This window comes from Apodemus sylvaticus, chromosome 2 (assembly GCF_947179515.1).
Source record: "Apodemus sylvaticus chromosome 2, mApoSyl1.1, whole genome shotgun sequence".
Classification (NCBI taxonomy): domain Eukaryota; kingdom Metazoa; phylum Chordata; class Mammalia; order Rodentia; family Muridae; genus Apodemus; species Apodemus sylvaticus.
Genome location: NC_067473.1, coordinates 159,095,184 through 159,167,272, shown reverse-complemented (window position 1 = coordinate 159,167,272; position 72,089 = coordinate 159,095,184). Strand labels below are relative to the sequence as shown.

General features: G+C 38.2%; 1 protein-coding gene across 1 annotated transcript; it reads left to right on the top strand.

Moving 5' to 3' along the window:
* Positions 1–14,365: 14,365 nt before the first annotated feature.
* LOC127677649 (vomeronasal type-2 receptor 26-like) lies at positions 14,366–59,129 on the top strand. The gene is made up of 6 exons (XM_052172684.1): positions 14,366–14,583; positions 15,716–16,013; positions 21,441–22,250; positions 42,508–42,732; positions 45,643–45,766; positions 58,237–59,129. The coding sequence occupies exons 1-6, from the start codon at positions 14,369–14,371 to the stop codon at positions 59,127–59,129; spliced, it is 2,565 nt and encodes an 854-aa protein (XP_052028644.1). The 5' UTR covers positions 14,366–14,368.
* The last annotated feature ends 12,960 nt before the right edge of the window (positions 59,130–72,089 follow it).

The following is a 72,089-nucleotide window of genomic DNA, read 5'->3' as shown; positions in this document are numbered from 1 at the left end:
AGTGCAAAGAGGAATACTCATAGCCCTGAGTGCCTCCAAAAAGAAACTGGAGAGAATATACAATAGCAGCAGGATATCATCAAACTCAAGAGTGAAATCTATCAAGTGGAAACAAAGAGAACCCTAGAAAGAATCAACAAATCCAGGAGCTGGTTCTTTGAGAAAATCAACAAGATAGATAAACCCTTAGCCAGACTAACCAAAGGGCACAAAGAAAGTATCCAAATGAACAAAATTAGAAATGAAAAGGGGGCTATAACAACAGAAACTGAGGAAATTAAAAAAAAAAAAAACCATCAGATCCTACTACAAAAGCTTATACTCAACACAACTGGAGAATCTGGAGAAAATGTTCAATTTCCTAGACAGATATCAAGTACCAAAATTAAATGAGGACCAAATAGATCATCTAAACAGTCCCATAACCCCTAAAAAATTAGAATGGGTCATAGAAAGTCTTCCAACCAAAAAAAGCACAGGACCAGATGGTTTCAGTGCAGAATTCTATCAGACCTTCAAAGAAGACCTAATATCAATACTCTTCAAACTATTCCACAAAATAGAAACAGGAGGAACACTACCCAATTCCTACTACAAAGCCACAATTACACCGATACCAAAACCACACAATGATCCAACAAAGAACGAGAATTTCAATGGTTTCTATGGTATCTTCAGCATCTGAGATTCTTTTTTCCATCTCTTGTATTCTGTTGTTTATATTTGCATCTATGGCCCTCTGATTTCTTCTCAAGGTTTTCTATCTCCCAAGTTGTCTCCCTTTGTGATTTTTTAGTTGTTTCTACTTCTGTTTTTAAATCCAGGATTCTTTTGCTCAGTTCCATCATTTGTTTGTTTGTGTTTTCCTGTAATTCTTTAAGAGATTTTTGTGTTTCCTCTTTCATGACTTCTGCCTGTTGACTCAAGTTCTCCTGCATTTCTTTAAGTTTTTTTTTTTTTTTTTTTTTTTTTTTTTGCCTTTCTTCTTTATTGGCTTCTATCTCTTGGGCCTTATTCTCCTGCATTTCTTTAAGTGATTTTTGTGTTTCCATTATACGGGTTTCTAGCTTATTCATGTTCCCCTGTATTTCTTTAATAGATTCATTCATGTCCTTTTTGTGTTCTTCTAGCAGCATCATGAACAGTGATTTTAAATCCAAAACTTGTTTCTCTGGTGTGTTGGCATAACCAGGACTTGCTGATGTTGGAGAGTTTGGTTCAGATGCTGCCATATTGCCTAGATTTCTGTTAGTAGCGTTCCTGTATTTGCCCTTTGGCATCTTGTTCTCTGGAGCTAGTTGGTCTTGTCTCTGGCTGGTGTTTCAGCCTCCTGAGAGGCTCTAGGGCTATTTCTGCAACACTGGATGGCAGGGTTTCCCCTGTTGCAGATTGCTGATGTGCTGTCCTCCTCTTGGGTGCCCTTTCAGCCCTAGTGTTCTTTGCCCCAGATTGTGTCTGTGAACCAGATGGTGCCCGTTTGCTCCTTCAGGGAGTGCTGAGGGTGTATGCTGCAGGGACCTTTTCTGTGTGGTGATCACTCTGCCGGGCAGCGGAACTCCCAACCGGGTTGGTGCATACAAGGCTAGCCTAGCTGCTTGGGCCCTGAGTCTAGGCAAAAGCCTGGCAGGCCAATGTCTGAGCAAAGTTCCCTTCAGCTGTGAGTGTTAATTGGGTCTGTCAGGTGGCCAGGATGGAGGCGTGCACGCGCTCCCTGAGAGGGCTGGGAAAGTCTGCTGGGCTAACCACTTCCTGGCCTAGACGGCACACAGATGGCCCACCGAGCAGCCCAGGGCCTGGGGGCAGTCCAGGGCCTGACCGTCTTAGACCCCCTGCTATGTCAGCCTAGGGCTATGCCTGTTTGCTGGTTAGGTTTTGCCTGCTAGGACTCTCTGGCTTCCTGTAGGCAAAATGGCGGTGGAATGCGCGCGCGCCGGCCCGGGCAAACAACATCCTGGCTGGGTTTGCACACCAGTGGCCCCCTCCGAACAGCCCAGGGCCTGGGTGCAGGCCAATGCCCGTTGGGCTTAGAACCCTGCGATGTTGTTTTCGGGTTATATTTGCATACCTCAGTCTGTCTGATGTCTCTGGCATCTAAGAACCAATATGGAGGCCTCGTAACTGACTGGCGGGAGGCAGAGTTCTGATGTGGCTTCTGTGTGGTGAAAGGCGCCTTAAATGCTCCGCTGCTTGCAGCCTGGCTGGCCAGTGATGGCCAGTGGTCGTGGGTGCAGGATCTTCCTGGACCCTGTCAGCTTGTTTCTACTGCTGATAGCCCTTCCTCTGGACCAGCCGCTGCTGCTGTTGCTGCTCAAAGAAATCAGAGACTTTGTAGAATTTAATGAAAATGAAGGCACAACATACCCAAATCTTTGGGACACAATGAAAGCAGTGCTAAGAGGAAAACTCATAGCCCTGAGTGCCTCCAAACTAGTCCACAAAATAGAAACAGAAGGAACGCTACCCAATTCCTTCTACGAAGCCATAGTTATGCTGATACCAAAACCACACAAAGATCCAACAAAGAAATCAGTCTGGCGTTTCCTCCAAAACTGGGCACCTCACTTCCAGAAGATCCTGCTATACCACTCCTGGGCATATACCCAGAGGATTCCCCACCATGTAATAAGGATACATGCTCTACTATGTTCATAGCAGACCTATTTATAATTGCCAGAAGCTGGAAAGAACCCAGGTATCCCTCAACAGAAGAGTGGATGCAAAAAATCTGGTATATCTACACAATGCAGTACTATTCAGGCATTAAAAACAATGAATTCATGAAATTCTTAGGCAAATGGATGGAAGTAGAGAACATCATACTAAGTGAGGTAACCCAGACTCAAAAGGTGAATCATGGTATGCACTCACTAATAAGTGGATACTAACCTAGAAAACTGGAATACCCAAAACATAATCCACACATCGAATGAGGTACAAGAAGAAAGGAGGAGTGGCCCCTTGTTCTGGAAAGACTTAGTGAAGCAGTATTCGGCAAAACCAGAACGGGGAAGTGGGAAGGGGTGGGTGGGAGGACAGGGGGAGAGAAGGGGGCTTATGGGACTTTTGGGGAGTGGGGGGCTAGAAAAGGGGAAATCATGTGAAATGTAAATAAAAATATATCGAATAAAAAAAGTTAAAAAAAAATAGAGAGGGGAATGGGAGGACTAGGTAAAGGAAGGAATTTAACCCTTCCCATTCTCTTGTTTTGCTTTCTCCCTTTAGAACATTATTTTATATTTTATTTCCCTTTCCTTGACTGATCTCCTGCCCCATGGCCCTTTCTTAGTTACCTAAGCTGTAACTCTTACGCTCCAATTAAAATTTAAAAGCTAAAAATAAACAAAAAAAAAAGAAAGAAAGAGAACTTCAGACAAATTTCCCTTATGAACATCAATGCAAAAATACTCAATAAAATTCTTGCCAACCTAATCCAAGAACACATAAAAACGATCATCCAACATGATCAACTGGGCTTCATCCCAGGGATGCAGGGTTGGTTCAATATATGGAAATCCATCAATGCAATCCTCTTCATAAACAAACTCAAAAAAAAAACACACATGGTCATTTCATTGGATGCTGAAAAAGCATTTTACAAAAGTCAGCACCCTTTCATGCTTAAAGTCTTGGAAAGAAAAGGAATTCAAGGCCCATACCTAACCATAGTAAAAGCAACATACAGCAAACCAGTAGCCAGCATCAAACTAAATGGAGAGAAATTTGGAGCAATCCTTCTAAATTCTGTTTTCTAAGCCATCCTGCTAGTCTCCATTTTTTTACGTTGGAAATTTGAGACCATTTAACTTTTAGTGATAATAGTCGATAGTAGTTTATGTTCCTGTCATTTTTTTTTTGATTTTGCATTTTTTTCTTGGACCTTTTCTTAGTAACTCTCCTGATAATGTTCATTTATCTTTGGAGGTCCATTGTGTATGCTAATCATTCTCTTCAGATTTAAGCTTTACTTCAGGAATCCTGTATAGAGATATTTAGGTTTCATAAATTCTTGGGTATTTTTATCATGGAATGTTTGTATTTTTCTTTCAAATATAAGGCATAGCTTTACTATGCAAAATACTCAGGTTGGCAGTTGTGATCTTTCAGAATTTGGAATTCATCTTCCAGACTCTTCTGTTTTAAGTGTTTCTACGTAATGTATACTCTGTTGTTTTTCAGATGGACATGTCTTTATAAGTGACTTTACTTTTAACTGTTACAGCTTTTTAATGCCCTTTATTTTATATTTCAAGTATTTTATCTATAGTATGTCATGTCAAGTTTCTTTTTTGGTCCTGTCTTTTTTCTGTAAGCCTCTTCTACTTTATTGAACATCTCCTTCTGTAGATTTGGGGAATTTTTTACTATTACATTATTGATAATTATTGCTATGCTTTTATTTTGGTATTGTTCTTCTTTGCATCTAAAATATGCAGATTGGGTGTTTGAATTGTGTTACAAAGCTCACCTCTTTCTATTAGTATAGAAATGGGAGTGCAGTGGTGGGGTGTGTGGGAGGGGGGACTGAGACCTGGGGAAAATGTCTAGTCCATGGCTGGGGGGAAAAATGGAGCTCTCATTCCTAGTAGAAGGGATTGTTTTTACCTTTGCAGAGGCAGGCTTGGTGGCTACTTGTTGCTAGAAGTGCAGATTGGCCTTCTACTGGAGATTAGGCTGCTGATCTGTAGACAAATGTCTTCATGTCTCCCACAGCAGATCTTGGTGAATGAGACAATTCCTGATTCTAATCAGCTTATTCTCATGTGGAAAATGCATCTGTAAAACCATACCTGACTTTTCAAGGTGGGCCTGAGATTAAATACTTGCTTCAGGGAGGAATATCTGGTAATGGAAACTTACTGGCTAAGCCCTCTGGGCCTCTAGGTACCTCATTAGCATGATGAACACTATCTTGAGCCTACCTGACCATAGGTCACTTTTTTCTATGTGAGAATCATGTCACATGTTACAAGCCAGGAATCTGGCAGGGACTGGGACTCACCTAGGTATCAGGTGTGTGCCCACTGAGTCTCCCAGTCCCCATCTCCTCTACCTTACCAAACTTCTGGCATGATTTATTGTCCCACATGCTCCCATAGTTTTAATCATTTTTTTAAATATTAGCTTATATTCTTTCAAATCATTCTCATTGGGAACAGTTTCTCTAGAATATTTTTGTTGGTGATTCTTTAAACCACCTTTTTATTTTGCAGCCAGGCATTTACAATATTCAGGAAGTTCAGAGAGTTCAATTAAGACTGAGATATCCTTTTCCTCCCTGGGAATTGTATTTAAGGATCCAAACTCTACCCCTAGTTTCTCTCTGAAGTCAGCTACTGTCTTGTGTCAGTTCTACCCTCATTCCTGGTTCATAGTTTTTGGCATTAATTATGGGTGTCCTCATGCCTGTGTATCTCCGCTGTTTCAGCTCTCATCTTCACCATTGTCCACAGCTTCTGCTCTGATTTGTGAATTACCATCAATCTGTGTGCCTATACCTGGGTCAATTTCTCTTTTCTCCTTGTGTCCACAATTTGTGCTGTATGTTAAAGAACTCTACAGGCCTATATGTACTTCTCTGAGTCAACCTTACTTTCCTCCCTGGTTCTGCACTCAACTGTGACTTGTAGACCTTCCCATACCTCTGAAGTACTCACACTTGATCTACTAATTATCCTCTGGGTCCATTGCTTTCTCTTTTAATTTCTAAATAATCATACCTAGATGCCTTACTCTGGCTTAGTTTGTTTCTCCTCCCTAGGTTTGCAACTACTGCCATTTGTTACTGATTCCTCCAACTCTGACACCTCTTCCTTTTACCTCAGGTCAGCACCCTTTCCTTACTGGAGACCATGGCTTCTGTGTCATATTGTGGAGCTGCCCTCACATGACTCATCTATCCTGTATCAGCACTGAATTCTCTTTGAGTTGTGGAACATACTCACCTGAGTCTTTGCCCTAGATGGTCTCTGGTCAATTCCCAGTCACTATAACTTTTCCAAAAATATGTTCATTGTATCTTATTGATTCTAGTACATTCCATGTTCTTTCCATCTAGTTATCTTTATTGTATTCCATTTCATGTTCTGTACTCATTTAACTATTTAATTTCAGCTTACTATTGTTGCCCTTATTAATTTCTTTGGGCACACTTATAATCATTTCTTAGAATTCCTGGTATAAAATCTTGTCTAAGTCATTCTCACCTTACTGGTGTTTTGCATTGGGATTTTTGCATTTGGATAGGGCCTTTTTAGCCATCTTTTGTCATCTAGTGGCAGTTTGCAATGCTTTTCAATGAGAGTTATAGAGCTGAAGAAAAAAGGAAAGCCCTAGCATTAGGAAGAAAAATCAAAATATCTTTATTTGCAGATGGCTTTATCTCATATCAAAAAGACCCTAAGTTTCCACAGAAACTAGCAAACAAACAAAGAAACAAAGAAATAAAGCCTTTAAGATCTGATAACCCATTAAGGTCTTAAGTCAACATCTATATCAGTACCTTGTCAGTTATAAGCATATTTGAGAGAGAAGTAAGGAAAACAAATTTACTCAGAATTGTTTAAAAATAAACATGCTAAAATTTTTCTTATAAAGGCACTAGAAGCAATAAAACACTATAGATTTTGTGTTTAATCAATTTATTAAATATTCTACATCAATTTCTCATCTCTTGTCTCCTTCGAGTTTATTCCAACCACTAACTCACTCCACTCCTTCATTTTTATTATTAAATGGCAGGCCCTCCATGGTTATTAACAAGTCATGTCATATGATGTACAGTAAGAATAGATACCTCCTTTTATACTAAGGCTACCAAGACAATTCAGTAGGGGGAAAGGGTCCTATTTGTAGAGTCTGAGATATCTCCTGCTCCCAATGTTAGGAGTCCATGGATAATGAAGCTACAGAAATGGAACATATGCAGGTTGCTTAGTTAATTGTTCAGTCTCTGTGAGCCTATGTTAGTTTATTCTGTGAGTTTTTTATTATGGTATTTTTGTTCCCTCTAACTTGCCACCTTTCCTTCCCATCATCTGCAGGATTCACCAAGCTCCTTTTAGGCATTGGATGTAGATCTCTGCATGTGTTTCCATTAGTTGCAAGGTAAAACCTCTCCCATAACAACTGAGATGTTCATCTATCTGTCTGTCTGTCTGTCTGTCTGTCTGTCTGTCTGTCTGTCTGTCTGCCTGTCTGTCTGTCTGTCTGTCTGTCTGTCTGTCTGTCTATCTGTCTATCTATCTATCTATCTATCTATCTATCTATCTATCTATCTCTATCTCTATCTATCTATCTATCTATCTATCTATCTATCTATCTATCTATCCATATACATATATAGTGAGTTATCATTAGGAATCATTTTATTGTCTTTGGTTTTCTTTTATTTATTGGATTTGTTGTTGGGGTTTTTTGTCATTTATATTTGTTTTTATCTTTCGTCTCTGGGCTCTATAGTCTCTAGATTCCGTCTCTCTAAGATGTGTCAGGAATGGGCTCCCTCTCTTGGCATAGGTCTTAACCTGGACCAGTCATTGGTTGACCCCTCCCATAGTTTCTCTGCTACCCTTATCCCAACCCATCTTATAGGCAGGATAAATTGTTGTTCAAAATGCATGTGACTGTGTTGGTGTTCCAATACCTCCTTTGGAAGGCTTGCCTGGTTACAGGAGATGTCCAGTTTAGGCTTCATATCTCTCTTGCTAGGAGATGTATCCAGGGTCACTCTCATTGATTCCTGGGATTTTCCACTGATCTTGATTTCTTGCTTGTTTCAGAGATACCCCTCCCATCATTTTTACTTTCTGTTTTACTCTCTCTCTTTGCCTCCTAACATATGATCTTCTTATACACCTTAAACAGCAAATTATTAAATCCATTTAATATATCCAGTAAAATACTAATAGGTGAAGGGAATTAATAAGACTTTTCAAAACCTGAAAATGGATATAAAAACAATAAAAAACTCATGCAGTGGAAGAATCTTTGAAATGGAAAATATTATAAGCAAACAGGAATTACAGATGCAATTCTCACCAATAGAATTCAACAGACCAAAGAGAGAATCTGAACTATAGAAGATATAATAAAAAAAGGTACACTGGTCAAAGAAAATGTTGAGCATAAAATGTTTCTCGCACAAAACTTCCAGGAATTCTGGGAAATTGGTCACCAAATGCAGACACTATTGTGGCTTCCATTAAGTTCATGCTGACAGGATCCTGATATAGCTGTTTCCTGATAGTCTCTGCCAGTGCCTGGCATGTACAGAGGTGGATACTCACAGCTATCCATTGAACTGATCATGGGGTCCCTAATGGAGGAGTTAGAGAAAGGACTGAAGGAACTGAAGGGGTTTCCAATCCCTTAGGAAGAACAACAATAAAAACCAAGCAGACTTACCAGAGCTCTCAGGGACAAAACCATCCAGCAAAGAATACATGTGGAGGGACTCATTGCTCCAGCTGCATATGTAGCAGATGATGGCATTGTCTGGCATCAATGGGGGAAAAGGCCCTTGGTCCAATGTGTCTCTTCTCCCCACAACATTAAGCTGGCTGGCAACCCCCACTCTTCCGATGGGCTACCTCCGGCCTTTGTTCCTTGGAACAATAAGGCGCCGTCATTGCCTCAAGGCGGTTTCACCTGACACCCAACAGAGACCTCGCCAGGCTAGAAGCAGGCGACCCGCTGAGATCTGGAACTGAAGACTTCACGGCCTGTCCTTTGATGTGACCGGCCTCTGAGAGGGGTTGGCTTATTCCCCTAAGACTATAAATCTTGACATAGAAATATTAAAGTTAGTCTTGAGCGGCATTGTCGCCTTGACTCATTTCTCTCTCGCCTCCTCCTTCCCGTTAACCTCAGAATTCTCTTCCAGGTAACCCAGTTCGTATGTGGCTGCTGGCGGCCTACATATTGGCGCCCAACGTGGGGCAGACCTGATACGGGAGAATTTCCTGGGGTGACCCTATCTGGCGAAGCTTCGCAGAAAAAGTGAAAAGAAGATGGTAGCCACACGGTAAGCAACATAGAAGTCAAATGCTAGTGCTAGTGTAAAATTTTATTCTATTGTTGTGAGTGCAGAGGGATACGGTTTAACAAGCAAAATTGTGCTGGCCTGTCACAGTGGCCGCTTGGGTTGAGTGATAGGGAAAAATGGGACAGGAAATTTCACGTGAAATTTGCGCCTGCAACATTTAAGAGTTGCTTCAGGCGAAAGGGATAGGGTTTGAAGAAGGAAGATTAGAGGATTTCTTGGACCAGATATATTCTTGCTGTCCTTGGTTCCAAGAAAAACGAACGTTAAACGAGAGAACTTGGGAAAGAATTGGTAATTCGCTAAAGGCAGCCAAGGCAGATAATATTACTCTCTGCCTCTAGACACTTATAAAGGATATTATAGATGAAGGAGGTTTAGAAGAATTAGATATTATTCAAGAAATTGAAGAATCTCAAGAAGAAAGCCTGCCAGAGAGGACCTCTATAAAGGAAGACCCTCCACACCCTAAGTCACATAAACGCAGAGATAATGCTGATGAGACAATTGTAAAAAAGACAGCTCATCCCAAAAAGAGAGCAACTGAATCTCATGGGTAAGAATGGGCCCCTGTAGTCCCATCTGCTCCGCCTATGATCTTGATGACAAGAGATGAGATCCAGAGAGACATACACTTTCAAAAGTTGGAGTTTGAAATTAAATTACAGATATTGACTAATGAATTACAGGAGCTAAAAAAAGGTGCCTAATACTAGAGAGAACAATAATTCTGAGACCCGCCAATTGCCATTAGAAAGAGTAATAAGCCAGGCTCATGGAGAAGGGCAGGATATGTCAGAAATCTTAGCTTTTCCAGTCCTTGAGATTGAAGACCAGGAAAATGTGATTAGACAATATCAAACTTTAAAATTTAAAGTGATAAAAGAATTAAAGCTAGCTGTAGCCTAGTACGGCCCAACAGCTCCTTTTACACAGGCGTTATTAGATACTGTGATAGAGTCGAATTTAACTCCACAAGATTAGAAAACACTGTGTAAGGCTACGTTGTCAGGGGGAGATTTCTTGCTTTGGAGTTCTGAATGGCGTGAGGCTAACAAAAGAACTGCCACCACTAATACTCAGACAGGCCATCCAGAATAAAATGCTGATATGTTACTGAGAGAAGGTATATATAAAGAAAATACTAACCAGATTGGGTTTCCCATCACAGTGTATGTGCAGATTGCGGTGGCTGCCCACCATGCTTAGAATCTTTTACCATCAAAGAGAGATCCTAATGAGAACCTAACAGGTGTCAAACAGGCTCCTGATGAACTTTTTCAAGATTTCGTAGATAGATTACTAAAAACAGCTAATAGAATTTTCAGAAAGTCTCAGACAGAAAATCCGTTGGTTACTCAACTAGCCTACAAAAATGCTAATGCGGCCTGCCGGGAGTCGATCAGACCTCATAGGGGGAAGACAGACTTAGCTGGTTATATTCGTCTCTGTTCTGAAATTGGACCCTCGTATAATCAGGGTCTAACAATGGCTACAGCGTTACAGAGAACCACTATCCAGAGAATTCTTTCACAGAGACGAAGAAATAAAAGGTGTTTTAAATGTGACAGTCTAGGTCATTTTAAAAGTGATTGCCCTGATAACAGGGGTACTATAAACAAACAATCAGGTTGTTCACCAAAAACATGCCCTAAGTGTAGAAAAAAAAATCATTGGGTTAAGAGATACAAGTCCAAAACTAATAGTCAAGACAGACCCGTGTCGGGAAACGGGAGGAGGGGCCCGCCCCAGGCCCCGATTCATCCAAGACAGACAGTCTATGGGACAACACAGCTGCTGCCGAGCCAAGAAAATCTATCTTCGAGCTTGCCAGAACAACACCAGAGAGCGCTAGACTAGACCTCTACAGTATATTCCATGCCGTATTAACCCCAGAAATGGGCCTCCAGATCCTGCCTACAGGAGTTTTTGGACCATTACCTGAAAGAACTTAGAGATTACTGCTAGGACGAAGCAGTTCTACCGTAAAGGGACTACAGATTTATCCAGGTATCATAGACAGTGACTATGAGAGAAAAATAAAAATTATGGCTGCTTCCCCTCATGGTGTCATAACTATACCTGCTAACCAAAAAATTGCTCAGCTTGTCTTCGTTCCTTTACAACCAGATGTTATTATACAGCCTTACAGTGTAAATCAAGATGATTGGTTAAAACAGCATAACACAGATTGGCTGCTTGCTCAAATAGGCTTTGAAGGGACTATAGATAACCATTATCCTCAAGACAAATTGATAAAGTTTTTAAATATACATGAGGTTGTATTTCCTAAAATAACATCTTTACAGCCGTTACATAATGCTCTCTTAATTTTCACAGACGGCTCTTGCAAAGGAAGAGCTGGATATCAGATTAATAATCAACAGGTGGTCGTAGAGACCCCTGGGCGTTCTGCTCAGTTATCAGAGCTGACAGCGGTGTTGTGTGTCTTTCAATCTGTAAATAGTACCTTTAATCTCTTTACTCACAGTGCTTATGTTACATTTTCTATACCACAATTAGAAATTTGTGGTACATTTAATTTTAATACGCCAGCTAGATCCTTGTTTTCACAATTACAAAATATCATTCTTGCTAAGAAAAATCCCTTTTATATTGGCCATATACGAGCCCACTCAGGACTTCCTAGACCTTTGGCTCAGGGTAATGAGTACATTGACAAAGCTCTCATTAGTCAAGCTTTGGTGCTTACACCTATAGAATGGGCAAAACGTGATCATGATAAATTTCATTTTCTAGCCATATGTTGAGACTCCGTCATAAGATCACAAAAGAACAAACAAGAATGATTGTAAAACAATGCCCTAATTGTCTCACTTTAGCACCAGTGCCCCACTTAGGGCTTAATGCACGTGGTCTTATGCCCAATCAAATTTGACAAATAGATGTAACTCACTATACAGAATTTGGGAAATTAAAATTTATACATGTTTACATTGATACGTGCTCGGGACTCAGTTTTGCCTCCCTGCATTCGAGAGAAGCCTCTAAAAATGTAATTGATCATTGTTTACAAGCCTTTAATACCATGGGATTATCCAAAGTCATTAAGACAGACAATAGACCAGCCTATACTGGTAAGAACTTTATCTCATTTTACAAGGAATTTAATATAAAACTTAAAACTGGAATTCCTTATAATCCAATGGGACAAGGAATCGTAGAGCGTGCTCACCGCACCCTTAAAAACTGGCTTCTTAAAACTAAGAAGGGGAACCTATATCCTCCTAGGTCCCCTAAATCACATCTTGTCTTTGTCTTATTTGTTTTAAATTTTCTCCAAACGGATGCTAAAGGTCAGTCTACAGCAGACCGACACTGGCACCCAGCTACTTCCAATTCCTACGCCATGGTTAAGTAACGGGACCCTGTAACTAATACATAGAATAGACCAGACCCCGTTTTAATCTGGGGGAGAGGGTCCGTCTGCATTTTCTCTCAGGAAGAAGATGGTGCACACTGGCTGCTAGAGAGATTGGTACGACAGGTAAACACACCCTAAAACTGCTGGTGAGTATAATTAATTCAAAAGGCTTCCCTAAGCCACTTACTTGCGAAGTAAGGTTCCTTTGTGTTCTTGCAAATTAAGTTACAAGCCAGGCTTCTTGTCTGAAGACACTAATTTTCAACAAACTAAATGTCTTGGGCCTTCCGATACTGACCAAACAGGTTTTTTCTCTTAATCTCCTTTTATATTTCAAACAGATAACACTCAAAAGATAAGCTCCTCCAACAATGGCCCCCAGGTTGAAGATGGGTGGTTATTATAGCTAGCCAGCTCTTATCAGCAGAACATTTACTTTACCAGTAGATTCCTCAAAAAGGAGGCTGCATAGTATTCGGAACTATGCATGTTTGTTAATATAACAAAAATGGGCATCAGTTGAGGTGCGAGGTGAGGCACTACAAGGGAAAAGGAAAAAATCCTGTCTCCGAATTTCCCTGAAAAGCACGTCCAGCTACATGGGGGTTGACATTGAGAGACTGTCCTTAAATTATTAAGACAGTCTATTTCCCCCCACCCCTGAAAAAGATGTCCTTAACGTTTAAGGGGGTTGGACCTCTGCTTTCACTCACTGGTTAAAAGCCCGTCATCCATTGGATGAATTTACTTATATCCACTGAGTTGTTAAAAATTAATAATTAAGGGAGTATTGTCTCTTCCCCCCACAACATTAAGCTGGCTGGCAACCCCCACTCTTGCGATGGGATACCTCCGGCCTTTGTTCCTTGGAATAATAAGGCGCTGTCATTGCCTCAAGGCGGTTTCACCTGACACCCAACAGAGACCTCGCCAGGCTGGAAGCAGGCGACCCGCTGAGATCTGGAGCCGAAGACTTCACGGCCTGTCCTTTGATGTGACCGGCCTCTGAGAGGGGTTGGCTTATTCCCCTAAGACTATAAATCTTGACATAGAAATATTAAAGTTAGTCTTGAGCGGCATTGTTGCCTTGACTCATTTCTCTCTCACCTCCTCCTTCCCGTTAACCTCAGAATTCTCTTCCAGGTAACCCAGTTCATATGTGGCCGCTGGCGGCCTATACCAATGAATGCTTGATTGCCCAGTGTAGGAAAATGACAGGTCAGTGAGGTGGGAGTAGGTGGGTGGGTGGGGTAGCACACTCATAGAAGTATGGGGTGAGGGAATAGGATAGGAGAGATCTGGAGCCGAATCTGGGAAAGGGGGTAACATTTGAAATGTAAATACATAAAATATCCAATAAAAAATAGGAGTTGATATTTGACCCAATATAGTAACCAGAAATAATATTTTCTAATGTAACACTATTTCTTTTCCTTTCAGAAATACTCTAAAATGATATTGATGTTAAATAATTCAGAGTCATGTTCTTGCCTAACAAACACTGAGTCCTTTGATGCCTCCTTCAGATGACTCTTCATGACTTAATGTTTTTTCCACTTGTTAGTCTCAGCTCAGTGAGTATACACACCCCACAGGTGTTTTAGTGGACTTCACACTTTTTCTTAATTGTGTGTTTTCCTACTGAGAATCAGGATTTCCAGGTGCCAAGTTAGAGATTTCTGAGCCCTTGGAGACTCACATGACTCTGTGAAGGGGACATAATCTAGGGCTAAAAAGGTATAAATCAGATTGGACTCCAGGGAACTGAGGGAGTGTTTGGATACTGGTGGGCCTGAACCAGGACAAAACAATGCTTCATAACCTTGATCCACATGGATCAACCAGACATCTTTTACCAGTTTGTTGATGTGCTCACAGGGATGAATAGTCCAAGATTCTCAACTGAACAGATATCTGGGTTTTATCAATTATTTATCAATGTTATGAAATTATTCATTGCTTTCTCTCTCCTGATTATCCTCATTGAATACCAGGAACAAATTTCTTGTTTTTCCTTAAGTATACCTGCTTCTCCTGGCTACTATCAAGATGGGCATTTTGTTATTGGAGGACTCTTTTCCCTCAGAGTGACTGCTAGAGACAATAGAATTAAATTTGGCTTTAATGATACAATGGCTATACCAGAAGCTGTTATTGTGTAAGTGTTTGACTTCTCTCAAAAAAAATAGGGTTTCAGGATTTCATAAATTTAAACAAGATATATTGATCTGACTGTACTCTGCTGTTGCCCTTGCAATGTTTCCTGCCTTCAACTTTATGGGTATGCTCTGTCTGTCTGTCTTTCTTTCTCTCAGTCTCTCTCCAATTTTAATGTATTGAGTTCATTTAGGCATGAGAGTACTGCAGGAGTATAGGGCATTATCTAGAGTCTAGGCAAGCCTACACAAACCTCCTAATGAAACTGACTGTCCCTTCCTCAGTAGCCACCAAATGCCAATAGCTTCTCAGCCATGACTCTGTGTGTCTCTCCCCTACACATGCTGAATTCTCTTAAATATGTAAGAAGGTTTTGAAAGCACTTTGCTCTCCAAACCAATCTGTCTTTTTAGTTATGTAGTGTAGAGTCTTGAGAAGATTTTAGTTTTCCTGTTTAAATTCACACTTGACGCTATTTTTTTCAGTTGGTATTGGTGATTAAGTACTGTGTATTTTCCTGAGGTTTATCTTAATCTTTGAAGTCTGCATGAAAACTAAGTTTTAATATTTGCTATTTCCCACATGCTTTAGTCTTCCATTATATTTCTCAGACACAAATTGTACAATAAATATTGAAAATTGTACATTTAATAATATGTGGTGGTGCAAAATTTAATCCCAAAACTTGAAAAGCAGAGGCAGGTGGATCTTTGTGAGCTTGAGTTTAACTTAGACTACATAAGGTGTTTAAATAAAACTTTGGTTGAATAAGCGAGATGCTGTCTCAAAAAAATTCAAAAGCAAAATAATTGATTTAATAACAAGTTGTACTACTCTAATATTGAGTAGACTGCCTGTTTCTTGGAATATCATGTACAATTTTTATATGAATTAAGTTCTTATAAATAAAAATGCAGAATTTGAGTGGTAGAATGGGAGGAGCTACATATAGAAAAGAGAGGGAGGTAAAGAATGTAATTATATTTTATTTATTATATTAAATATCTAAGTTCATATAAATAATTGTATTTTATAAATTAATATAAAACACAAATATTTAAAATAACTAATATATATTATTAATTAATATAAAAATAACACAAAAAAATGATCTTTCCAATTTTTCCTCCCAGGAATCTCACCAAAAATTATCAGCACATGTTGGCAATGGTTTTTGCTATAGAAAAAATCAACAAGGACCCAAATATTCTATTCAATATGTCCCTGGGATTCTATCTCTTCAATGTTGACTTTTCTGAAACAAAGGCCATGGAAGGTTCTATGGCTTTGCTCTCAGGAGAGAGCCCCCCAATTCCTAACTACAGCTGCAGACCTGAGAAGACTGATAAGCTGGTTTCAGTGATAGGAGGCATTTCAACAGGAATATCAACTCAGATCTCCAGAGTTCTAAGTCTCTACAATGTCCCACAGGTACACCAAGCATCTTGCTTCCTACGTTAAAGATAGTAAGATAGTAATAAATGCTAATTAATCCAGTTATTGATTATTGATGAGGTATGGGACTGCTTAATAATTTACTATTTTGTTATCAATTTTACCTCTTAAGTGTAATATTTTCTTAACATAAAATGTTAGTAAAATAAATTTAATTTGGAAATCTTTAACATTGAAAAAAAATATAAGTAAAAGTAATGACAACCTGAATTCTTTCCACTCCAAGAAAATTTGTTTTGCTATTTACCATTTTTAATACTGTCTTTCTTTTGTATCCAGGTTTAGAGCATCACAAATCATGAGGGCTATAATCATTCTATGCACATACATACACAGTAACTACTATGAACATATTTCTGATTATTTTACTGTGGTATCAGCTCAGATTGCCATATAACATTCAATTATACTTACTGGGTCAGACTTACTCTGGGTGGACATTTGGGCTGTTTGTAATTTTCTCCTGTTGAAAAGAAAGTGTTTACTTTTGTCTTTGTTTAAAAATCTTTCCATTGATCAGTAATTATTTCTTATAAACAATGCTAGAGAGGTAGCATTTATAAGACAATTGCATCTTAATTAGTCATAAACTTGGAAAGGTTTACTTAGAAAGTTTGCAAATAACAGGGATCCAGTATTTAATGTTTCCTTCTAACCTCAGTCAAGTAACTGAAATTTTAGTAAAATGAATGAAGTTGCCATGCTGTTTCATATTTATTATCAGTTTTTACCTATTTGTTTTTTTGAACATATTTTTTTATTCAATATATTTTTTTATTTAAATTTCAAATGATTTCCCCTTTTCTGGCCCCCTACTCCCCGAAAATCCCATACACCCCCTTCCCTCCCCCTGTTCTCCCACCCACCCCTTCCCACTTTCCTCTTCTGGTTTTGCCTTATACTGCTACACTGAGTCTTTCCTGAACCAGTGGTTTATTTTAACACACATTCTCACTATGCAAATTTGCGCAGTCTTGAACTTCCTCTGCAGCCCAAGATAGTATTACGGAGATCCTCATGCCTTTGCTTGCCCAGGGCTGGGATTTTAATCATACTCTATCATGATTGACTAAATTTTTATTTTTATAAGATTTTATGACTTATTTTTAAAAATATTTGTCATTTTATTTATTTACATTTTAAATGTTGCCTCCTTTCTCAGTCTAACCTCCTCAAATCCTGCATCCCTCCCCCCTTCCCCTTTGACTCTAAGAGGGTAATTCTGCAAATACCCACCCATTCTGGCCTCACTCCTCTAGCTTCCTCCTTTACTGGGACAATAAGCCTCCACAGGACCAAGTGCCTCCCCTGCCATTGGTGCCAGATAAGGCATTCCTCTGATACATATACAGTAGGAGCCATGGAAACACCCATGTATATAGCTGTGTCCAGAGGATCTCTGTCGTGTACAGTTAGTTGATACTGTTCTTCATAAGGTGTTGCCATCCCTTTCAGCTCCTTCAGTCCTTCCCCTAACTCTTCCACTGGGGTCCCCAGGTTCAATCCAATGGTTGGCAGTGAGATTCTGCCTCTGTCTTCTCTAGGTGCTGGCAGAACCTCTCAGAGGACATCTGTACAAGCTTGAGGAGAGTTCAGTGATGCCATCCCTCTACTTGGGACCCTGTCTCTTTGGCTAATTCTAATTCAAAGGAATTCTGTACTTTTTGGCTAGTATCTACTTATCACTGAGTATATACCTTTTGAGTATGTCCTCTTGGGTTTGGGTTACCTCAACCAGGGTGTTATTTTGTAGTTCTATCCATCTTCCTGTGAAATTCATGTTATCCTCCTTTTTAATAGTTGAAATTCAAATTTTTCTCTTTCACCTATGCCTAGCTGGCTGCCTGTGGCTACTGAAACTTACACACATAGCCTAACACAAGTTCAATACACTAACAATGTCCTGAAGTATTTTTATCATTTCTTTTAGTAATCCCCTCACACTTCTTAAGCACGAACTGTGGAGCTGGCAGTGCTGTATTGTAGACCATATTCTATTCATGTTTCTTTGGTTTTATTATGGTGACATTTTTGTTATCATTTTTCTGTGTAGAATAAGTACACCATCTCTAGTGTATGTAAATGAATCCCTAATATATGCAAATCATTCCAACTTTACCTGTGACAGATAATCCCTTCTTTCAATTTTTTTTAAAAATTTTATTCAATATATTTTTTTATTTACATTTCGAGTGATTTCCCCTTTTCTGGTCCCATACTCCCCGAAAGTCTCATAAGCCCCCTTCCCTCCCTCTGTTTTCCCATCCATCCCTTCCCAGTTCCCTGTTCTGGTTTTCTCTTATACTGCTACACTGAGTCTTTCCAGAACTAGCAGCCACTCCTCCGTTCTTCTTGTACCTCATTCGATGTGTGGATTAGGTTTTGGTTATTCCAGTTTTCCAGGCTAATATCCACTTATTAGTTAATGCATACCATGATTGATCTTTTGAGACTGGGTTACCTCACTTGGTATGATGTTCTCCAGCTCCATCCATTTGCCTAAGAATTTCATGAATTCATTGTTTCTAATGGCTGAATAGTACTCCATTGTGTATATATACCACATTTTTTGCATCCATTCTTCTGTTGAGGGATACCTGGGTTCTTTCCAGCATTCTGGCTATTATAAATAGGGCTTCTATGAACATAGTGGAGCATATATCCTTATTACATGTTGGGGAATCCTCTGGGTATATGCCCAGGAGTGGTATAGCAGAATCTTTCAGAAGTGACATGCCCAGTTTTCTGAGGAACCGCCAGAGTGATTTTCAGAGTGGTTGTACTAATTTGCAACGCCACCAGCTGTGGAAGATTGTTCCTCTTTCACCACATCCTCACCAACACCTGCTGTCTCCTGAGTTTTTAATCTTAGCCATTCTGAATGGTGTAAGGTGAAATCTCAGGATTGTTTTGATTTGCATTTCCCTGATGAGTAGTGAATTTGAGCATTTTTTAAGATGTTTCTCCACCATCCGAAGTTCTTCAGGTGGGAATTCTTTGTTTAACTCTCTACACCATTTTTAATAGGGTTATTTGGTTTTCTGGGGTCTAACTTCTTGAGTTCTTTGTATATATTGGATATTAGCCCACTTTCTGATATAGGGTTGGTGAAGAGCTAGTACCTCAAGTACAATATTGAAAAGATAAGGAGAAAGTGGACAGCCCTGTCTAGTCCCTGATTTTAGTGGGATTGCTTCAAGTTTCTCTCCATTTAGTTTGATGCTGGCTACCAGTTTGTTGTATATTGCTTTTACTATGTTTAGGTATGGGCCTTGAATTCCTGTTCTTTCCAAGACTTTAAGCCTGAAAGGATGCTGAATTTTGTCAAATGCTTTTTCAGCATCCAAATAAAATGGCATGTGGTTTTTTTCTTTGAGTTTGTTTATGTAGTGGATTGCATTGATGGATTTCCATATTTTGAACCAACCCTGCATTCCTGGAATAAAGCCTACTTGATCATGGTGGATGATCGTTTTTATGTGTTCTTGGATTCGGTTGGCAAGAATTTTATTGAGTATTTTTGCATCGATGTTCATAAGGGAAATGGTCTGAGGTTCTCTTTCTTTGTTGGATCTTTGTGTGGTTTTGGTATCAGCGTAATTGTGGCTTCATAGAAGGAATTGGGTAGTGTTCCTTCTGTTTCTATTTTGTGGAATAGTTTGTAGAGTATTGGAGTTAGGTCTTTTTTCCTTCTTGCAATTTCTTGTATTCTCCAGACTAAGTGCTGTATGTATGTTCTCAAATAGTCTTGTGTGTTTGGTGCTCTCTATGCTGAGTCTTACATCTTCCTTCCTTGATTAATTTTCACATTTTCAGAGCACATTTTTGAGTTGAAAATTTACATAGGTTGTTCTGTTGTGGGTTTTCATTTGACTTACTTGGATAGTAATTTTCAGCAGGTTTATTTAGTTATCTATATTTACTTTCAGTTTTTTTTCTCCACATTTTAAAATTTCTCCACCTAATGCCTGTTCTATTTAGATTCAGAATTGATTCTCTTTTTGCATGCCCCTGCTTATGTGCTCAATGTTTATGATTTTTTGTTATTATTGGTAACTCTATGCAGCATATGTAACTCATGGCATTTTCCTTATTCTCTTTGATTTCTAATACTGAGGAATCATGACCTGATGGAGGAGCCATAGTTGTTTTTTCTGTCTCTCTCTGAGTCTCCCACTCCCCCTTTCTGTCTCTATCTCAGTGTCTGTCCCTCTCTCTCTTTTACAGTGTGCGTGCCTGTGTGTTATGTATGTATGCATGAGTGCTTGCTTGTGTTTGTCCATGTGTGTGTGTGTGTGTGTGTGTGTGTGTGTGTGTCTGTGTGTGTGTGCGCGCGCATACTCTTGTGGGTGTACATGAGTGTATGTGTGTTTGTGTGGTATGTGTCTCACATATGATGTATGTCAGGAATGTGTAGGTAGGCATATTAGGACAACTGATATTCTTTCTTCATCAGTTTCTCCACTGTTGCTTGAAACCAGAGTACTGAATCAGAAGCTTGAGATTTTGAGCTGATTGGCCAGAAAAATCTAGGGATTTACCTGTCTCCACCCTGCTATGTTAGGGTACAAGCACACACAGCCATGTCTGACTTGTTATGGGGATTCTGAAGATTCTACTGTAGGGCCTTCTGCTTGTAAAGCAAGCACTTCAAATCCAGTGCTCCGAGCCACAGATTTGTCAGAACATCTTCATGTATGTATAGTATTATACATTGTTCTTCAGTCTTCTCAGCCCTGGCTGTGACCTACTGGGCTCTACAGTTATAATTTGATGTTGAGTTTAGTTTCTAGACACCATAACAGTAAACTAAATCTTCCCTCCATAAACTACCTGAGCCAAACCTCTTCTTACCTAACTATTCAGTTTATTGCCATTGTGACCTTCCATTTTGACCCCTTCCTCTGAGGCAAACTCATCCAGGCCTGTTCACTTTCCTGCAGACTCTGTGAGGTGCTGTCACTCCACATTCCCTTTTGTGATGCTCCATAAATTCCAGTTTTTGTTTGTTTGTTTTGTTTTGTTTTATTTTTATTTTGGATTTGTGACATCAAGTAAACAGGCCTTTAGGGTAAATGTTTCTTCACTTCTGTTATCAGGAAGAATAAAATTTTGAAATGAGAGATTTGCAATTGGTTGTGTTTGACTGGTATAACCTGAGTGGAGATCAGGAGATAGACACTCTGTGGACTTTTTTCATATGTTCTATAAAAGGACAAAGGAAAAGGTACATTTTGTGTATGCAGTGAAGAGCAAATGACATAGGTAACAAATTGTTATTACTTAGTAAAGTGATTTAACTGTTCAATTTTTCCTAGAGTGCATAAGCAGAAGAGGTAAACCAAATCATTTGTAAATAAATCTAATAGTCATGGCTTATATAGTAACTTTCTTTCTGTTCAGATCAGCTATGCTCCTTTTGATGCGAGTCTTGGGACCAGAGTCCAGCTCCAGTCTCCTTACCAGTTTCCTGTTCATACTGCAGCTCTGTACCAGGGAATTATTCAACTGCTGCTCTACTTCACTTGGGTCTGGGTTGGTCTGGTGGTTCCAGCTGATATGAGGGGAGAACTCTTCATTAAGGAAATCACAGAGGAGATGATCAACCATGGAATTTGTGTTGCATTTGCAGAAAAGGTTCCAGTATTTCCTTTTTTTGGTGACATAGGCTGGTACCAATTAATGATACGTTTCAAATACACATGTGTTGTTGTTGCTTTTGGTGACACTCATGATTTTCTGACACTTGTCTCTCTCATCATTTCCGGTGCTATTTTTGGTAATGTCTGGATCACAACTTCTGATTGGTATACTACCATATTACCCTTTAAACAAAATCTAATTTATACATACTTTGGTGGAGCATTATCATTTTCAATTCACAAGGATGAAATTCTGGGATTCAAGGATTTTCAAAGAAGTGTTCACCCTAGAAAATACTCTCATGATATCTTTATCCAGGATGTTTGGTCTATTTTATTTGAATGTTCACATTTCTATGAGCATGGAGTCAAGAAACTAAGTCAATGTGAGCAAAATGGCAGCCTGAGCACACGATCTCTGCATGTTTGGGATATGAATACCTCACCCTTGAGCTACAAAGTCCATGCAGCTATGTATGCCATTGCCCAGGCACTCCATGAGGAGCTGTCACTCAGAGCAAATGGAGACTCATTGGATCAAGGTGGACTCCAGGCTCCTCTCCCATGGAAGGTAACAATAGCTATGTTTATGCTTTCCTAGAGTATTGGGCCTTGGCTTTTAATTATTGCATTTTGATTCATGATCTGACATAGTGTTAGAAAAACATTTCTTATGCTAGCATGCTTCTTTATGTTACTATCTCCTTCTCAAAGTATTCATGTTTATTCTGTAGCATAAAGTAGGATAAAGAAATAGAAGAAAACATGTCATCATGTTTAAAGTTGAGCTAACATTTCTATCAGGAAACAATATGTGCATGCTGATGAGAAAATGATATTCCTAGTTTAAGCAGATTAAAACAATAATATTTAAGTTATTTAATTTTCACATCTTTTATTACTCCTTTTAATGTTCTGTGAAGTAATGATAATACACAACAGAGGAGATTTGTACAAATATAAATGTGGCATATTTTAAGGCTTTTAGGTACATTTGATGCCAAAAGTTTGTATTGTTTTGATAAAAAGACCCTTGAAGAAGACATAGCTTTTATGAGACTACACATTATCATCCATGACTGTTCTCCAGTCTACTTCTTTTCTTGTTGCTGTTGTTGTGGTCTATTGTACTTGGTTCTACCTTAGTTCTCCTCACCACACAGCCGCATATTCCTTGCAATCCAGGATGTGTCTTTCATAGGTTGCCTCTCATGTCCTGAGCCTCAAATTAAACCAGTCATTCATTGGTTGATCAGTCCCACACATTCTGAGCCACCATTGTCCCAGTATATCTTGTAGTCAGTACAGATTGTGAGTCCAAGTTTTGATGAATGTGTTGGTGTCAGACATGTACCACTGGAAGCCTTGCCTGGCTACAGAAGATGGCCAGTTCAGGTTCCATATCCTCCATTACTAAGGTCTTGCTAAGGTGACCTTCATAGGTTCCAGGAAGTTCCATTTCACTAGGTTTGATATCTACTCAAAATGCCCTAGTATTCCATCTCTCTCTGTGTCTCTCTGACCATACCCTCTCCCTGCATACTGCCCTTCACATTTTTTTCCCTTCTTGTTCCTATCTCCACATACCTCTAGCCTACCCAACCAGTATTTTGCATTTCCAGGGACATTCATTTGACCAGTCTACCTCCAACCCCAAGAACTCACTTGTTACTTATACTCTCGAGAGTAGTATTCCATTAAGTAAATGTACCACATTCTTTTTATACATTCTTCCATTGAGAAACATCTACTTTGCTTCTAGTTTCCTGATATTTTAAACAAAGACACTATGAACTAATTGAGTAAGTGTCCTTGTGGTAAGATGTAGTGTTCTTTGGTTATATGCTTAAGAGTGGTAGAGATGGGTCATGTGATAGATAGGTTTTCTGAGGACCCTTCATAATTATTTCTATAGTTTCTGTACAAATTTGTACTTCCTTCATCAGTGTAATTGTGTTTCTCTTGCTCCATTTCCTTGCCATTATGAGCTGTAACTTTTAACATTGATTTTAGCCATAATGACATGTGTCCAAGTGAAGCTCAAATTAGTTTGATTTGCATTTCCCTAATGGATAAGGATGTTGAATATTATTTTTGTATGATTCTCACCCCTTTGAGATTTCTCTATTGAGAATTTTATATTTAACTCCATACCTAATTGTAAAAATTAGATTTGTGGTTTGTTGATGCCTTGTGTCTTCATTTCTTTATATATTTTGTGTATTATATCTCTGTCAGATTTAGAGTTGGTAAAAAATCCTTTTCCATTCTGTTGACTGCCATTTTGTCCTATTGATGTCTTTTGCCTCTCAGAAACTTTTTGCTGTCATGAGGTCCTATCTGTGTTCTGTTTAGAAAGTTTCTCCTGTGCTAGGATGTATAGAATTAAATACATTTTCGCAGCACATTCCACACTATGTTCCTTAAAGATCTGGGTTCTCAAATGAAAAACACACACTCAGTCTTTATAATTTAATATGCTTTAAACAGCTCAATGGTTGGGCCACTTGCTAACCTACATTTGGCTAATCCACCTCCTTCTGATAATCCAGAGTTATCATGTTCACTACTTTTTCTTCTATCAAAGGTTGGTTTCCAGCAGCTATGTGCATGTAAATTTTCTCATTTAAAGAGGTTTTTTGGGAACACAATTACCATTAATATCATAAGAATTTATAAATATTTTTCAATGCTAGTCCCTATTTATCTTCCATAAAGTTCAGTGTTCTATCAAGTGTGTTTTAATGTTGTGATCATCATTTCATCTTGATTTTTGAACAGGGCTAATATGGATCTAGGAGTATTGTCCAACATGAAGATAGCCAGTTAGATCAGCACCGTTTTTGAATATGCTATCTTTTTTTTTCCTATTGTGTGTTCATGGATCCTTTTTAAAAAATAAGGTGTCCATACATGTGTGGATTTATTTCTGGATTTACAATTCAATTCCATTGCTCCCCATGTCTGTTTTTATGAGAATGCTTTGTGGTTTTCATTACTATAGCACTGTGGTAGACTTAAAAATTAGGGATGGAGTTACCTCTGGAAGTTCTTTTACTATTTATTATGTTATTCTCCTGATCCATGAGGGCAGGAGCTCTTTTTTTTTTTATTACAAGGGAAAACATTTAATTAGGACTGGCTTACAGTTTCAGAGGTTCAGTCCATTGCCATCATGACTGAAAACATGGCATTGTCCAGACAGACATGGTGCTGGAGGAGCCAAAAGTTCTACATCTTGATGCAAAGGCAGCAATAGGAGACTGTCTTTTGCAGGCAAACAGGATGAAGCTCTCATTCCACACTGGGAGACAACTGAGCATAGAGACCTCAAAGCCTACCCTCACAGTGACACACCTACTCCAAGAAGGCTACACCCTCTAATAGTGCCACTCCCATTGGCCAGACATATTCAAACTACTTGTTTTATTGGATATATTTTTATTTACATTTCAAATGATTTTCCCTTTTCCGGCTGCCTCCCACTCCCCAAAAATACACAAAAGCCCCCTTCCCTCCCCCTGTTCTCCCATCCACCCCTTCCCACTTCCCTGTTCTGATTTTGCCCTATACTGCTACACTGAGTCTTTCCAGAACCAGGGGCCACTCCTCTGTTCTTCTTGTACCTCATTTGATGTGTGGATTATGTTTTGGATATTCCAATATTCTAGGCTAATGTGTAATTATTAGTGAGTCCATAAAATGATTGATTTTTTGAAACTGGGTAACCTCACTTAGTATGATGTTTTATAACTGCATCCATTTGTCTAAGAATTTCATGAATTCATTGCTTCTAATGTCTGAATAGTATTCCATTGTGTATATTTACCACATTTTTGCATCCATTCTTCTGTTGAGGGATACCTGGGTTCTTTCCAGCTTCTGGCTATTATAAACAGGGCTGCTATGAACATAGTGGAGCACGTATTCTTATTACATGCTAGTGAATCCTCTGGATATATGCCCCGGAGTGGTATAGCAGGATCCCCTGGAAGTGAAGTGCCCAGTTTTCTGAGGAACCACCAGACGGATTTCCAGAGTGGTTGTACCAGTTTTCAACCCCCACCAGCAGTGGAGGTGTGTTCCTCTTTCTCCACATCCTCACCAACACATACTGTCTCCTGAATTTTTAATCTTAGCCATTCTGACTGGTGTAAGGTGAAATCTCAGGGTTGTTTTGATTTGCATTTACCTAATGACTAATGAAGTTGAGCATTTTTTAAGATGCTTCTCAGCCATCTGAAGTTCTTCAGGTGAAAATTCTTTGTTTAGCTCTGTACTCCATTTTTAAATAGGTTTATTTAGTTGTCTGGGGTCTAACTTCTTGAATTCTTTGTATATATTGGATATTAGCCCTCTATCTGATGTAGGGTTGGTGAAGATCTTTTCCCAATTTGTTGGTTGCCGATTTGTCCTTTTGATGGTGTCCTTTGCCTTACAGAAACTTTGTAATTTAATGATGTCCCTTTTGTCAATTCTTGATCTTAGAGCATACTCTCTTGGTGTTCTGTTCAGGAATTTTCCCCTGTACCAATGTCCTCAAGGGTCTTCCCCAATTTCTTTTCTATTAGCTTCGGAGTGTCTGGCTTCATGAGGAGGTCGTTGATCCATTTGGAGTTGAGCTTAGTACAAGGAGATAAGGATGGATCATTTCGCATTCTTCTGCAAGCTGACCTCCAGTTGAACCAGCACCATTTGTTGAAAAGGATATCTTTTTTCCATTGGATGTTTTCAGCTCTTTTGTTGAGGATCAAGTGGTGATAGGTATGTGGGTTCATTTCTGGATCTTCAATCCTGTTCCATTTATCCACCTGCCGGTCACTGTAACAAAACAATGCAGTTTTTAACACTATTGCTCTGTAGTATTGCTTGAAGTCAGGGATACTGATTCCCCCAGAATTTCTTTTGTTGTTGAGAATAAATTTAGCTATCCTTGGTTTTTTATTATTCCAGATGAATTTGAGAATTGCTCTTTCTAACTCTAAGAAGAACTGAGTTGGGATCTTGATGGGTATTGCGTTGAATCTGTATATTGCTTTTGGCAAAATGGCCATTTTAACTATATTAATCCTGCCGATCCATGAGCATGGGAGATTTTTCCATTTTTTTGAGGTCTTTTTCCATTTCCTTCTTCAGAGTCTTGAAGTTCTTGTCATACAGATCTTTCACATGTTTGGTCAGAGTCATGCCAAGGTACTTTATACTGCTTGTGGCTATTGTGAAAGGTGTCATTTCCCTAATTTCTTTCTCAGCCTGCTTATTCTTTGAGTATAGGAAGGCTACTGATTTGCACGAGTTGATTTTTTCTCCTGCCACTTTGCTGAAGCTGTTTATCAGCTGTAGGAGTTCTCTAATGGAGTTTTTGGGTCACTTAGGTAGACTATCATATCATCTGCAAATAATGATAGTTTGATTTCTTCCTTTCCAATTTGTATCCCCTTAACCTCCTTATGTTGTCTAATTTCCCAAGCTAGTACCTCAAGTACAATATTGAAAAGATAAGGAGAAAGGGGGCAGCACTGTCTAGTCCCTGATTTTAGTGGGATTGTTTCAAGTTTCTCTCCATTTAGTTTGATGTTGGCTACCCGTTTGCTGAATATAGCTTTTAATATGTTTACCTATGGGCCTTGAATTCCTGTTCATTCCGAGACATTAAACGTGAAAGGATGTTGAATTTTGTCGAATGCTTTTTCAGCATCCAACGGAATGACCATGTGTTTTTTTTTTTCTTTGAGTTTGTTCTTGTACTGGATTGCATTGATGGATTTCTATATATTGAACCATCCCTGCATCCCTGGGATATAAACTACTTGATCATGGTGGATGATTGCTTTTATGTGTTCTTGGATTCGGTTGGCAAGAATTTTATTGAGTATTTTTGCATTGATGTTCATAAGGGAAATTGGTCTGAAGTTCTCTTTCTTTGTTGGATCTTTGTGTGATTTTGGTATCAACGTAAATGTGGCTTCATAGAAGGAGTTGGGTAGTGTTCCTTCTGTTTCTATTTTATGGAATAGTTTGAAGAGTATTCATGTTAGGTCTTCTTTGAAGGTCTGATAGAATTCTGCACTGAAATCATCTGGTCCTATGCTTTTTTTTGGTTGGAAGACTTTCTATGACTCCATCTATTTCTTTAGCAGTTATGGGAGTGTTTAGATAATCTATTTGGTCCTGATTTAATTTTGGTATTTGGTATTTGGTATCTGTCTAGGAAATTGTCCATTTCCTCCAGATTCTCCGGTTGTGTTGAGTATAGGCTTTTGTAGTAGGATCTCATGATTCTTTGAATTTCCTCAGTTTCTGTTGTTATATCCCTTTTCATTTCTAATTTTCTTAATTTGAATACATTCCCAGTGCCCTTTGTCAGTCTGGCTAAGTGTTTATCTATCTTGTTGTTTTTCTCAAAGAACCAGTTCCTAGATCTCTTTGTTTCCACTTGATTGATTTCAGCCCTGAGTTTGATGATTTCCTGTATTCTTCTCCTGCTGGGTGAAGTATCTTCTTTTTGTTCCAGAGCTTTCCCGTGTGCCATTAAGCTGCTAGTGTATGCTCTCTCCCATTTCTTTTTGGAGGCACTCATGGCTATTTGTTTTCCTCTTAGCACTGCTGTCTTTGTGTCCCTAAGATTTGGGTATGTTGTGCCTTCATTTTCATTAAATTCTAAAAAATAAATCTCCGATTTCTTTCTTATTTCTTCTTTGGCCAAGTTGTCATTGAGTAGAGTATTGTTCAGCCTCCATGTGTATCTGTGCTTTCTGTTGTTTTTGTTGCTGTTGAAGACCAGTCTTATTCCATAGTGATCTGATAGGAGGCATGGGATTAGTTCGATCTTCTTATATTTGTTGAGGTCTGTCTTGTGACCAATTATATGGTCAGTTTTGGAGAAGGTATCATGAAGTGCTGAGAAAAAAGGTATATTCTTTTGCTTTAGGGTGAAATGTTCTATAAATATCAGTCAAATCCAATTAGTCCAAAGCTTCAATTAGCTTTACTGCGTCCCTACTTAGTTTCTGTTTTCCTAATCTTCTGTTGAGAATAGTGGAGTGTTGAAGTCACCCACAATTATTGTGTTAGGTGCAATGTGTGCTTTGATCTTTAGCAAAGTTTCTTTTATGAATGAGGGTGCTCTTGCATTTGGCACATAGTTGTTCAGAATTCAAAGTTCTTCTTGGTGGATTTTTCCTTTGACCAGCAATAAGTGTCCTTCCGTTTCTCTTTTGATGGCTTTAGGTTGAAAGTCAATTTTATCTGATATTGGAATGGCTATTCAGACTTGTTTCCTGAGACCATTTGCTTGTAAAATTGTCTTCAAGGTTTTACTCTAAGGTAGTTTTTGTCTTTGACACTGAGATGTTTCCTGTATGCAGCAAAATGTAGGGTCCTGTTTCCTTGTCCAGTCTGTTAGTCTATGTCTTTTTATTAGGGAACTGAGTCCATTGATGTTAAGAGATATTAAGGAATAGTGATTATTAATTCCTGTCATTTTTTATGTTATTTTTATATTTGAGTAGTTATCTTCTTTTGGGTTTGATGAAAGAAGGTTACTATCTTGCTTTTTCCAGGGTGTTATTTCCCTCTTTGTATTGGAGTTTTCCTCTTATTATTCTTTGCAGAGCTGGGTTTGTGGAAAGATATTATGTAAATTTGGTTTTGTCCTGGAATATCTTGCGTTCTCCATCTATGGTGATTGAAAGTTTTGCTGTGTATAGTAGTCTTGGCTGACATTTGTGTTCTCTTAGAGTCTGCATGAGATCTGCCCAGGATATTGTAGCTTTTCATTTCTTCCCAAGGCTTTCTATCTCCAAAGTTGTCTCCCTTTGTGATTTTTAGTGGTTTCTACTTCTGTTTTTAGACCCTGGATGGTTTTGCTCAGTTCCTTCATTTGTTTGTTTGTGTTTTCCTTTAATTCTTTAAGAGATTTTTGTGTTTCCTCTTTCATGACTTCTGCCATTTGACTTTCTCCTGTATTTCTATAAGTCTTTTTTGTGTTTCTTCTCTATTGCCTTCTATCTCTTGCGCCTTATTCTCCTGAATTTCTTTAAGTGATTTTTGTGTTTCCATTATCCTGGTTTCTAGCTTATTCATGTTCCCCTGTATTTCTTCAAGAGATTCATTAATGTCCTTTTTGTGTTCTTCTCGGAGCATCATGACCAGTGATTTTAAATCCAAATCTTGTTTTTCTGGAGTGTTGGTGTATCCATGACTTGCTGATGTTGGAGAGTTTGGTTCAGACGCTGCCATATCGCCTAGATTTCTGTTAGTAGAGTTCCTACGTTTGCCCTTTGCCATCTTGTTATCTCTGAAGTTAGTTGGTCTTGCCTCTGACTGATGTTTGAACCTCCTGTGAGGCTGTAGGGCTATTTCAGCAACATGGGAGGCTGAGTTTCTCCTGTCACAGATTGCTGATGTGCTGCCCTCCTCTTGGGTGCCCTTGGAACCCTAATGTGCCTTGCCCCAGATTGTGTCTGTGAACCAGGTGGTGCCTGTTTACTCCTTCAGGGAGTGCTGATGGTGTATGCTTCGGGGACCTTTTCTGCAGGAATCAGCAGAGTGCTGATCATTGCTGGGCAGCCACTACCCAATCAGGGTGGTGCACACAGGAATAGCCTAGTTGCTCAGGCCCTGAGTCTAGGCAAAAGCCTGGCAGGCTTAGGCTTGAGCAATGTTCGCCTTAGGCTATGACTATGAACTGGTTCTGTCTGGTAGCCGTGATGGCAGCATGTGCGCTTCTTGAAAGTCCTGGGAGAGTCTGCCCAGCAAACAACCTCCTGGCCGGGTTGGCACACAGATGGCCCACCAGACAACCCAGGGCCTGGGTGCAATCCAAATCCTGGGGTGCTTAGACCCCAGACATAGGGGCATAGCCCGCTATGTTAGCCTGGGGCTATGACTGTTAACTGGCTTTGCCTCCTAGAACTCTCTGGTGTCCTGTAGTCAAAATGGCAGCATATGTGCCGGGACAGACTGCCTGGCAAAGAACCTTATGGCTGGGTTAGCTCACCGATGGCCCCAGAATAGCCCAGAGCCTGGGTGCAGGACAACACCTGTGAGACTTAGACTCCCGCGATGTTGGCCTCAGGCTAAGTCTACTTACCTCGGGGCTTTTGGTTCTCTCTGGTGATGGTCAGTGATAGCGGACACAGGGCCTGCCAGGACCCTGTATCCTTGGTTCCACTGCTGATCGCCCTTCAGCTGGATAAGATGCTGCTGCCGCTGCCACCGCCACCTCTCTTCCTGGAAGTTCTTTGTTTCTTCTGATATGTTCCTCGTTTTCCTTCCAAGACTTGAACTTTTTTCATACTAGTCTTTTGCTTCCTTGATTTGGCTACCCCAAAGAACTTTATATTTTGTGCTTATTGTGAAGAGTGTTGTTTCCCTGATTTATATCTCAGTCTGTCCTTTGTATATAGGAAGGCTACCAATTATTTCTTTGAGTTAGTCTTGTATCCAGGCATACGGCTGAAAGTGATCACAGTCATATAATTTCCCTGTAGAATTTTGGGGTTTGCTTATGTATACTATCACATTATTTATAATAATGATGTCTTGAATTTTTATTTTCTTGTCTGCATCCTTTGATCTTCTTTGGCTAACTTACTATGTAAGGTCCAATTTATTAATAACATCTCTTAGCTTCAGCTTATTTATTGAGCTTTTATCAGATTGACTCATGCATTATCGATAGTGGGTGGGGTATTATAGTCTTCCACTACCAATATGTGAGATCGATGTGTGCTTTGAGATTTCCTGGTGTTCCTTTAACAGCCTTGGGTTTTGATGCTTGTGGTATAGTTGTTGAGAATTGGGATGTCATATTGGTAGATTTGTACTTTGATGAATATGAATGCTCTTTCCCTTCCCTTTTGAGTAATTTTGTTTTGAAGTCTATTTTATCAGATATTAGAATATCTATTGTACATTGAATTTTAGGTCCATTTGCTTAGAAATCCTTTCCCCAACACTTTAATCTGATGTAACTACTATGCTGATTTTGAGATGTGTTTCATATTTGCTTTGAAAGGTTGGATCTTGTTTTCATATCCGTTCTGTTAGCCTATATCTTTTTATTGAGGATTTAAGTCCATTGATATTGAGAGATATTGAGAGATATTGATGCTTCTTGTTTTTATCGGGTGCCAGAAGTGGTTATATGTTTGAGTATGAGTGTATGTGTCTTTGTTTTTCTGCATAGTTCCCTCTTTTGGTTTTTCTGCTGTGAGGTTATGAATTTCTTATGTTTTCATTGGTATACTTTACCTTCTAGGGTTGGAGTTTTCATTTTAGCACCATCTGTAGCAATGAATTTGTGGACAGATATTGTTTAAATTTGTGTTTATCACAGAATATTGTTTTCTCCAGCAATGGTGATGGAACGTTTGGCTGGGTATAGCGATCTGGGCATCTGTGGTATCTTAGAGTCTACAATGTAATTGCCTATGCGTTTCTAGTTTTAGTGTCTCCACTGAGATGTTTGTGCAATTTGAATACATCTGCCTGTATAAGTTACTTGGCCTTTTCTCCTTGAAGCATTTATTATTCTATTTTCTATATGTTCAGTGTTCTGATTATTGTATAGAAAAGTGAGTTTATTTTCTGATCCAATCTATTTTATGTTATATATTCTTCTTCTACATTTATAGGCATTTTTTTTTCCTTTTTCTTTTTTTTAGGAATTAGGTAATTTTTCTTTTTTGAGTGTATTAAATATCGGTCTTCGAGCTAGGATCTTCTCCTTGTTCTATTCCTATTATCTTGATTTTTATTTCTATTAAATTTCTTCTTTCTCAGTGCCCCATATTCCTGCATGTTCTGTGTCAGGGACACTTATTCTCCCTGTGGATTTCTTTTCTAGCACACAGTCAAGTCTTGACAGCTTTTGGTTTGTGTGGTTGAGTTTAGTATTTTACTCTAATTTGTTTCTTTTTTTAGTAGGATTTTTTTATTATATATTTTTATTTTCTATATTCTTGGTTTATATTCCAAATGATTTCCCCTTTCCAAGTTCCCCCCTCCCCATATGTCCCATAAACCTTCTTTTCTCCACCCTTTGTCAAATCACCTCTCTCCTTTTTCTCTGTCCTCCTACTCCCCTCCAATGCTAGATAAAGCCTTTCCAGTAACAGTGCCCTCTCCTAACTTCTTCATGGGAGTCATTGGATATGCTAATTGTGCCTTGGGTATTCAAAGTTTCTGGACTGATTAATATCCACTTATCAGAGATTCCATTCCATGTGTATTCTTTTGTGATTGGGTTACCTCATTTAGGATGATATTTTCCAGTTTCAACCATTTGCCTAAAAATTTCATGAATTCATTGTTTTTAATTGCTGAGTGGTATTCCATTGTATAAATATACCACATTTTCTGTATCCATTCCTCCATTGAGAGACATCTGGGTTCTTTCCAGCTTCTGGCTATTATAAATAAGGCTGCTATAAACATAATGGAGCATGTGTCTTTATTGCATGCTGGGGAATCTTTTTGGTATATGCCTAGGAGAGGTATAGCAGGGTCCTCCGGAAGTGTCATGTCCAGTTTTCTGAGGAAAGGCCAGACTGATTTCCAAACTGGCTGTACCATCTTACAACACCACCAGCAGTGGAGGAGTGTTCCTCTTTCTCTACATCCTTGCCAACACCTGCTGTCTCCTGAGTTTTTAATCTTAGCCATTCTGACTGGTATGAGGTGAAATCTCAGGGTTGTTTTGATTTGCATTTCCCTAATGACTAGTGATGTTGAGCATTTCTTAAGGTGCTTCTCAGCCATCTGAATTTCTTCAGGTGAAAATTCTTTGTTTAGATATGTACCCCATTTTTAATAGGGTTATTTGGTTCCCTGGGGTCTAACTTCTTGAGTTCTTTGTATATATTGGATATTAGCCCTCTATCAGATATAGGGTGGGTGAAAATTTTTTCCAATTTGTTGGTTGTCATTTTGTCCTTTTGAGAGTGTCCTTTACCTAACAGAAACTTTGTAATTTTTTTTATTCGATATAATTTATTTACATTTCAAATGATTTCCCCTTTTCTAGCCCCGCCACTCCCCGAAAGTCCCGTAAGCCCCCTTCTCTTCCCCTGTCCTCCCTCCCACCCCTTCCCACTTCCCCGTTCTGGTTTTGCTGAATACTGTTTCACTGAGTCTTTCCAGAACCAGGGGCCACTCCTCCTTTCTTCTTGTATCTCATTTGATGTGTGGATTATGTTTTGGGTATTCCAGTTTTCTAGGTTAATAACCACTTATTAGTGAGTGCATGCCATGATTCACCTTTTGAGTCTGGGTTACCTCACTTAGTATGATGTTCTCTACCTCCATCCATTTGCTTAAGAATTTCATGAATTCATTGTTTCTAATGGCTGAATAGTACTCCATTGTGTAGATATACCAGATTTTTTGCATCCACTCTTCTGTTGAGGGATACCTGGGTTCTTTCCAGCATCAGGGAAAAAGATAGCCAAATGGTGCTGGTTCAACTGGAGGTCAGCATGCAGAAGAATGCGAATTGATCCATCCTTGTCTCCTTGTACTAAGCTCAAATCCAAATGGATCAAGGACCTCCACATAAAGCCAGACACTCTGAAGCTAATAGAAAAGAAACTGGGGAAGACCCTTGAGGACATCGGTACAGGGAGAAAGTTTCTGAACAGAACACCAATAGCGTATGCTCTAAGAGCAAGAATTGACAAATGGGACCTCATAAGGTTACAGAGTTTCTGTAAGGCAAAGGACACCATCAAGAGGACAGATTGGCAACCAACAAATTGGGAAAAGATCTTCACCAATCCTACATCAGATAGAGGGCTAATATCCAATATATATAAAGAACTCAAGAAGTTAGACTCCAGAAAACCGAACAACCCTATTAAAAAATGGGGTACAGACTTAAACAAAGAATTCTCACCTGAAGAACTTCGGATGGCAGAGAAGCATCTTAAAAAATGCTCAACTTCATTAGTCATTAGGGAAATGCAAATCATAACAACCCTAAGATTTCATCTTACACCAGTAAGAATGGCTAAGATTAAAAATTCAGGAGACAGCAGGTGTTGGAGAGGGTGTGGAGAAAGAGGAACACTCCTCCACTGCTGGTGGGGTTGCAAATTGGTACAACCACTCTGGAAATCAGTCTGGCGGTTCCTCCAAAAACTGGGCACCTCACTTCCAGAAGATCCTGCTATACCACTCCTGGGCATATATCCAGAGGATTCCCCACCATGTAATAAGGATACATGCTCTACTATGTTCATAGCAGCCCTATTTATAATTGCCAGAAACTTTGTAATTTTATGAGCTCCCATTTGTCAATTCTTGATCTTAGAGCATATGCTTTTGGTGTTCTCTTCAGGAAAATTTCCCCTGTGCCCATGTCCTTGAGGAGTTTCCCCAGTTTCTTTTCTATTAGTTTCTGTGCATCTGGTTTTATGGGGAGATCCCTGATCCACTTGGAGTTGAGTTTAGTACAAGGAGATAAGAATGGACCAATTCACATTCTTCTGCATGCTGACTTCCTGTTGAACCAGCACCATTTGGTGAAAAGGCTATCTTTTTTCCACTAGATGTTTTCTGCTCCTTTGTCGAAGAACAAGTGACCATAGGTGTGTAGATTCATTTCTTGGTCTTCAATTCTATTCCATTGGTCTACTTGTCTGTCACTGTGCCAATACCATGCAGTTTTTAACAGTATAGCTTGAGATCTGGGATACTGATACCCCAGAAGTTCTTTTACTGTTGAAAATAGTTTTAGCTATACTGGTTTTTTTGTTATTCCAGGTGAATTTGAGAATTCCTTTTTCTAACTCTGTGAAGAACTGAATTGGGATTTTGATGGGGATTGCGTTGAATCTGTAATTGCTTTTGGCAAGGTGGACATTTTAATTATTTTTTTTTATTCGATATATCCTTTATTTACATTTTAAATGATTTTCCATTTTCTGGCACCCCACTCCCCGAAAGTCCCATAAACCCTCTTCCCTCCCCTTCTCCCCCCCCCCCGTCTACCCTTTCCCACTTCCCTGTTCTGGTATTCCCCTATACAGCTGCACTTAGTCTTTCCACAACCAGGGTCCACTCCTCCATTCTTCTTGGACATAATTTAATATGTGGATTATGTCTTGTGTATTCAAAGTTTCTAGGATAACATCCACTTATCAGTGAGTGAATACCAGGATTGATCTTTTGAGACTGGGTTATCTCACTTAGTATGATGTTCTCCAGCTCCATCCATTTGTCTAAGAATTTCATGAATTCATTGTTTCAAATGGCTGAATTCCATTTTGTAAATATACCACAGTTTTTGTATCCATTCCTCCCTTGAGGGACAACTGGGTTCTTTCAAGCTTCTGGCTACTACAAATAGGGCTGCTATGAACATAATAGAGCATGTGTCCTTAGTGCATGCCAGGGAATCCTCTGGGTATATTCCCAGGAGTGGTATAGCAGGGTCCTCCAGAAGTGTCATGCCCAGATTTCTGAGGCACCACCAGACTGATTTCCAAAGTGGTTGCACCATCTTGCAATCCCACCAGGAGTGGAGGAGTGTTCCTCTTTCTCCACATCCTTGCCAACACCTGCTGTCTCCTGAGTTTTTGACCTTAGCCATTCTGACTGTTGTTAGGTGAAATCTCAGGGTTGTTTTGATTTGCATTTCCCTAATGATTAATGATGTTGAATATTTCTTAAGGTGCTTCTCAGCCATCCGAAGTTCTTCATGTTAAAATTCTTTGTTTAGCTCTGTACCCCACTTTTTAATAGGGTTATTTGGTTCTCTAGGTTCTACCTTCTGGAGTTCTTTGTATCTATTAGATATTAGCCCTCTGTTGGATTTAGGGTTCTTGGATTCGGTTGGCAAGAATTTCATTAAATATTTTTGCATAGATATTCATAAGGGAAATTGGCCTGAAGTTTTCTTTCTTTGTTGGATCTTTGTGTGGTTTTGGTATCAGTGTAATTGTGGCTTCATAGAATGAATTGGGTAATGTTCCTTCTTTTTCTATTTTGTGGAATAATTTGAAGAGTATTGGGATTAGGTCTTCTATGAAAGTCTGATAGAATTCTGTACTGAAGCCATCTAGTAATGTGCTTTTTTTTTTGGTTGGGAGAATTTCAATGACTGCTTCTATTTCTTTAGGGGTTATGGGACTGTTTAGATGATCTATTTCATCGTGATTTAATTTTGGTGTTTGGTATCTGTCTAGGAAACTGTGCATTTCCTCCAGATTCTTCATTTGTGTTGAGTATAGGCATTTGTAGTAAGATCTGATGATTTTTTTTTTAATTTCTTCAGTTTTTGTTCTTATATCTCCCTTTTCATTTCTAATTTTGTTAATCTGGATACTGTCTCTGTGCCCTTTGGTTAGTCTGGATAAGGGTTTATTTATCTTGATGATTTTCTCAAAGAATCAGCTCCTGGTTTTGTTGATTCTTTGTGTGGTTGTCTTTGTTTCTACTTGGTTGATTTCAGCCCTGAATTTGATGATTTCCTGCCTTCTACTCCTCCTGGTGAAATAGCTTCTTTTTGTTCCAGGGTTTTCAGGTGTGTCCTTAAGCTGCTAGTGTATGCTCTCTCCATTTTTTTTTTTTTTTTTGGAGGCACTCAGGGCTATGAGTTTTCCTCTCACCACAGCTTTCATTGTTTCCCATAGATTTGGGTATGTTGTATACTCATTTTCATTAACTTCTAAAACGTCTTTGATTTCTTTTTTTATTTCACCCTTCACCAAGGTATCATTGAGTAGAATACTGTTCAGTTTCCATGTGTATGTGGGCTTTCTGTTGTTTTTAATTGCTATTGAAGACCACTTTTGCTCCATAGTGATCTGATAGGAGGCATGGGATTATTTTGATCTTTTTATATTTGTTGGGGTCTGTCTTGTGAACAATTATATGATTGATTTTCGAGATGGTACCATGAGGCGCTGAGAAAAAGGTATATTCTTTACCTTTAGGATAAAATGTTATATATATGTATATATATGTTAAGTCTAATTGGTCCAAAGTTTCAATTTGTTTCACTGTGTCCCTGTTCAGTTTTTGTTTTCCTGATTGGTCCATTGAGGAAATGGCAGTGTTGAAGTCACCCACAATTATTGTGTTAGGTGCAATGTGTGCTTTGAGCATTAGTAAAGTTTCCTTTATGAAGGAGGGTGCCCTTGCATTTGGAGCATAGATGTTCAGGTTTGAGAGTTATTCTTGGTGTATTTTTCCTTTGACCAGCAAGAAGTGTCCCTAAGAGTCTCTTTTGATGTCTTCGGGTTGAAAATCAATTTTATCTGATATTAGAATGGCTACTCTGGCTTGTTTCCTGAAACCATTTGCTTGTAAAATTGTCTTCCAGCCTTTTACTCTAAGGTAGTGTTTGTCTTTGTCACTGAGGTGTGTTTCCTGTATGCAGCAAAATGCAGGGTCCTTTTTACGTATCCATTCTGTTAGTCTATGTCTTTTTATTGGGGAACTGAGTCCATTGATGTTAAGAGATATTAAGGAATAGTGATTTTTACTTCCTGTCTTTTTTGTTGTTATTTATTAAATTTTATTGGTTATCTTCTTTTGTGTTTGATGAAAGAAGGTTACTATCTTGTTTTTTCCAGGATGAGGTTTCCCTCCTTGTATTGGTGTTTTCCTCCTATTATCCTTTGTAGAGCTGGGTTTGTGGAAAGATATTGGGTAAACTTGGTTTTATCATGGAAAATCTTGGTTTCTCCATCTATGGTGATTGAGAGTTTTGCTGGGTGTAGTAATCTTGGCTGGCATTTGTGTTCTCTTGGAGTCTGCATGAGATCTGCCCAGGATATTCTAGCTTTCATAGTCTCTGGTGAGAAGTCTGGTGTGATTCTAATAGGTCTTCCTTTATATGTTACTTGGCCTTTTTCTCTTAGTGCTTTTAATATTCTTTCTTTGTTTAGCACCATTGGGGTTTTGATTATTATGTGACAGGAGGTATTTCTGTTCTGGTCCAGTCTGTTTGGAGTTCTGTAGGATTCTTGTATAATCATGGGCATCTCTCTCTTTAGGTTAGGGAAGTTTTCTTCCATAATTTTATTGAAGATATTTCCTGGTCCTTTAAGTTGTCAATCTTCAGCCTCATCTATGCTCATAATCCTTAGGTTTGGTCTTCCCATTGTGTCCTGGATTTTCTGTATGTTTTGGGTTACCAGCTTTTTGCATTTTGCATTTTCTTTAACTGTTGATTCCATGGTTTCTATGGTATCTTCAGCATCTGAGATTCTTTCTTCTATCTCTTGTATTCTGTTGTTGATATTTTCACCTATGTCCTCTGATTTCTTCCCAAGCTTTTCTATCTCCAGCGTTGTCTCCCTTTGAGATTTCTTAGTCGTTTCTACTTATGCTTTTAGATCCTGGATGGTTTTGCTCAGCTCATTCACTTGCTTGGCTGTGTTTTCCTGTAATTCTTCAAGGGATTTTTATGTTTCCTCTTTCATGACCTCATCCTGTTGGCCAACGTTCTCCTGTATTTCTTTAAGTGATTTTTGCATTTCCTCCTTATTGGCTTCTGTATTCTCCTGAATTTCTTTCAATGATTTTTGTGTTTCCCTTGTAAGGACTTCTAACTTTTGATCTATTTTCTCCTGAATTTCTTTAAGAGATTTATTTATGTCCTTCATGGGATCCTGTAACAGCATCATGACCAGTGATTTTAATTCCAAATACTGTTTTTGTGGTGTGTTGGGGTATTCAGGACAAGCTGTTAATGGAGAGTTGGTTTCAGATGCTGCCATATTGCCTTGATTTCAGTTAGGAACATTTCTACGTTTGCCTTTTGCCATCTAGTTCTAACTGGTGTTAGTTGGACTTGTTATCAATGCTGGACTCACTAGTGCAAGCTTCCTCTTCCCAGCTGGCCTCTGAGTGCACAGCTTGCTCCCTGCATTGCCTAGAGATGGGGTGCTATGGCCCAGGCAGTTCCAGATCCCTAAGTGGAGACAGGAAGGATCCTGCCAGAGGCCTCAGGACTGGATCCACTACTCTGCAGGACCAGACACACCAGAGCATGCTGCTTCCTCCCAGCCAGCCTCTGGGTGAACAGCTGGCCTCTGGCATGGTCTGGTGACAGGGTTCTGTGGACCAGGCAGTTCCCAATCCCAAGGCAGAGACCAGAAGGCTCCTGCCCGAGGCCTCAGGACTGGATTCTCAGCTCTGCAGGGCTGGACTCACCAGAGCATACTCCTTTTTCCCACCCAGGCTCCAAGTGCACAGCTGGCCTCTTGCAAGGCCTGGAGACAGGATGCTGTGTCTTGTTTCTGTTTTAAATTCATGCATTTAGTGTACTTTCTTTAAATTCACTATTAATCTTCTTAATAATGTCTATCATGTGAGAATTTTCTATATGGGGCAGTTGACCCCTTTTGTTCATCTTTTTATCTGACTTCGTAGATTCAATTGAATATGTTCCATTTGACTTTTTCTCTAAGAATATCAATTATACTTAAACTATTCTGGTGGTTTTCAAACATGTTCAAGACACATCAGCATGTACTGCTTATCAGTAATGCTGACACCTTTGGGAACTCTTCTGATTTCTCTTTTCTATCTGTTGTAGCAGTTTTGTCAAGTGTTTCATTCATCTAAAGATATACCCAGGTAGTATTGCATTCACTTTGTGGGTTTGAGCAGATTATAGCCTAGCACAAATATAAAGAAGATACAATGCTCAATTTAACTGTGTTATTCTGCTTCTTTGCAGTTCTTGACTGTATGTCAGTTTCCTTTTCTAGATAACAAAATTTTCCTTTTCTGTGAAAGTTTCCTTTAACTTTTCTACAAGGCAGGAACATGAATAAAATTTTACTCCCGAGTATTTTTAAATGTGATCATATTCATTTTCCCTTCACTTTAAGAGGAGAGAATTTTGCAGATTCAACCTTAAAAGTAAAACATTCTTCTCTCTAAGGAAGGGATATTTTTCACTTAATTCTTCAGAGAATTGGGTTTTTTGTTTGTTTTTAGTTTAAATTATACGGTCAGATATAATTATTTGTGTATCTACACTATATAGTCTATTAAAATAATGTATTCTTTGACAGGTACAACAAGCATACAAATAGAAAATGCTTTTCTTCACATCCATTTCTCTAAGTTTCTTAGTTCTCTGCATACACACAGATCCTCCAGTCTCCCACTATCTCCCTATTCTATATTCATGTCTTTTTATTTGTTTTTTCTTTCATGACCCACTAGATTTATGACTTACAGGGCCTTCCATATGGGCATGAATATGCAGTTATCCAATGAGGCAGAAGGAATTAAAAAATGTTGGTATTTCTAATGACAATGACTTCCTCTCCTTTAGAATCTTTTAAATTCTTACATTGCTCATGTGATGGGCTTGACCCCATAAACTTCCTCCCTCATCTGAAGTTAAACATTTTTATGGGCTCGATCTTGTTCTGTATCTATACAGGCAGACTTTGCTATCATAAGCTCCTGAGTGCCATGACCATGTCATACATAAAAGACATTAGTTCATGAACCACCTAACCAGCATCTGATTTGTTCATTCTCTCAATCCCCTCTTTCCCAATGGTTTTTATGATTTGGAAATCCTCTCATGGCTGTCCTGTTTCAATATGAACAATCAATATTCGTGGCATAGAGAAATTATCTGATATAATCTCACAATAGCAGGATTTTATGGATATAAATATTTAGGAGGAAATTCAATAATGTATATTCTTAGCCAAACAGAAGCAGTAGGCACACCCATATGATTTCTGATCTCCCAAGATATTGATCTAAAATATGTTTGTTGTAACAGGCATGAGTTTGTCTTGTAAGGACATCCTCAAATACCATGAGCAAGAAGTTGTTTATTCCCATAACAGTTGCACCAGTATTTCCCCAGTATGCATATCATGTCTGGAAAGTAGGTATTTTAGAATGCAAGGTCTTCAGTTGGGAAAAGCCTCTGCTGACTTTACTTCCTCAGCAGTTTGTAGTTTAGCTTCTACCAGAGTGAAATGTGCCAAACAGACAAGCAGAATAGACAACAGGGTGAAAGTTTTCTCATTAGTTCTGGCCTCACTGCTGTGTCCTGAAGCAAAGTGTGTGGTGCCTTGAGCAGTAGGGTCTGACCATGTGGTTTGTATGTGTAACCAAAGGCAAGGATCATAACCTGCATTATCTTGGGGTCTTTTGGGGGCTTCTTAACTGCCACCAGTATATTTTATATATAATAAACTGTAATACCTCAGTTTAAATTCTTTTTAAATTGCATTTTACTTTGTAACTAGCTTAAAGTTGTAGCTATATATGACTTCTTCATAATCTTCAGGTTTGGTTAACTTACCCTACTCTATTCTCTCTGACTCTGACCCAGCTTTGCAGGTCTCCATTAAATGTTCCTATACATTTTGCGTCCTTCCTTATTTGCAAATTTCTTATTTTAAAATCTGAAAATTTTATTTCATTTGAACTTTCTTGAGTTATGTATGGTGGTGAAAAATTATGGCTTTTCTGAAAACCTCTTATGCAAATTTAAACAACCTCATTCAAATCGTTTTTATTTTTCTTAATTTTTCAAATTGTAAATCTCAAAATTTAGAATCTGTCTGCCAGAGTCATCACTGAGTGACAGAGGAAAGTTCAGAAATAAAACCTGAATAGTGGTGATAGATTTGCTAAAAAGCATATAACTTTGTTAATGTCTTGGTATAGTCATACATGTGCTAGCCTTGTGATAAATATTTGATAAATGAAATAAAAACCAAAGCCACAGGAACATACAGTTTGTGAAAGAGAGGGCAATTATAGTAACCAGGTTTATTTGCATCCCAGTGAGTTATACTGCAATTTCTGACAGTTATTTTCTCTTTTAGCTCCATCCATTTTTACAAAAGGGCAAACTTGGAAGAAACATCAATGAGGAGAACACTGTGACCCAAGAAGATTCAACAACCAAGATTGACATCTTTAATTACCATTCTCTGCAGAGTGGTACCAAACCTCAAGTGAAAGTTGGCGAGTTTCTGTTTGAATCTCACGGTGTTCAGCATCTTTCCCTAAATGACAAACTCATAAATTTGGGTGTATACAACAATCAGGTGAGTTTCTTTAAAGTCAGCACTTGTGGGGAAAAAGGAGGAGATGCCTGTGATGGTGGCAGGAGGTCCTTCATAGGAGAGCTCTGGAATGCAGATCCTGAGGGGATAGGAACACCAGCAGGACCAAACATACTGAAGGCCCACAGGACTGGAGCTGCAGGCCTAACCGGTGGGGCCATTAGCACAGCCTTGAATACCTATTATAGGTGAAGCTGTTTAGTTGTGATGGGGCTCAGCAGGCTGAGAGGAGTCTGGCTTGGATCCTTTCCCATGTCAGCTGGAAATGCTGAGGCTTGCTCTGTGCTTTTACACAGCAGGTTTAATAAAAGAGACAGTTCATAGTTTTATCTTTTATTATTAAAAGACTTAAAGGAGAAAATGAGGAAGAGAAGAAAGAGTAATGAGGGACAAACATGACCATGTGAAAGAGAGAATGAGAGAGAGAGAGAGAGATGTGTGTGTGTGTGAGAGATGTGTGTGTGTGTGTGTGTGTGTGTGTGAGAGAGAGAGAGAGAGAGAGAGAGAGAGAGAGAGAGAGAGAGAGAGAGAGGAGAAGGATAAAAGAGAACTAAGGGGGGTGGGAAGTATCCATTTATAGTAAGGTGGGTTACCTGGCATTGCCAGGTAACAGAACACTAGGGAGTGGGGCATGCCACATGTGACTGATGACCACAGTATTATGGAGTTGAGTCTCCAGAGTGGCCTTGCCCAACCGAGCTACACACACCATGGTCCCACAAGCACTGTATGGTGTTCTCAGAGTGGAATTCCTCAGAGAACAGGGTTAAGGGAATGTTGAGTGCCATCAGGCTGAAAGTGTCCTTAGTTTGTCCTTTATAATGGTGAATACCACAACTTTCTGCCTATGAGTCATTGTAAGAATTACTGATTCATTTTGGATTAATTCTTCAGATGGTTTCATTCTTGTAATGATCAGATACACCCATGGTTTACCTAGAACGAAATAAGAAAAAAGAAAAAAGAAACAAAATCTTCGACAGCCATTTGGATTGATCATAGTGGTCAAGGCTTTAGTGGAAGTAACTGTCTTCAGTAAATAAATAAAATAAATACATGTGGATGAAACCAGTCTCCCCAAATAAGGACTTATAAATATAACTTTGATTTTATGAAGTTAATTGTCATCTCTGAGGCTTACTGCCTCCACCTGCTATCCTAATTCTACTTCAGGATGCTTCTAGACTCCTATGGTCTATTCTAGTTCTAGAACATTTACAACCTTTGAGATTTAAAGCTGAAGAAGCTCCCCATCTCTACCTCTTTCTGAGTTCTGGCTGGCTGGTTCAACTCAGGTTTTGTGGCCCAATGTCTTCTTCAAGCTGATTGCTTCAATCTGACTTCTCTCAGTTTCTGACTGAATTTGATCTGCTTTGCTTCATACTAAGTTCGGCAATATGTATTAATCTTTTGGCTCCTTCTTAGATATTGCTCCTCTTTCCTTACAGTATTATGTAGCTTAATTTTCTGTATATTTATTCATTTTATTGGGCACATTTCCTTCAGAATCAATATGAAGATATACTTTGATGTAATAAAGCTGTTTTGGTGAATTGATGATTTTCTAATTGCTGATCATGATTTTAAAGAGCTCCTAAATTCATACAATATTCTCAAGCACCCTATAAAATAAAAGTTGCAAATAGAGCTCTTTATAACTTCATGTTTCCTGGATTAATTGTGCTCGGGGAAAAAAACTGATTGGAAAAAATTAATGATCAATGAGAAAACATTTATTTAATTATAGGTCAAAGAAATATTCCATGGGTGTTCACTGTGGAAAGGCAAGGCCATATGAAACTGTTGCTTTCAACTTATAATGAACTGATACAAAGAAAAACTGCTTTGAATTTATATACTTTCTGCTGTAATTCCTTTTTTTTTAACATTTTATGTATGAGGTAATTTCTTTTTACATAGATTTTTGTAACATAAAACCTATAAAAACACTGAAAGCAATAATAAAGACTTGGAGTAGCCTCTTTGTGCTTCTCCCAATGTGCGCTTGTTTTCTGTGCACTTACTCTGACTTTCTTAGTTTCTTTTCTTTTCTTCCTTTCCTTTTTTCTATTCTTTTCTTCCTTCCTTCATCAATTCTTTCCTACCTTCCTTCCTGCCTTTTCCTTCCTTTCTTCCTTCATTCCTTCCGTCCCTTAGTCCCTCTTTCCCTCTCTCTGTCTGTTCTTTGTTTCTTTCTTTGTTTCTTTCTTTGTTTCTTTGTTTGTTTGTTTGTTTGTTTGTTTGTTTGTTTGTTTGTTTCTTTCTTTCTTTCTTTCTTTCTTTCTTTCTTTCTTTCTTTCTTTCTTATTTCTTTCTTTCTTTCTTTTCTGCTGCAGGAGGAGTAAACTGCAAGAAGACATCAGCTTTTGGCCCAGCATAAACAAAACCAAGCTAATTGTCCAAAGCCATCAGATCCTACCACCAGAATAGAGATAATTAAATAGTCAGAAGCCATCTTTTATTTGGTTACAGTTTTGTTTTTATTTCTTTTGATTTTTGTACTGTTGTATTTATTTTCAAGGTTGAATGCTTAGTTGAGTTTTAGGGACTTCAGTCTGATTTTTGAGAAAGAACTCAAATTTGGGCAGGTTGAGAGAAGGGGAGGACCTGAACAGAGATGGGAGAAGGGAAGGACATGATCAAAATATATGAAATAAATAAAATGAAATAAATGAAAGCAAGAAAATCAATCAAACAATGAAATAAAACAAAGCAACAGTTGAAAAAGAGAATTAGGGATAGGGAGAAACAGGCAATTTGGCTTCACACTCTCTAAAAGTCTGGTACTTCTTTCTTATAGTACACAGATGTCCTGCTGAAATTTACCATCTCGATGCTAATACTGAATGTCATGAGCTGATTGCCTTTGCTCCTCTCATGTCACCTATACAGATTCCCTTTTCTCTTTGCAAACAAAGTTGTCCTCTTGGATTTAGGAAAACACAAGATGGTCTGTATGCATTCTGTTGTTATCATTGTGTCCCATGTCCAGCTGGAGAGATTGCAAATGAAACAGGTATTTATAAAATGGTTCTCAATGTGGAAATTTCTAGAAATGGTTCTGAATGTGGAAATAATGCACCACTAGATAGCGGTGAAAACACAACACCTGAAGACAGAGTTATATTTATGTAGCTGACTCTTAATACTTTAAAACAAATTAATGCTGGGTTGAGGTGGCAAAGTTCTAAATGCCAACTCTCAGTATGTGGATATCTGAGTTCAAGGCAATTCTGATCCACAGAGTGAGTTCCATGACAGCCAGCGCTGAAGAGAGAAACCATGTCTTGAAAAACAAAACAAGTCTTGATCTTAGAGCATAAGCTATTGGTGTTCTGTTCAGGAACTTTCCCCCTGTACCGATGTCCTCAAGGGTCTTCCCCAGTTTCTTTTCTATTAGCTTCAGAGTGTCTGGCTTTATGTGGAGGTCCTTGATCAATTTGGAGTTGAGCTTAGTACAAGGAGAAAAAGATGTATCAATTCATGTTCTTCTGCATGCTGACCTCCAGTTGAACCAGCACCATTTGTTGAAAAGGCTATCTTTTTTCCACTGTATGTTTTCAGCTCCCTTGTCGAGGATCAAGTGACCATAGGTGTGTGGGTTCATTTCTGGATCTTCAATCCTGTTCCATTGATTCACCTGCCTGTCACTGTACCAATACCATGTAGTTTTTAACACTATTGCTCTGTAGTATTGGTTGAGGTCAGGGGTACTGATTCCCCTAGAATTTCTTTTGTTGTTGAGAATAGTCTTAGCTATCCTGGGTTTTTTGTTATTCCAGGTGAATTTGATAATTGCTCTTTCTAACTAGCTCTATGAAGAACTGGGTTGTGATTTTGATGGATATTGCATTGAATCTGTATATTGCTTTTGGCAAAATGGCCATTTTAGCTATATTAATCCTGCCAATACATGAGCATTGGAGATTTTTCCATTTTCTGTGGTCTTCTTCCATTTCCTTCTTCAGAGTCTTGAAGTTCTTGTGATACAGAACTTTCGCTTGTTTGGTCAAAGTCACACCAAGGTACTTCAGACTGTTTGTGGCTATTGTGAAGGGTGTCATTTCCCTAATTTCTTTCTCAGCCTGCTTATCCTTTGAGTATAGGAAGGCTACTCATTTGCTTGAGTTGATTTTATAACCTGCCACTTTGCTGAAGTTGTTTATCAGCTATCGGAATTCTCTAGTGGAGTTTTTTGAGTCACTTAGGTAGACTATCATATCATCTGCAAATGGTGATAGTTTGACTTCTTCCTTTCCAATTTGTATCCCCTTGACCTTCTTATGTTGTCTAATTGCCTGAGCTAGTACCTCAAGTACAATATTGAAAAGATAAGGAGAGAGGGGGCAGCCTTGTCTAGTCCCTGATTTTAGTGGAATTGGTTTAAGTTTCTCTTCATTTAGTGTGATGTTGGTTACCAGTTTGCTGTATATTGCTTTTTACTGTTTAGGTACGGGCCTTGAATTCCTGTTCATTCCAAGACTTTAAGCATGAAAGGATTCTGAATTTTGTCAAATGCTTTTTCAGCATCCAATGGAATGACCAGGTGGGTTTTTTTCTTTGAGTTTGTTTATGTAGTGGATTGCATTGATGGATTTCCATATATTGAACCATCCCTACATCCCTGGGATAAAACCTACTTGATCGTGGTGGATGATCATTTTTTATGTGTTCTTGGATTCAGTTGGCAAGACTTTTATTGAGTATTTTTGCATCGATGTTCATAAGGGAAATTGGTTCTCTTTCTTTGTTGGATCTTTGTGTGGTTTCGGTATCAGCATAATTGTGGCTTCATAGAAGGAGTTTGGTAGTGTTTCTTCCATTTTTATTTTGTGGAATAGTTTGAAGAGTATTGGTGTTAGGTCTCCTTTGAAGGTCTGATAGAATTCTGCACTGAAAACATCTGGTCCTGTGCTTTTTTTGGTTAGAAGACTTTCTATGACCCCTTCTATTTCTTTAAGCGTTATGGGACTAACCCTGTTTGGTCCTGATTTAATTTTGCTATTTCGCATCTGTCTAGGAAATTGTCCATTTCCTCCAGATTCTCCAGTTGTGTTGAGTATAGGCTTTTGTAGTAGGATCTGATGATTTTTTTTGAATTTCCTCAGTTTCTGTTGTTACATCCCCCCTTTCATTTCTAATTTTGTTAATTTGGATACTTTCTCTGTGCCCTTTGGTCAATCTTGTTAAGTGTTTATCTATCTTGTTGATTTTCTCAAAGAACCAGCTCCTGGATTCATTGATTCTTTGTATGGTTCTCTTTGTTTCCACTTGATTGATTTCATCCCTGAGTGGGATCTCATGAAATTCCAGTTTTTGTAAGGTAAAGGACACCGTCAAAAGGACAAATCAGGAACCAATAAATTGGGAAAAGATCGTCACCAACCCTACATCTTATAGAGGGCTAATATCCAATATATACTAAGAACTCAAGAAGTTAGTCCCCCGAAAGCCAAGTAACCCTATTAAAAATGGGGTACAGAGCTAAACAACGAATTTTCACTGGAAGAACTTCAGATATCTGAGAAGCATCCTAAAAAAATGCTCAACTTCATTAGTCATAGGGAAATGCAAATCAAAACAACCCTGAGATATCACCTTATACCAGTCAGAATGGCTAAGATTAAAAATTCAGGAGATAGCAGGTGTTGGCAAGGATGTGGACAAAGAGGAACATCCTCTGGTGGTGTTCCATTTTGCTGGTGCATTACTGGTGGCATTGTAAATTGGTACAACCACTCTGGAAATCAGTCTGGTGGTTCCTCAGAAAACTGGGCACATCACTTCCAGAGGATCCTGCTGTACTACTCCTGGACATATACCCAGAGGATTCCCCAGCAGGTAATGAGGATAAGTGCTCCACTATGCTCATAGCAGCCCTATTTATAATAGCCAGAACCTGGAAAGAACCCAGGTATCCCTCAATGGAACAGTGGATGCAAAAAAATGTGGTATATATACCCAATGGAGTACTATTCAGCCATTAGAAGCAATGAATTCATGAAATTCTTAGACAAATTGCTGGAGCTGGAGAACATCATACTAAGTGAGGTAACCCAGTCTCAAAAGATTAATCATGGTATTCACTCATTAATTAGTGGATATTAGCCTGGAAAATTGGAATACCCAAAACATAATCCACACATTAAATGATGTACAAGAAGAACGCAGGAGTGGCCTGCTTCTGGAAATACTCAGTGTAACAGTATAGGGCAAAACCGGAACAGGGAAGTGGGATGGGGTTGATGGGAGAACAGGGAGAGTGAAGAGGGCTTATGGGACTTTCGGGGAGTAAGGGCCAGAAAAGGGAAAATCATTTGAAATGCAAATAAAAATATATCAAATAAAGAAATAAAAAAAAGAAAAGGAAAACAAAACAAAAAAAAAAACAAAAACATTGATCTCAACCTAGTCATTTTTGTTACTGATATATATTTATCTGTTTGTTTTATTTGCTATGCTGTGTGTATTGATCTCAAACTCATGGGTTCCAACAATCCTCCAGGCTGAGCCTCCTGGGTGACTATGACCACAGGAGTGTTCTCCTGTATCTGGTCCAGCTTTGTCTTCTGCACATCTGCTTTGTGTTTAAGTTTCATTTCTTTGTTTCCCTGCTTTTCACTACTGGTTCTATTACAGCTAGATCAGTATTAATGGGTAAGGTTAGTGTGCTGTGTATACTATAAACAGCTAGTGCTCCCCATATACCCTAAAGTATGAGATACATTATAGAGCATGACCTTATGTCATGCTTACAATAAATATTAATATAAGCAATGTTTTATTTACATGGAAATAAGACTTCCGAGAAACCATATAAAGTGATAAGTTCAAAAAACCTAGAGTTGGTTGAGACAAAATACAGACTTGTCAAATGAGAGCAACTGCTAATAAGAATGCATCAGAGTGACATTGATGGCAGATACAGCAGTCCTTTTCTGGAACCCTGGGACACTGGAACACTGGGAAACCTGGACCCAGGGTTTACATCCTATGGTGAATTGTAGAAACTCCATAACTATTTGTTTATGATTAAATAAGTATTTCCTGTATGAACTAAAATTCCCTTTGTAATACTTTGACTCTTGAGGGAGCTGTTATTATGCATTCCTTGGTATGGTAAGCTACTATCAGGCCAGAGTGTAACCAAGCACTGAGAGATCCCAGAGGATGAATGATTTGTGGGGCTGTGAGTGATGTGCAGGGCTGTGAGTGATGTGTGGGGCCTGAGTGATGTGCAGGGCTGTGAGTGATGTACAGGGTTGTGAGTGATGTGTGGGGCTCTGAATGATGTGTGGGGCTGTGAGTGATGTGTGGGGCTGTGAGTGATGTGTGTGGCTGTGAGTGATGTGCAGGGAGGACTGTGAGTGATTTGCAAGTATACATTTACTGAAAACCAGGATTTTAATGGGGTGATATGTTTCTAGTTTACTAAAATTTCTGAGAATAATATTTCTACCATCATCATATTTTTAACAAAATTTTGTGCTGGGAATAGAACCTAAAGCCTTATATGCAGCCCTAGACTCAACTGTATCCAGAGATCATGCCATTGTCACCATAAATTTTTTTCTCCTGATAAACTCTAATCAGAGTTTAATCCAGGATATTAAGAAACTTGTCCAAAACAAGAGTTTTTTACCCTAAGCAAAACTATTCACCTAAAATGTATTGGATTCAGCATTATTTCTTGAACAATGATACATCCTTGGATAGTAAACAAAATGAAAGAATCAAAAGAAAATATTACTGTTCCTAAACATAGATGTCAGTAAATGCTAGAAAGTTTTATTTTCTAGGTGTTCCTGTTAGAGACCTGCTTTGACAGTCTAGTTCTCTCTTGGAGGTAGCTGAAGTGGTAAAGAGTTGAGTGGTGGTGGATGGAGAGCAAGTCTTGGTCTTGTGAGATATTTATAGATGCTTTTAAATAATGAAACATTTACCTGACTTAAGTTTAAGTTACTTTGCAATAGTACCTGGCCTGCCTCTCAGTTCTTCTAGGGGTCAGAAACTATAGCCTCTGGCATTTCTTACCTCATAATAAAACAATTGGGGATTATGTAAAGTAGCCTTCCTTCTTGTCTCTGCATGAACTTGGAGGCTAAGACTTACAGCCTGCTAAGGAAAGTCTCTGGAAGAAAAAGAATACCTTGAAAAGCGATTTTGATATTTATTTCCAAGCTCTCCAAATAATTCTCTACTCCAAAAACTCTCTCATTTCTTCCCCATTTCTAAATTCCTTTTTAATCTCTAAGTTCACTTATAATTTCTAAGTTATTCTACTGTGCTCTTCTCTTTCCCATCCTGTTCTCACCTCCTGCTTTGATGTAGTATTGGCCTTCCTAGAGTTTTGCACTATTTCTAGGCAAATAAAGTACATGATTTTTTCAACCAAGTCCTTTTTTACAAAAGGTCATTAAAGTACAAACATAAATTAAAAATCTCCCTTTGAATAAGAAGTTTACAAGAGAGATTGTTTAAATATGTATCCTTTAAAATGCAACATATTTTATCTGTCTTTAGCACTATAGGTTCATTGAAATTTAAAATGCATAATTTTTATTAGATATATTTTTTTCATTTCAAATGTTGTCCCCTTTTCTGTTTCCCCCCTCACCTGAAAATCCCATAAGCCATGCCCTCTTCTCCAATCAACCCTCCCCTGCTTCCCTGTCCTGGTATTCCTCTACACTACTGCATTAAATCTTTCCAGGACCAAGAGCCTCTCCTCCCTTTGGTATCTAACCAGACCATCCTCTGCTGCCTACATCTGGAGTTGTGGGTAACTCCATTTGTATTCTTTGGTTGATGGTTTTCTCCCTGTTTCCTCTGGGAATACTGGATGACTCATGTTGTTATTCCTCCTGTGGCACTACAAACACCTTCAGGTCTTGGGTCCTTTCTCTAGCTCCCCCTTTGTAGATCCTGTGCTCAATTCAATGGCTGGCTGAGAGTTTCCCTTTCTGCATTTGTCAGGCACTAGGAAAACCTCCCAGGTGATAGGTATATCTTGCTCAGGTCAGCCAGCACTTGTGGGCAGCCACAATAATGTTTGGGTTGTGTATATAGGATGGATACCTGGGTGGGGTAGTCTCTAGATGGTCTTTCCCTCAGCCAGCACTTGTGAGCAGCCACAATAATGTCTGGTTGTGTATATAGGACGGATACCTGGGTGGGGTAGTCTCTGGATGGTCTTTTCCTCAGACTCTGCTCCAGTTTTTGTCTCTGTATATCCTTCTGTGTGTATGTTTTCTTCTTTCTATAAAGAACCCAGAAATCCATATTTTGTTCTTCCTCCTTCTTGGGCATGATTTGATATGTGAAATATGTCTTGGGTATTCCAAGCTTCTGGGCTAATATCCATTTATCAGTGAATGCATACCATGAGTGTTCGTCTGTGATTGGGTTACATCACTAAGGATGACATTTTCCAATTTCATCAACTGGTTTAAGAATTTCATGAATTCATTGTTTTTAATGGCTGAGTAGCACTCCATTGTGTATATATACCACATTTTTTGTATCCATTCCTCTGTTGAGGGACAGCTTTGTTCTTTTCATCTTCTGGCTATTATAAATAGGACGTCTATGAACGTAGTGGAGCATGTGTTACATGCTGTAGAATCCTCTGGGTATATGCCCAAGAGTGGTATAGTAGAGTATGCCAGTAGTATTATGCCCAGTTTATTGAGTAACCACCAAACTAATTTCCAGAGTGGTAAGACCACCTTGCAATCCCACCAGCAGTGGAGGATTGTTCCTTTTTCTCTACAACCTCTCCAGCATCTGCTGTCCCCTTAGTTTTTGATCTTAGCCATCCTGACCAGTGTGAGGTGAAATCTCAATGCTGTTTTGATTTGCATTTCCCTGATGAATAAGGATGTTGAACATTTATTTAGGTGCTTCTCAGCCATACAATATTCCTCAGTTGAAAATTCTTTGTTTATCTCTTTACCCCATTTTTTATGAGTATTATTTGGTTCTCTGGACTAACATCTTGAGTTCTTTGTATATAGTGGATATTAGCCCTCTGTCTGATGTAAGGTTGGTAAAGATCTTTGTTAATTTGGATACTGTCTCTGTGCCCTCTGATTAGTCTGGCTTACCATTTATCTATCTTTGCTGATTTTTTCAAAGAGTCAGCTCCTAGATTTGTTGATTCATTGTATGGTTCTTTTTGTTTAAACATGGTTGATTTTGGTCCTGTGTTTGATGATTTCCTGCCTTCTATTCCTCTTTCTTCAGTGTATTAGCTTCTTTCTTTTCCAGAGTTTTCAGGTGTGCAATTAATAAGCTAGTGTATATTCTCTAGTTTCTTTTTGGAAGCACTCAGGGTTATAAGTTTTCCTCTTAGCACTGCTTTCATTGTGTCCCATAAGTTTGGGAATATTGTGCCTTCATTTTCATTAAATTCTGAAAAGTCTTTAATATCTAACCTTATTTTTTCATTGACCAAGGTATAATTGAGTAGAGCATTGTTCATCTTCCATGTTTATATGGGCTTTCTGTTATATTTGTTGCTATTGAAGACCAGTCTTAATCTGTAGTTATCTGATAGGAGGCATGGAACTACTTCAATCTTCTCATATCTGTTGAGGTCTGTTTTGTGACCAATTATATGATCGATTTTGAAGAAGATACCATGAGGTGGTGAGAAGAAGATATATTCTTATGATTTAGGTTGAAATGTTCTAAAGATATCTCTTAAGTCCATTTGGTCCAAAACTTCAATTTGTTTCACTGTGTCTCTGATTAGTTTGTGTTCCCTGATTGGTCCATTGAGGAGAGTGGAATGTTAAAATCACCCACAATCATTGTGTGAGGTGCAATATGTGCTTTGGACTTTAGTAAAATTTCTTTTATGAGTGAGTGTGCCCTTTTGAGTATATATGTTCAGAATTGAGAGTTCTTCTTGTTAGATTTTTCCTTTGAAGAGTATAAAGTGTCCTTCAGTGTCTTTTATGATGACTTTAGGTTGAAAGTTGATTTTATCTTGTATTAGAAAGGCTACTCAAGCTTATTTCCTTGGACCATTTTCTTGGAAAATTATTTTCCAGCCTTCTACTCTGAGGTAGTGTTTTTCTTTGACAACATGTTAGGTTCCCTATATGCCACAAAATTTGGGGTCCTGTTTAATTTCCCAGTCTTTTAGTCTATGTCTTTTTATTGGGGAATTGAATCCATTGATTTTTAAGAGATATTAAGGAATAGTGATTGTTGCTTTCTGTTATTTTTGATGTTATTTTTATGTTTGTGTGGTTATCTTGTTTAGGGTTTGTTGAAAGAAGATTACTATCTTGCTTTTTGTAGGGTTTAGCTAGCCTCCTTGTATGGGCATTTTTGATCTATTATCCTTTTTAGGGCTGGGTTTGTGGAAAGATATTGTGTAAATTTGGTTTTATCATGGAATATCTTGGTTTCTCCATCTATAGTGATTGAGAGTTTTGCTGGGTGTAGTAGTCTGTGCTGGCATTTGGGTTCTTCTATAGTCTGTGTGAGATCTGCTCAGGATCTTCTGGTTTTCATGGTCTCTGTTGAGAAGTCTGGTGTAATTCTGGTAGGTCTTCCTTTATATGCTACTTGGCCTTTTTCTCTTACTGTTTTTAATATTCTTTCTTTGTTTAGTACATTTGGGGTTTTGATTTTTATGTGATGGGAGGTATTTCTGTTCTGGTGCAGACTGTTTCGAGTTCTGTAAGCTCCTTGTCTGCCCATGGGTTTCTCTTTCTTTAGATTAGGGAAGAGTTCTTTAATTTTGTTGAAGATTTTTACTGACCCTTTAGAAAGAGCAATTCTCAAATTCATCTGGAATAACAAAAAACCCAGGATAGCTAAAACTATTCTCACTCAGCAACAAAAGAAATTCTGGGGGAATCAGTATCCCTGACCTCAAGCAATACTACAGAGCAATAGTGTTAAAAACTACATGGTATTGGTCCAGTGACCGGCAGGCAAATCAATGGAACAGGATTGAAGATCCAGAAATGAACCCACATCCCTATGGCCACTTGATCCTCGACAAAGGGGCTGAAAACATCCAATGGAAAAAAGATAGCCTTTTCAACAAATGGAGCTGGTTCAACTGGAGGTCAGCATGCAGAAGAATAGGAATTGATCCATCCTTGTCTCCTTGTACTAAGCTCAAATCCAAATGGATCAAGGACCTCCACATAAAGCCAGACACTTTGAAGCTAATAGAAAAGAAATAGGGGAAGACCCTTGAGGACATCGGTATAGGGAGAAAGTTTCTGAAAAGAACACCAATAGCGTATGCTCTAAGATCAAGAATTGACAAATGGGACCTCATAAAATTTCAAAGTTTCTGTACGGCAAAGGACACCATCAAAAGGACAAATCGGCAACCAACAAATTGGGAAAAGATCTTCACCAATCCTACATCAGATAGAGGGCTAATATCCAATATATATAAAGAACTCAAGAAGTTAGACTCCAGAAAACCAAACAACCCTATTAAAAAATGGGGTACAGAGTTAAACAAAGAATTCTCACCAGAAGAACATCGGATGGCAGAGAAACACCTTAAAAAATGTTCAACTTCATTAGTCATTAGGTAAATGCAAATCAAAACAACCCTGAGATTTCACCTTACACCAGTCAGATTGGTTAAGATTAAAAATTCACAAGACAGCAGGTGTTCGAGAGGATATGGAGAAAGAGGAACACTCCTTCACTGCTGGTGGGATTGCAAATTGGTACAACCACTCTGGAAATCAGTCTGGCGGTTCCTCCGAAAACTGGGCACCTCACTTCCAGAAGATCCTGCTATACCACTCCTGGGCCTATACCCAGAGGATTCCCCACCATGTAATAAGGATACATGCTCTACTATGTTCATAGCAGCCTATTTATAATTGCCAGATGCTGGAAAGAACCCAGGTATCCCTCAACAGAAGAGTGGATGCAAAAAATGTGGTATATCTACACAATGGAGTACTATTCAGCCATTAGAAACAATGAATTAATGAAATTCTTAGGCAAATGGATGGAGCTAGGGAGCATCATACTAAGTGAGGTAACCCAGACTCAAAAGGTGAATCATGGTGTGTACTCACTAATAAGTGGATATTAACCTAGAAAACTGGAATACCCAAAACATAATCCACAAACCAAATGAGGTACAAGAAGAACGGAGGAGTGGCCCCTTTTTCTGAAAAGACTCAGTGAAGCAGTACAGAGCAAAATCAGAACAGGGAAGTGGGAAGGGTTGGGTGGGAAAACAGGGGGAGGGAAGGGGACTGATGGGATTTTCGGGGAGTGGGGGTCCAGAAAAGGTTAAATCATTTGAAATGTAAATAAATATATCAATAAATTAAAAAAAGTTGTAAATCCTCACTCTCTTCTATACCTATAATCCTTAGGTTTTGGCTTCTCATTGTGTCCTGGATTTCCTGGATGATTTGGGTTACAAGCTTTTTACATTTTGCATTTTCTTTGACTGTTGAGTCAATGTTTTCTCTGGGATCTTCAGCACCTCAGATTCTTTCCTCCATCTCTTGTATTCTATTGTTGAAGTTTGCATCCATGATACCTGATTTTTTCCAAGGTTTTGTATCTCTAAAGTTGTCTCCCTTTATCATTTCTTAGTTGTTTCTACTTCCTTTTTAGATCCTGGATGGTTTTTCTTAGTTCCTTGATTTGTTTGTTTGCATTTTCCTCTAATTCTTTAAGGGATTTTTGTGTTTCCTCTATCAGGACATCTGCCTGTTGACCCTTGTTCTCTTGTATGTCTTTAAGTGATTTTTGTATTTCCTCTTTATGGGCTTCTAGCTATTGACCCATGTTTTCTTGTGTTTCTTTAAGCGGTTTTGTGTTTCCTTTTAAAGGGCTTCTACCTGTTGACTCATGTTCTCTTGTTTTTTCTTTCCTTTTTTTTTCTTTTCTCAGGGGCCACTCCTCCATTCTTTTTGGACATCATTTAATTTGTGGATTATGTCCTGGGTATTCAAAGTTTCTAGGCTAATATCCACTTATCAGTGAGTGCACACCATGATTGATCTTTTGAGACTGGGTTACCTCACTTAGTATGATGTTCTCCAGCTCCATCCATTTGTCTAAGAATTTCATGAATTCATTGTTTCTAATGGCTGAATAGTACACAATTGTGTAAAATACCACATTTTTTGTATCCATTCCTCCGTTGAAGGACACCTAGGTTCTTTCCAGATTCTGGCTACTACAAATAGGGCTGCTATGAACATAGTGGAGCATGTGTCCTTATTGCATGCTGAAGAATATTTTCCAGTTTCAACCATTTGCATAAAAATTTCATGAATTCATTGTTTTTAATTGTTAAGTAGTATTTCATTGTGTAAATATATCACATTTTCTGTATCCATTCCTCCACTGAGGGACACCTGGGTTCTTTCCAGCTTCTGGCTATTATTAATAAGGCTGCTATGAACATAATGGAGCATGTGTCCTTATTGCATGCTGTGAAATTCTCTGGGTATATGCCCAGGAGAGGTGTAGCAGGGTGCTCCAGAAGTGTCATGTCCAGTTTTCTGAAGAACCGCCAGACTGATTTCCATAGTGGTTGTACCATCTTACAATCCTATCAGCAGTGGAGGAGTGTTCCTCTTTCTCCACATCCTTGCCAACACCTGCTGTCTCCTGAGTTTTTAACCTTAGCCATTCTGGCTGGTGTGAGGTGAAATCTCAGGATTGTTTTTATTTACATTTCCCTGAAGACTAATGATTTTGAACATTTCTTAAGTTACTTCTCAGCCATTCGAATTTCTTCAGGTGAAAATTCTTTGTTTAGATTTGTACCCTATTTTTAATAGGGTTATTTGACTCATGTTCTCCTCTAGTTCTTTAATGGAGTTACTTATGTCCTTCTTGAAATCCTCTATCAGCATCAGCTGTTTGTTTGTTTCAAATATGTGGTCCTGCTCATGCTATGGTCGATGGCTCTATATTGATATGCATACAGGTAGCATGAAGTGAACTCAGTGGGGAAAAAAAAACAAAATAGAAATAAAGTTAGGATAAAGAATTATTGGAGGGACAGAGAGAAGGAGTTGCCGGGGAAGTAATTGGGGTAGATTTGATTAAAATACATGATATGCATATATGATATTCTCAAGTAATAAACAATATTTACTAAACAAATGGAACAAACAGAAAAATATTAAACTCTCAAAGTCAACTTTTACTTTCTTTCATAAACAAATATGATTTTCATATTGTCTGATTTCCCCTCAACATCAATTCAACATTTCTCATTCTCTCATATTGTTCATGTCCACTCATGTTCTAAATATATTATGTGTACAGTATATCTGTATTTTCTCTCAGAAAAAAATAACTTATTCATTAATTGTTTTTCAATATCATGTTTCAGTGAATATATACACAGACATTTTCTAGAGAATTCAACTATTTCTCTGTGCAAAATATAGGTCTTAAAGGTATATTTGGAAATTTAAGGGTTGAGTGTAATAAAACAATCTGCCTCATTTTCAGGTATGGATCAATGCTTCAAATGTCCTGAAAATCAGTATTCAAATAAGCAGAAGAATCAATGTCTCCCTAAAATTATAGCATTTTTATCCCATGAAGATACTCTGGGAGTGGTTTTGGTCTCTTTGGCCATTAGTTTATCTGCCTTTTCAGCCATGATTTTAGGATTATTCATTCACTATCGGGACACACCCATTGTCAGAGCAAATAACAGAAATCTCAGTTATGTCCTCCTTGTTTCTTTAATGCTCTGTTTCTTTTGCTCATTGACATTCATTGGGAAACCCAGAACAGTCACTTGTGTCTTGAGACAAATGATTTTTGGGGTTGTATTTTCTGTTGCTGTTTCTGCTATCTTGGCAAAGACCTTCATTGTGGTAATGGCCTTCAAAACCATCAAACCAGGAAGCACTTTACAAATGTGGATGGTGACCCGAGTCTCAACTGCTATAGTCTTCTGTGGTTCCATCATTCAAGTGTGCATCTGTGCAATCTGGCTGGGAACATATCCTCCCTTCCCTGATGTTGACATGCAGTCAGAGTATGGGCAAATCATCCTCTTGTGTAATGAGGGTTCCACCCTTGCATTCTATTGTGTTCTGGGGTACTTGGGCTTTCTGGCCAGTCTCAGCTTGCTTATTGCTTTTCTGACTAGAAGGCTACCTGACACCTTCAATGAAGCAAAAACAATCACATTCAGCATGATGGTTTTCTGTAGTGTGTGCATTTCTTTTATACCTACTTACCTGAGCTCCACAGGCAAAACCATGGTAGCTGTGGAAATCTTTTCAATTCTGGCCTCCAGTGCTGGCTTACTAGGATGTATGTTTCTTCCCAAATGCTATATGATCCTACTGAGGTCAGGTAGCCATTTCAGAAAGAAGGTCTTTAAATAAATTCTTTACACAAAGGAATTTATTGTGATTTGTATAAAATATTGTCAGAATATCCAAAGAGTGGTGTGAAGCCCATGCATTTCATCAAAGAATGGCATCTCCAATTTACTCACCTGTTCCTGCCATCCTTTGAGCCAACTAGACACCATGAAGCCAGCCATCAAAGTTTAGGTAGTTGCCTACTAGTGGTGACTTTAGGTATGCTTAGTAGATGTTTCTTTAAATCACATTTTTTTTTTAAATTTTTTAAACAATGTAACAGGACTGGGAATGTTAATTTTAAGAATGAGAGCACATCATTTGTGAGGAATAAAAGTAACAGATTTTTTAAAATGTTATTCTTCTCTGTTAGTCATGCAGGCTTACTCTTTATATTCAATAGAGGTTAATTTCAATGCAATCATGAGTTCCATAACAGAAATTTCATGGTTGCTGTTTCTCAGTTCTGAAGGGCCTGACAAAGAACACAGTTTATCATGTAAGTTTCACCATCTTGGGATGTTTTTGATGTCTTCTCTATGCTCAGGTAAAACAACATCGATGCACGATTAGGAAGAGTCCCAGTGGAAACACAGAGAGTTTTATCATGAGGATATCCAAAAGATCAGTGGATGGAGTCTCCTGAGATAGTTAACAGTCACCATGGGAAGTGATTTTCTCTTCCAGAGTTAGGAGTTTTACATTGTCTTCACAGAGTGAAAGCTGATATCACTTACAATCATTGGAATCTACTATCAAGGATAGACTATATCATGGTGGCATGGACAAGAGGTATAAGGCCAGGTATTCAACAGGACTTGGAGATTCATAGAATTTTATATCCTAGACCATGTAATTTTCAGGAAATTTCCTTTATCTAGCAAAGGACTTGTTTTAAACATGATTACCAGGCCAATCCCAGTTCAAACTAAAGTTGTACCTTGCAACACTGTGGGGGATTATTGCTCAACCCTCCTCAAAAACCAGCACAAAAAAGACTACTTGGCCAAAGTGGTTTTCATTATGTTTTGGAACAAAGCTTATTTATGTCTTCCTTAGTTTTTAAATGAAGAGTGTGTTTTTACTCTGTAATGTTGGATACATTACGATCTTAAGATCAAGGAGCATTTAGGGTCTTTCAAGTCTACCTTTTCTCTCAGTTATTGCTTATCTTTAACTTAGGCAAACTTATGTCATACTAGACTGAGTTTCTTTTATTTGGCCATCAAAGCAATACAGAAGATCCCATGGGAATCTTGTTTGTTAGTGGTATAGTAAAGTTTGTTCCAAGATATTACTTGATGGACATAGATACTTGGATTCAAATTGTCTGAAACTGTTCACTCATGGGGTTTTACTCCCTCAAAGAGGAAGACATCCCACTCTGAATAGCTGCTAGACATATGGACACCATAAGTGTAAAGAAATCCCTGTTTCCTAGAACCACTTCCTCTCTTGAATCCATGTACCATAGTGTTGTAAGCCAAGCACAGCCCAGGGACATTTCCAAGTGGATGGCAGGAATCTCACATCCTGGTTGAAGTTATCTGAAAGATTATGTAATTTTTCATCAAATATATGTTGCTAACTAAATCTTTAGACATTCAAGTATGTTGTAAATTGTTACATTGTGTCAATTACTGTATGGTTAATGGAGACTACTTATCATCCAGTAAATTCTTAAAACCAATATAAATTTACTGATTGATTTTGACTTTTAAGTACATGGAGGAATAATGGATTAAAATCTCATAAATTCTTTAGAGAATTTTCATTATATAAACAATCATTTTGCACCACTTTCCATAAGAAATATTATAATGATTCGAGCCCACTTTTTCCCTTCTTCAAGCATGTTCCCTTACTTGCAGTTTTCTAGAGGGATGTCTTAGTGTAAGATTTGTGTTGATTCCTTTGTTGTACCTTTGCCAGTTATTTTCATGTCTATGTTATACATTGTACAATTGTCAGTTTTCAGTTCATGTAAATGTGGCATACTTCATGTATTCTCTGATTTACAGCTTTTCTTAAGACAGCTTTAGGAGTTTACACATGTCATCATCTATATTGTAGCTATATTCAGTCTTTTCCACTGAGGAGTATTAAATCTCTGTACATAAAATTATTTCAATAAGCATCAGATACTCTTTATGGTACAAATTGGAACTTTTATCATTTTCCTATCACAAGTAAAGTTTATTCTATTTCTGGAATAGTCTATTGGTATATACCCATACATATTATTTAGAATTTTACTTTATAGTCATTGTTAAATTAGGAAATATTAATTTGTCATCACCTACCAAATTGTTTCCTAAATTTTATTTGAATAATTCAGTCTTCAATAAAGTCTTTAAAAGATGCAATCCTTACTTAGTCATTGTTACAGTTAACTTCCTTCACATTGCAATTATAAAATGGTGTTGCATTTTGTCTTAATTTATACTGAAACAGTGAACAATCAGATTGCAATTTATAACTTTTTGGGAAATTCTACAGGTACACAATGATATAAAAATAGTTTTCTTTATTCATCCCATCTATGATTTTCAGGGCTTCCTCAGTATCTCAAATAGTGTTCTCTTTTCATGGTTGCTCTCTGACTTCATCCTTCAATGTTTTCTTTTCCTTTCTCTCTGTCTCCTACCTCACAGGATATAACAATAAATAGTATTATTCAATGCTTAATGTTTCTTAAATTATACTTTATATTTTGTTAGAGGGAAAGAGCATGATTATCTCTATGAATAACGTTAGCCTCCTAGTTTCTTTATACATTTGTATAATGAGTCCAAATAAAAGTGTTTGCAGAATATGACATGGAGTTTTTAAATGTCATCTTCTATTTTAGTGGGAAGCCATATGAATTTCAGTTAGAGTTCAAGTACTGGGCACATATGCTCTGTCTTTCCATTGATTTTTAACACTGAATTAGAGACAGGGTCCACTGCATCCCTTCTGTTTTTCCTACATCAACATATAAGTACTTTCTCCATGTTGATCCTATCTTACTTTCTCCTCCCATCAGTCCTTTAGTTTTTTTTTTTTTTTTTTTTTTTTGGCCAGATATGACTTTACTTTCACCATTTAGGTTTTACGATTACCAAACTATTAATTTATATACAATACTAATTTCTGTATTTTAATATTACTTTAATTTTAATGTTGCTTATTCTAATGGTAAGCAGGATGCCACTGGAATTTGTATGGAGTTACTCTGTCCCTGTAGATTGCTTTTGCTACAATAATTTTTTACAACAGTGTTTCCTTGAATACATGAGTATAAGAGATCTTTGCATATTCTGGTGCCTTCTTTAATTTCATTTTTTCAATGCATTAAAGTATTTATTATTGAACTCTTCCACTTTCTTGGCTAGGTACATTCCAAGAAATGTGTTTTTAGGAGTTTATTTTTAATGAATGTTTTCCTGATTTACATTTTAGTGTATTTGTTTTTGATTATAGATGATATCAATTCTTATAATATTAGGTTTGTATCTTGACACTTTTCTAGACTTATTTTTCTATATTCTTTGTTTACATTCCCAATGATTTCCCTTTTCCTGGTTCCCCCACCACCACCCCCATAATTCCCATAAGGCCTCTTACCTTTGCCCATTCCCCAATCACCCCCCTCACATTTCTGTCCTGATACTCCCATAAAATGCTGCATCAAGCCTTGCTATGACCAGGGCCTTCTCCTTCCTTCTTTTTGGGAATCATTTGATATATTAATAGTGTCTTGAGTATTTAGATCTTCTGGGCTAACTAATATCCACTTGTCAGTGACTGTATTCCATGTGTATTCTTTTGTGATTGTGTTACCTCATTTAGGATGATATTTCCCAGTTCAAACCATTTGCCTAAAAATTTCATGAATTCATTGTTTTTCATTGTTGAGTAGTATTCCATTGTGTAAATATTCCACATTTTCTATATCCATTCCTTCATTGAGGGACATCTTTTTTCTTTCTAGCTTCTGGCTATTATAAATAAGGCTGCTAGGACCACAGTGGAACATGTGTCCTTATTGCATGCTGGGGAATCTGATGGGTATATGCCCAGGAGTGGTATAACAGGGTATTCCAGAGATGTCATGCTCAGTTGTCTGAGGAACCACCAGACTGATTTACAGAGTGGTTGTACCAGCTTGCAATCCCACCAGTAGTGGAGGAGTTTTCCTCTTACCACATCCTCTCCAACACCTGCTGTCTCCTGAGTTTGTAATCTTAGCCATTCTGACTGATGTGAGGTGAAATCTCAGGGTTGTTTTGATTTGCCTTTTCCTAATGACTAATGATGTTGAACATTTCTTAAGGTGCTTCTCAGCCATTCAAAATTCTTCAGGTGAAAATTTTCTGTTTAGCTTTGTACCCATTTTATAATAGGCTTAATTGGTCTCTTGAGTCTAACTTCTTGAGTGCTTTGTATATGTTGGATATTAGACCTCTGTCAGATATAGAGTTTGTGAAGATCTTTTTCTAATTTGTTGGTTGCTGTTTTGTCTGCTTCACAGTGTCCTTTGCCTTACAGAACATTTGTAATTTTATGAGGTCCCATTTGTCAACTCTTGATCTTAGAGCATAAGTTATTTGTGTTCTGTTCAGGAACTTTTCTCCTGTGCCCATGTCCTCAAGGGTCTTCCACAGTTCCTTTTCTATTAGTTTCAGTGTGTCTGATTTTATATGGAGGTCCTTTATCCACTTGGAATTGAGCTTAGTACAAGGAGCTAAGGATGGATCCATTCGCATTCTTCTGCATGCTGATCTCCAGTTGAACCAGCACCATTTGTTGAAAAGTCTATCTTTTTTTCCACTGGCTGGTTGTAGCTCCTTTGTTGAAGATCAAGCGACCATAGGTTTGTGGGTTCATTTCTGGGTCTTCAATTCTATTCCATTGATCTACCTGCCTGTCACTATAACAGTACCATGCAGATTTTAACACTATTGCTCTGTAGTACTGCTTGAGGTCCTGTATACTGATTTCCCCAGAAATTCTTTTACTGTTGAGAATAGTTTTAGCTATCCTGGGTTTTTTGTTATTCCAGATGAATTAGAGAATTGCACTTTCTAAATCTATAAAGAAATGAGCTGGAATTTTGATGGGGATTGCATTGAATCTGTATATTGCTTTTGACAAGTTGACCATTTTTACTGTATAAATCCTGCAAATCCACGAGCACAGAAGATTTTTCCATTTTCTGAGTTCTCCGATTTTTCTTCTTCAGAGACCTGAAGTTCTCTTCATACAGATCTTTCACTTATTTTGTTAGAGTAGCACCAAGACACTTTATATTGTTCTTGGCTATTTTGAAAGGTGTCATTTCTCTAATTTCTTTCTCAGCCTGCTTATTTTTTGATTTTAGAAAGGCTACGGATTTGCTTGAGTTGATTTTATTACCAGCCTCTTTTCTGAAGTTGTTCATCAGATGTAGGAGTTCTCTGGTAGAATTCTCTGGCGGACAGCATATGGAACCTTGTGAAGTTGGACTGGATGTACTTTTTCATTATGATATAGATATAGCTACAAGCCTGTGGGAGTCAAGGAGTGGCCTGTGGTAGTTTAAATAAGAATGGCTGGCTGGCCTGAGGTGGTAATCCCCTTTAATGTCAGCATTTGGGAGGCAGAGGCAAGTGAATCTCAGAGTTCAAGGCCAGACTGGTCTAAGGAGTGAATTCTAGTACAGCCAAGACTACACAGAGAAACTCTGTCTCAAGAGACAAACAAACAAAACAACTACAAAAACAAAGAAAGCCCCAGCCATAGCCTAATATATTAAATGCTTAATCATTTTAGGTCACTTAAGTATACTATCATATCATCTGCGAATACTGATAGTTTCACTTCTTCCTTTTCAATTTCTATCCCTTTGATCTCCTTATGTTGTCTAATTGCTCTAGCTAGAACTTGAAGTACTTTATTGAAAAGATATGGAGACAGGGGGCAGCCTTGTCTAGTCCCTTATTTTAGTGGGATTGTTTCAACCTTCTCTTCATTTAGTTTGATGTTGGCTACTGCTTTGTTGTATATTGCTTCTACTATGTTTAGATATGGGCCTTGAATTCCTGTTCTTTCCAAGACTTTTAGCATGAAAGGATGCTGAATTTTGTTGAAAGCCTTTTCAGCATTGAATGAAATGACCATGAGCTATTTTCTTTGAATTTTTTTATGTAGTAGATTGCATTGATGGGCTTCCATATATTGAACCATCCCTGCATCCCTGAGACAAAGCCTACATGATTATGGTTAATGATCATTTTAATGTGTTCTTGGATTCAGTTAGCAAGAATTTTATTGAGTATTTTTGCATCAATATTCATGAGGGAAATTCGAGTTATCTTTTGTTGATAGCTGTTTCGGTGATTGTGGTATCAGCGTGCTTGTGGCTTCAATGAGTTGGTTAGTGTTCTTTCTACTTCTATTTTCCTAGTCTTTTTCGAAAATATTTATGAGGTAGAGTTTTAGGATCTGGCATTAATAGAATCATGCCAGCTTAAAGTAAAGGCATGCTGGCCTCTAACTTATGTATCTGTATTTTTTTTTATTGCTTTCTCTTGTCTTATTCATGAAGCTCTGTATTCAGTGGGAGTAGAGAAGACAGACACCCTTTTTTTTATTCTGTATTTTATAAGAAATGCTTGAAGTTCCCCCCATTCAATAATATGTATAGATAATTGGCTTTGGGTTCATTATTCTTCGCTTTTCTTTGTTGAGATTTTTTTCCTTCTTTTTTGAGTGTCTTCAGATGTTTTAGTTTGAAGAATGTTGTATTTTTATCAGAACCTTTTTCATCTAATTATTTGATTGTGGGATTTCTGTGCTTGAGTTCATTTACTCCAGTTCCTTGGGATCAGACACCCTCTTCTCAACTCTGTGGGAACTGGACAAGGGATAGGCAAAACATATGCACACACACAAACACTGAATTAAGATCAAGAAAAAATATCAAGGCATAGTGATGCATATGTTTTAACCCAGCACTTGGGAAGAAGATATACATGGATCTCTATGAATATGTATCCAGCCTAGTCTACATAGTGAGTTCTAGGACAGCCAAAGCTGCATAGGACTCAATGTGTAATATTTGGAAATCACCTCCATTTTCCTCATAGATTTTTCTCAGTTTATTCCCTGCTACATAGCAAACAATGCCAGTGAGGAGACTGCTTGCTTTAAAACCCATCAGTGTAGTTTTAAAAGGAGAAAAAACATTTTTCAGACAATGTATTGCTATAGTGAGTATCTTCGGTTAGCCTGGAACTCACTATGTAGACCAAGCTGGCCTTAAACTCACAGATACCTTCCTGCATCTGCCTGCCAAGTGTTGGGATTGAAGGCATTTATTATGAAGAAAAAAATGCCTAGAAGCTTTAAATACTTCTTTAAATATCTAATACAAAAAATAAAATGAAAATATCATAAAAATACCTAAAAGCCTAGTAATTGTGAAAGAAGATACAGAATTATGTCTGTTATTAAATTATATAAATACTCATCTGGAAAATCCAATATAAACTGTAATGAGAAAATCAACAGTGGGATGCAAATTGTAAAAGAAGTCAAATATCTCTATTTCCATGTTGTGATACCATAAGATGGGGTCTTCAAATATTCTCTGAGAGAACAGATATAGCTGATAAACAGTTCCAGCAAAGTGGGTGGAAAAAAAGTTAAGTCTAAGAAATAGCTGGCCTTTTTTTTTATACAAATGATAAATTGGTTGAGAAAAAAATCTGGAATACAAAACAATTTGTAACAGTCAAAAATAACATAAAATATCTTCTGTAACTCAAACCAAGCAAGTGACAAATATGTATGACAAGAACTTCCAATTCCTTTAGAAAAAAATCAGAGAATATATCAGAAGATAGAAAGATCTCTTGTGCATCTGTATAGGTTGGATAACATAGTGGAAATGACGATTTTACCAAAGCCATCTAATGGTTCAGTACAACTCCTATTAAAATTCCAATACAATTTTTTTATAGAACTTTAAGGAGGAATTCTCAATTTCTTATGCAAAAGCAATACAAGGAAAGAGAGAAAGAAACAATCAAAAACTCACTAAATCTGAAGCAATCCTGAGGAAGAAAAAACTTTCACGAGAAATTACAAACTGTCATTTCAAGTTGTACTACAGAACCACAGTGGTATTGGTATGGAAAAATACACGTTGATCAATAGAATTGAATGAAAGTTCAAGAAATAAACCCGCAGGTCGCCTGCCACCATCTTGGCTACAGGAGCTCAGTCAGGGAAGTGCCTGACCTACAGGGAGTCCTGAGGTTAGAAGGAGCCCTCCTGGTCTGAAGTTGCCAGCTACCATCTTGGCACAGTCAGCTCAATCAGGTATGCAGAGGGCACCAGAGTGAAGGATTGCCCAGGACACATCCTGCTTGGGTTGCTTCCCCACAAGGGAGCAGAGCAGCTCTACAGCTGCCTGGTCACATATCCTGCAGGGAGCATCTGACCTGCAGGAAGTCCTGTGGTTTGATGGAGCCCCGTTGGCCAAGGACACTAGCCACCATCTTGGCTCCAGGATCTCAGCCAGGGAAGCACCTGACCTGCAGGGACTCCTGTGGTTAGACAGAGCCCTGCATTCTGAGGTCTCTAGCTACCATCTTGGTGCAGACAGCACAACCAGGCCCACAGGAGGTTCAAACACCAGTCAGTGACAACAGGACTTACACCAGAGATATCCAGATGGCAAAAGGCAAATGCAGAAATGTTACTAACAGAAATCAAGGTAATATGGTAGCATCTGAATGCAATTCTTCAATAACAGCAAGTCCTAGATACCCCAACACACCAGAAAAACAAGATTTGGATTTAAAATCACTCATCATGATGATGTTAGAGGAACACAAGGAGAACATAAATAAATCTCTTAAAGAAATACAGGGGAACATGAATAAGTTAGAAGCCCTTACAATGGAAACACAAAAATCACTTAAGGAAATTCAGAAGAATATGGTTCAACAGCCAGAAGCCAATATAGAGGAAATGCAAAAGTCACTTAAAGAAATTCAGGAGAAATTGAGTCAACAGGCAGAAGTCATGAAAGGGGAAACACTAAAATATATTAAAGAATTACAGGAAAACACAAACAAGTGAAGGAACTGAGCAAAACCATGCAGGATCTAAAAACAGAAGTAGAAACAACTAAGAAATCATAAAGGGAGACAACTTTGGAGATAGAAAACTTTGGGAAGAAATCAGGGGCCATAGATGCAAATATTATCAACAGAATACAAGAGATGGAAAAATCTCATATGTGGAAGATACCATAGAAACCATTGAGTCAACTGTGAAAGAAAATACAAAAAGCAAAAAGCTTGTAACGCAAAACACTCCAGGAAATCCAGGACACAATGAGAAGGCCAAACCTAAGGGTTATAGTTATAGATGAGAGTGAAGATTTACAAATAATAGGGCCAGCAACTATCCTCAACAAAATTATGGAAGAAAACTTCCCCAATCTAAAGAGAGAGTTGCCCCTGGACATATAAGAAGCCTACAGAACTCCAAACAGCATGAACCAGAACAGAAGTGTCGCCTGTCACATAATAATCAAAACCCCACATGTACTAAACAAAGAAAGAATATGAAGAGAAGTAAGAAAAAACGGCCAAGTAACATATAAAGTAAGATTGATTGGAATTATACCAGACTTCTTACCAGAGCCCATGAAAGCTAGAAGATCCTGGGCAGATCTCATGCAGACTCTGAGAGAACACAAATGCCAGCCAAGATTACTATACCCAGCAAAACTCTCAATCACCATAGATAGAGAAAACAAGATATTCCATGATAAAACCAAATTTATACAACATCTTTCCAAAAACCCAGCCCTCCAAAGGATAAAAGGTGGAAAACACCAATACAAGGAGGAAAACTACACTCTGGAAAAAGCAAGATAGTAAACTTCTTTCATCAAGCCAAAAGAAGATGACCACTCAAATATAAAAAGAACATTAAAAAAAAACAGGAAGTAATAATCACTATTCTTTAATATCTCTTAACATCAATGAACTCAATTTCCCAATAAAAAGACATAGACTAATAGACTGGACACATAAACAGGACCCTACATTTTGCTCCTTACATGTAACACACCTCAGTGCCAAAGACAAACACTACCTTAGAGTAAAAGTCTGGAAAATAATTTTATAAGCCAATGGTCTCAGGAAAGAAGCCGGAGTAGCCATTCTAATATTAGATAAAATTGACTTTCAACCTAAAGTCATTAAAAGAGACAGGGAAGGACATTTCCTACTGGTCAAAGGAAAAATCCACCAAGAAGAACTCTCCATTCTGAACATCTATGCTCCAAATGCCAGGGTACCCTCATTTGTCAAAGGAACTTTACTAAAGCTCAAAGCACACATTGCTTCTACCACAATAATTGTGGGTGACTTCAATGCTCCACACTCCCCAAAGGATAGAGCAAGAAAAGAGAAACTAAATAGGGACACAGTGAAACTAATTGAAGCATTGGACCAATTAGCTTTAACATATATATATATATATATATATATATATATATATATATATATATATATATATATATATATATATAATTTCAACCTAAAGCAAAACAATATACCTTTTTCTCAGCACCTCATGATACCTTATACAAAATCGACCATATAATTGGTCACAAGACATACCTCAACAAATATAAAAGGATCAAAATAATCCCATGTCTCCTATCAGATCACTATGGAATAAGAGTAGTCTTCAATAGCAACAAAACATCAGAAAACCCACTTACCCATGGAGGCTGACCAACACTCTACTCAATGATACCTTGACCAAAGAAGAAATAAAGAAAGAAATCAAAAACTTTTTATAATTTAATGAAAATGAAGGTACAACATACCCACATTTATGGGACACAATGAAAGCAGTGCTAAGAGGAAAACTTATAGCTCTTAGTGCCTGCAAAAAGAAACTGGAGAGAGCATACACTAGCAGCTTAACGGCACACCTGAAAGCCCTGGATCAAAAAGAAGCTAGTTCACCCAAGACGAGTAGAAGACAGGAAATCATCAAACTCAGGGCTGAAATCAATCAAGTGGAAGCAAAAAGAACCATACAAAGAATCAACAAAACCAGGATTTGGATCATTGAGAAAATCAACAAGATAGATAAACCCTTAGCCAGACTAACCAAAGGGCACAGAGACAGCATCCGAATTAACAAAATTAGAAATGAAAAGGGGGATATAACAACAGAAAGTGAGGAAATTCAAAAAATCATCAGATCCTACCTCAAAAGTATATACTCAACACAACTGGTAAATCTGGAGGAAGTACTTAATTTCCTAGTCAGATACCAAATACCAAACTTAAATCAGGATCAAATACATCAACTAAAAACAGTTCCATAACCACTAAATAAATAAAAGGGGTCATAGAAAGTCTTCCAATGAAAAAAGCACAGGATCTGATGGTTTTGTTGTAGAATTCTATCAGACCTTCAAAGAAGATATAACACCAATACTCTTCAAATTATTCCACAAAATAGAAACAGAAAGAATACTACCCAACTTGTTCTATGAAGCCAAAATTAAGTTAATCTCAAAACCACACAAAGATCCAACAAAGAAGGAAAACTACAGGCCAATATCCCTTATGAATATCGATGCAAAAACACTCAATAAAATTCTTGCCAACCAAATCCAAGAACACATCAAAACGATTATTCACTATGATCAAGTAGGCTTCATCCCAGGGATGCAGGGATGGTTCAATATACGGAAATCCATCAATGTGATCCACCACATAAACAAACTCAAAGATAAAAATACATGGTCATTTCATTAGATGCTGAAAAAGCATTTGACAAAATTCAGCATCCTTTCATGCTAAAAGTCCTGGAAAGGACAGGAACTCAAGGCCCATATCTAAACATAGTAAAAGCAATAAACAGCAAACAGGTAGCCAACATCAAACTAAATGGAGAGAAAATTGAAGCAATCCCACTAAAATCAGGGACTAGACAAGGCTGCCCCCCTCTCCATTTCTTTTTAATAGAGCATTTGAAGTTCTAGCTGGAGCACTTAGACAACATAAGGAGGTTAAAGGAATACAAATTTGAAAGGAAGAAGTCAAACCATCACTATTTGAAGATGATATGATAGTATACTTATGCAACCCAAAAAAACTGCACCAGAGAACTCCTACAGCTGATAAGTTCAGCAAAGTGGCTGGTTATAAAATCAACTCAAGCAAATCAGTAGCCTTCCTATACTCAAAGGATAAGCAGGCTAAGAAAGTAATTAGGGAAATGACACCCTTCACAATAGCCACAAACAATATATAGTATTTTGGGGTGACTCTAACAAAGCAAGTGAAAGACCTGTATGAGATGAACTTCATGTCTGTGAAGAAGGAAATTGAAGACCTAGAAAATGGACAAATCTTCCATTCTCCTGGCAGGAGATTGGCACATTAATAGAGTAAAAATGGCCATATTTTTTTGGCCAATCTACAGATCTACAGATTCAATGCAATCCCCATCAAAATCCCAACTAATTTCTTCATCAAGTTAAAAAGAGCAATTCCCAAATTCATCTGGAATAACAAAAAACCCAAGAGAGCAAAAAATATTCTCAACAGTAAAAGAACTTCCCAGGGATTCAGGATACAGGACCTCAAGCAGTACTATAGAGCAATAGTGTTAAAAACTGCATGGTATTGGTACGGTGACAGGCAGGTAGATCATTGGCATAGGATTGAAGACCCAGAAATGAACCCACACACCTATGGTCACTTGATCTTTGACAAAGGACCTGAAACTTTCCAGTGGAAAAAAGATAGCCTTTTCAACAGATGGTGCTGGCTCAATTGGATGTCAGCTTGCAGAAGAATGCGAATTGATCCATTCTTATCTCCTTGTACTAAGCTCAACTCCAAGTGGATCAAGGACCTCGACATAAAATAAGATACACTGAAATTAATAGAAAAGAAACTGGGG

What these genes read in the sequence shown, in the direction of transcription:
- LOC127677649 (XM_052172684.1), top strand. Translation starts at nt 14,369, where the DNA reads ATGAAATTATTCATTGCTTTCTCTCTCCTGATTATCCTCATTGAATAC. An exon ending in GTCTCTACAATGTCCCACAG is followed by an intron (nt 16,014 to 21,440) that starts GTACACCAAGCA and finishes CTTTCTGTTCAG; the next exon opens with ATCAGCTATGCTCCTTTTGA. An exon ending in AGAGATTGCAAATGAAACAG is followed by an intron (nt 45,767 to 58,236) that starts GTATTTATAAAA and finishes CCTCATTTTCAG; the next exon opens with GTATGGATCAATGCTTCAAA.